A 72,089-nucleotide genomic window follows, 5' to 3' on the forward strand; every position below is an offset into this window, starting at 1 on the left:
CTGTGAAACATCAATATTTTATTTTATCTTCTGGGGATATTTGAAGATTAATCTCCTCTCTGCTCTTGTTTTTATGGGCTCTCTTGTTTAATCCTGAAAATGAAAAAGAGAAGTAACATTTAAGAAAAATGAGGCTTGGGGTATTCATTGGGCATTTAAGAAAGAGTGAACTATGAAGGAATAACAAAATTTTGAGAGGGAAATTGTAGGAAGGAACAGAGAAAAAAAGAGCAAACAGTACATTTGGGAGGCTGGAAACCGACTTCATGTCAGTTAGGTGCTCTGACCTAGGGAAGAATCACTATGAGAAACCTAATTTGAAAGTCCTAGAGGCCCAGGGAAATTTAGCATCCCAGACCACTCAGCTTCATTCGAGCATGAACCTCTCATCCCTGTACCATGTCTTGCTCAGTGGTTACTCAGTTGGATGTATGGGAAGACTTCCCTACCTCTGCTCCTGTTCACCAAACAGCAGGAGTGACAGACACCCTTGTAAAAAGGGTGCTTTGGTGTCTCTGTCTGTGTGGACAATTCTCCTCAGATGTCTATAAGTAAACTAGAAACCTAGTAAAGTAGTAATAGGCAAAGTCTTGCACTGCACTTGTACTTGGAAAAATAGTCTAAACAAGCTTAAAATCCCCCAAATGGTAAGAAAGTGATTAGTGACACTTCAAGGACATTTGCCCTTAGAAATGACCCTGCATTAGAAATAACTCAGCATTTCCACATTTAGCTATATATTATCTTGTAATTTATTAGAATTTCTCCTTTAACAAGCCTTTCTCTTTCTCTGTTGTTTGCATGGATACAGATTCAGCGACATAATTCCTATCCGTTAGGATACTCCCTTCTGGTTACAGAGCGAAGATTACTGGTCTCCTCCTTTTGAAATTTTCAGCTTTGTTGACATTTGAAATTTGTTGGAAATTCATCACTAGGCAGTCATAGCTTATATAGAGAACTAAGCATAGAGCAGGATACATCATAGATAATCAATAAGAATGTGCCTGCACCCTTGTGACCAATTCTGACCTCTTCTTGGTTTTATAATTTTGGGTTCTTAATGATGCAATAATTTCCAATTAGCATACCAGGCTAAGTTCAACCTCAGGGTAAAGACATAAAACTCATACTTCTATTTTTTTTCTTTAGCCTGTGATCATTAAATAAAAGCATTTTAAAATTTTTCTGCTTACTCCTTATGAGTGACAGGAATATCATACTAAATCACTTTCCTAACTGTAAAACACAAAACACATCATGCTTTGGTCTTTCTCCAGTAGGTTTGCTGTAACAGTAAGATACCTACAATCTCTCCATACCTGTGTTGATAGCATTAAGGCTGCTGTAACTGAAAAGACCCTGGGAAATGAATTCATTCTTACACGAGATGTGGCAGCATCTATTACATTTTTTAATTGTCCCTTTATGTAGCACTCATGCTGTCAGATTCAGGCCACATGCTGCTATGTGTTTCTATATTGAATTTTTTTTTTATAAACAAGCTGCTAACACAGTTGTCCTTCTTAGGAAAAATAAAGGCTTAGCTAAGAGAAAGTATTTTTGTGTCGGAGGCCTCAACATCTGTATTTAAATACCAACTAAACTTCATTTTCAAACTGAAATTGATGTTGACAGCTTATTTTTTCCCCTACTGATAATGGGAAAAGTGCCTGTCTTGTGGCACTAATTTTAGAGATCTAAGTTTATTTGTAATTAGTCAAACCAAAGACCATAAACGTTAATGAGAGAAAACATTGTTTGGCCTTAAAAGTTGGATACAGTTTGCACTGTTGAAAGAAGCCACAATCTAGGGTCCCTCTGGGAGAGCTGACACATTGGGAAGTAGAAAATCCAAATATAAATAAAAAGTAATAAAACACTGTGTTTGTAGTTGTTTGTTATTTGGAGATTTTCGTCAAAGATAAAAATATGTTCTTCTTGAAATGTTACCTCATTTAAAAAACCCGTTTTGACTCCTTTTTTCCTTTGAAATTTTCTAAAAGTTTTGACCTCTAAAAGTAGTGAGTAAATAGGAAAGTATCACAGTTTTTTAAATATGAGAAAAAAGCTCTATCAGCTTCTCCAATGTATATCACCTATATCCTAGCCTAATAGGAAGAGAGAGATTTTACGATTTCTTAGAGCCATTCATATTTGATTCTAGTTCATTTCAGTTCATTTGATTTCTAATTTTTAAAAAATGAAATTTGTGCCTAAAAATGTGCTGGCTGAATGGGACACAAGTGCACTATATGGTTTAATATAATTTTATTTCAACCAACATTTATTGTGTGTCTACAGGGAGATATTACGGTCTTTTATATAGCTTAAAAACCCATTGAGGAATAAAGACGTCATGAATTTCGAAAATATTTAGTGTTGTCAAGTGCCAGAATATATGAAAAAGCTATAGAGAATCACAATAAGAATATCAGACTTTAGACTTGGAGACATTTTTTGTAGTATTTGAGAAACTGGCTGTATTTTTAAAACAAATGTGATTTAATAGTGTGTCCAGAGTTGGTTTCCTTCCAATGGGTTTGTGGTCTCACTGACTTCAGGAATGAAGCCGTGGACCTTTGTGATGAGTGTTTCAGCTCTTAAAGATAGCACAGACACAAAGAGTGGGCTGTAGCAAGGTTTATTGTGAAGAAGAAAATAACAAAGCTTCCACAGCCTGGAAGGGGACCCCAGTGGGTTGCACCTGCTGGCTGGGGTGGACAGCTTTTATTCCCTTGTTTGTCCCATCCCGTGTCCTGTTTTGGTCCTATCAGAGGGCCCTTTTCTCAATCCTCCCTGTGATTGGCTACTTTTAGGATCCTGCTGATTGGTGTGTTTTGCAGAACACTGATTGGTGGGTTTTTCAGAGAACTGATTGGTGCATTTTACAATCCTCTTGCTAGCTACTGAGTGCTGATTGGTGCGTTTTTACAGAGTGCTGATTGGTGCGTTTTTACAGAGCACTGATTGGTGCATTTTACAATCCTCTTGTAAGACAGAGAAATTCTCCAAGTCCCCACTGGACCCAGGAAGTCCAGCTGGCTTCACTTGTCAATAGTATAGAGGAAAAGAGAGAGTATTCCAACAAAAGTGTCAATAGGTATAACTAAAGGGTCAACTAAGCAAACTATATTAGGAGAACAAGAAAATATATTATCCAGATGTGCATAGTAGACGGAAGATTGAACAATAAATTGGGGAGGAATGTGAATACAAAAGTGGCTGCTTTCAATCAACTTTTTCTTATAATTATTGCTCCAAACAGCATTCTGCCTGTTCAAACTTAATTTTATTTTATCAAATAAATTTAAATTTTAATCTAAAATTGTACATTTATACATGCACACATATATAGGTACACATATGTATACACACACACATAGTTAAATAGCACTAAATATTGTATAAAGAGAAGCAACAGAGAGATGGGGTGCCTATTCTCTCCCTGTTACACTAGCCCGCACTTTCTAGAGAGACAGTCACTTTCAATAACTTAACTGCCTATTTTTATATTTACATACATGTTTCCAATTAATATGTATGTATTATTTTTATATATCGAGCTTCAAATCACCTATGGTCTTTCTATTCTCCATCACAAATTTTGACTGTATGTATGTTAGTCATTGCTAATCCAAGTAATATACCATGATTATCTTTCTTCTCGTTGCTTTTCCTGGAGTTAATATTACCTCATTAAAAGAAATACAATTCTGAATTTTCTTTCCATTCACTCCAACAGCCTTTGAAAGTAAATTTCCGCATAAACCTATCAGTTAACCATTTGTCACCCAGAGACCTCCTCTCCTGGATTGTTCAATTGGATTAATTGCTTTTAGTCCTTTTTAACTGCTTTTGATCTTGGACTTCTCATTACCTTTCCACTGTGTGGGATCTTCTTATCTAAATCCTATCTTTATCAGTCAGGGTATGCTAACTGCTGAAATGAACTACTCAATTATTTTAGTGGCTTTAAATAATAAATGAGTATTTCATACGCACTTCTTATCTAACTTAGGTCAGAGTGAGGACTCAGCTCCAAAAGCGGAGACTGACTCTTTGCACTGTGGGGATCTGCTGACATCTAGATTCCTGCAGAAAATTTTCTACATGTGCCTGGCAGCCAAATAAAGAGAAAGAGTATGGAGAAAACTAAGACATCATTGAGGAGCAAATCTGGAATTAACATACCCCACTTTTGCCAACATCCACTGAACCTCAGAATTTGGAGATGCTGCTTCAATGCTTTAGCAGCTAGTATTGTTCTTAAGAGCATGACACTTTTTGAATAGTTAATTCTTTCTGTAGGTTTGTGTGTGTGTGTGCGTGTGTGTGTGTGTGTGTGTGTGTATGTATAAATTCTTTGAAGGGTTTGAAGGGCCAGGCGCAGTGGCTTACACCTGTAATCCCAGCACTTTGGGAGGCCAAGGTGTGTGGATCATGAGGTAAAGAGTTCGAGACCAGCCTGGCCAACATGGTGAAACCCTGTCTCTACCAAAAATACAAAAATTAGCTGGGCGTTTTGGTGGGCTCCTGTAATCCCAGCTACTTGGGAGGCTGAGGCCGGAGAATTACTTGAACCTTAGAGGCAGAGGTTGCAGTGAGCCGAGATCACGCCACTGCACTCCAGCCTGGGTGACAGAGTGAAACTCCATCTCAAAAAAATAAATAAATAAAATAAATAAATCCTTTGAAGTCCATATCTCCTTTTTAAAATTTTTGATGTTATGGATTATACAATGATGGGCTTTAGTGTGAATTTTTGTTCTTCATTTTGATACTTAAGAATCCCTTTCTATTTAGAGGTTCAAATGTTAAGTTCAGGGAAATATTCAAGAATGTATTTGAAAAGTTCTTCCTACTTCACTTTTCTGTCTTGTTTTTCAGGAACTCCTTTTAAAAATGGATTAATCCCATAATTTTCTGTTCTTTGTCTACTATTGTTCGTATTTCCTTTTGTATTCATCTACCTAGAAGATTTTCTTGGCTCTTAATAGTATTCTAAGAATATTTTGACTATATTGTTCTACATTTTATTTTGATTTTCTTTTTGATAGTTAAGTAATTTTAATCAAGTATTGCATTTGCCCTCACACAAGTCAAAACTCCTCAGTAAGTTATATGATATACACAGATAAATCTTGCCTCCATTTCTGCTTTCTCTGCCCTGTTCTTTCTCTCTCCCATATGTAGTAATTATTACCAATTGCACTGTTACTTCTTGTAAATAAAAGCATATGTGTATGTCGCTGTGGGGGCATATAAAGAAAAAGATTGTTATTATCCCAAGTCCCACCTAAAATTCTAAAGTTAATTTTTTAGATATACTGTTTTATACCTTGATTTTTCTCTTTACTATAAGCTGTAGATATGCCTAAATTAATATAGGAAGACAATTTTTTATTCTTTACTATGGATGTACAGTACCAGTATACATCAGGGTTTCTCAACCTCAGCACTATTGCTACAGTCATTCTTTGGTATTTACAAGAAGAGAGAGGCAATATTTGTTCCAGGACCCCTTAGAGATTCCAAAATCCCTAAATACTCAAGACCCTTTTATAAAATGGCACAGTATTTGGATATAACCTATGCAAATCCTTCCACATATTTTCAATCACCTCTAGATTGCTGGTAATAACTAATAGAATTAAATGCTATATAAATAGTTGTTATATGGCATTTTTATTGATATTATTTTTATTGCTGTATTTTTTTATTTTTAAATATTTCAATTTGTAGTTGGTTGAATCTGAGGATGTGAATCCTGCTGATATGAAGAACTGATTATATTCTGTGCCAAATATTATTTCTTGTGAGGAGTTTGCAGGTACATTGTGGAAAATTAACTAGCCTGTACTGACTAGAGGCCAGTAGGATCCTTCCCTTCAATTGTGACAATCAAAAATCTATCCAAACATTGCCAATTATATTGTAAGGAGCAAAATCATCTCACATTGAGAGCCACTGGTATACATAGGACACTGTTTTGTTATTATTTATTTATTTATTTATTTTTGAGAAAGGGTCTGATTCCCATCACTTAGGCTGGAGTGAAGGTGATCTCGGCTCACTGCAGCCTCAACTTCCTGGGCCCAGGTGATTCTCCCACCTCAGCCTCTTGAGTAGCTAGGACTACAGGCCCGCACCACCATATCCAGCTGATTTTTGTGTATGTGTGTTTTTTTGTTTTGTTTTTTTGTAGAAGCAGGGTTTCTCCATGTTGCTCAGGCTGGTCTGGAACTCCTAGGCTCAAGTGATCCACCCACCTTGGCCTCCCAAAGTGCTAGGATTACAGGTGTGACCCACGGTGTCCAGCCAAGTTTTGTTATTGTTGTTGCTGTTTTTTTTCTACAGTTCTCCTATTATTGGACATTTGTGTTGTTTCCTAACTCATTTTTCAGTACAAATAATACCATTATAAATAATCCAGAAATATGTGTTTTTATACCTGAAGAGTTAAAATAGATGCTTGTGAGTTGTTAGCCAGCTAAGTTTTTTTGTTGTTCGAAGTTCCAATGTAAATATTCTTATCTGTACTGGGAGCCAGTTGGTGCGTCTTGAATTCCCATTAACATTTCCAATTCATATTTAAATTGTTAAGTTTTTATTTAAAAGTGCTTTTCATTATATACCTTTTCTCTGAAGCTGAAATTCTTGTTCTCTTCCACATTAACAAATTTAAGTAATTTTATGAACTTCTTTAATCACAGATATACCTAATTGCAGATATAACATGGTTTGGTTATTGTTGTTCTTGCTGTTGTTGTTTTCAACAGTTCTCCTATTATTGGACAAATGGGTTGTTTCATATATGTATATGTGTATATATTTCATATGTGCATATATGAAACAACCCAATTGTATATATAGACACGTGTGTGTACATGTAATATATATTCAAGAATATATATATATTCTTACGTATATACAAGCATGCTCTATGTCATATATGTGTGTTTGTGTTTGTTTCAGAATACAAAATTACTTATAATGATATGAATATTAAATCATTTTAAGACTTCTAGTTTATTTTATTTTAGGATATATCCTACAAGATATCTCGTGTAAAATTACCATTTTGAAAGCCAACTAAATTGAAATCTCCATTTAATTAGGCCATCAATTTGCTCTTCCATTTAATCTTTTTAATTATAAGGGTTTTTAAAAAATATTTAAATGTTTTGTGTAAAACATTAAAACATAAAAACATTAAATTTTTAAAAACCTTAAAATCAAAATATGGTTCCAAAGTCAAATATACAAATAAAGCATATTTATAGATTTTAGATCCTGTGTTCATTCTGTTTTCTCATTCTCTTTGCCAGTCATTTTTGCTTGTTAGCTTTGCTTTACTTTTCTATTTAAAAAAATTAAATATGTATGTACTTATATTCCTTAAGTAACATGATATATTATTCACACTTATTTTTTCCTTGCTTTTTTCACTAAATATGTGGTAAAAATTGCTCATAGCAGTATGTTAAAATAGTCGCCTTTTTTTTTTTTTCTTTTGGAGACAGGGTCTCCCTCTGTCACCTAGACTGAAATATAATGGTTCTATCATAGCTCACTGCAACCTTGAACTCTGGGCTCAAGTGATCCTCCTGCTTCAGCCTGTGGAATAACTGAGACTACCAGTACATGCCACCATATCTGGCTAATTTAAAAAATATATATTTATTGTAAAGACTGGGTCTCACTATGTTGACCAGACTGATCTCAAACTCCTGTCCTCAAGCAAGCCTTTGGCCTTGGCTTCCCAAAGTGCTGGGTTTACAGGCATGAGTGACTGCTCCCAGCTGTCTTCTTGTTTTTGACCAGTGTTTAGCACTCCATCGTATGGTTCTATCACAATTCATGTAAACAGTTTAGAAGGGAGTAAAGATGAAATGTGTTCAATCTGCCATTTGTATCTGAAGGTGTCACATTGGTTTAGGTTTACATTGCAGCTCTTTAGTAACTCTCAGGTGTATCAAATATGTTTGAAAATATAGTTTGATTTCTAAATATAATCATTTTAAGCAGTAACAAAACAATTAAAAATGACAGTAAACATAATCTGAATTAAATGGTGGAAAAATGAATTGTTAATTCAGAGACTGTTCTCATCTAGGAGGGTAAGAATAGAGACAGTGTGTCAATATGATGATAGTTAAATTATGCCTTGACTACTGTGCAAAAAGAGCAAAGACTTTTCCCTAAGGATGGGAAATAATGAGAAGAATTACATATATTTACTAATGTGCTTAGAATGTTTAAAGAAAAAGAGTTGATCAAATTGGCTAACTACTAATATACTCCATTAATAAAATTCAATTATGAATCAAATTGGCTAATTAGAACTTTAATTCTAAAAATAGATGATATCTTCCAACACTGTCTTATAATTGTGTGAATATGTTTAACATATATGGCAGTCAAGTTGGTATTTGTATTAGGTTTCTCTAGAGGGACACAACTAAGGGAAGAGAGATATATACATAAAGGAAAGTTTATTAAGTATTGACTCACACAATCACAAGGTCCCACAATAGGCCTTCTGCAGGCTGAAGGGAAAGGAGAGCCAGTTTGAGTTCCCAAACTGAAGAACTAGGAGTCTGTTGTTTGAGGGCAGGAAGTATCCAGTATGGGAGAAAGATGTAGGCTGGGAGGCTAGGCCAGTCTTTCTTTTCACATTTTTCTGCCTGCTTATATTCTAGCTGCACTGGCAGCTGATTAGATTGTGCGCGCTCAGATTAAGGGTGGGTCAGCATTTCCCAGCCCACTGACTCAAATGTTAATCTCCTTTGGCAACACCCTCACAGACACACCCAGGATCAATACTTTGTATCCTTCTATCCAATCAAATTGACACACAGTATTAACCATCAAAAGCTTTAGACCACTTATGACCATTCTTCATTCAGTGTCACAGCATAAAGATACACAGATCTCACACTAAAATTTTTGCTAAATAATGTAGATTGCTGATGTAAGTTTTACTTATAGTGACAATAATAAAATAAGACTGCTACTGTTTTTTCCTCTCTCTTTTCAAAGTTTAACATCACATGGCAGTTGTTTGTATAAAAACTGTTCATTGTGCACTGATTACCGACTTGTCTGAGTCCAGTGAGACAGAAGACCAACATACACAAGTTACATGAAATGGATTTATTACTTACAGACAGGCAATAGAGACAACAGAAACTGGTTTCCAAGGGCTCAGGAAAGCTGCCTAGGGTAGATGGAGTCTTGTCTGCACTTGCTCCACTTGAACCACAGCTGAGGAAACCTAGAAAGTAACCTGCCCTGGGTTTTATACCCCAGGAGTCACATAAAGTGCTGAGCTGAAGCATTGAAGAACATCCTGTTTCTAGGGGGGACTGGAACACTGCTCAGGCTGTTCTGGTCAATCCCTCCTTATTTCAGGATTTTGCATACCCGGCACGTTCTACAGTTATTCCCGGGAACTACAAGCAGAAAATAGCGAGGAAATGGGTTGTTCCAAGGCCACATGGAAATCTGGCCTGTAGTATAAAATACTCTTCTGTCTCCTTACATAAATTCTTCATTTTCAGGTTAGGCAGTTTCTAGCTGTAGTTATTTTTCTGTACTTTTTCAAAAACCTCTGTTTCTGCTTCTGTGGGATCTTGCAAAGCACTGAATTGTCCAATTTTAAATATGTTTTGTATTTGTTTGTTTTTATGTGTTTCTCTTGTTGCCAGAAACATCATTGGAACACAAGTGGGTAATTGTATTAGATTTCGATGAAGAAAATATGTTAATATATAAAGACTTTTATTTGCTGAAAAGCTAGATGAAAAATTTGCGATCAATGTTAACTCGACATAAGGTAGACAACTGCATAATATTCTTAATATACAGTTCACTGATAAATCAATACATAATGACTCAATAAGAAAATTGAACATAATATGAACAATTTATAATGAAAAATACCCAAATGTCTCATAAGCATATGTAAAACAAAAACATTCAACTTCATGAGTTACCAAAGAGATGAAAATTAAATGTGAGGCCTTATTTTTTATCAAAATATTAAAGTGATTAAAATGACAATAATATCCTTAGTGAGGGTTTAAGGAAGTCGAATTTTCTCTAATATATTGCTAATGGGATTGTATATTAGCAATATAATTCTGGATTGAGGTTTGGAAGAATGTTTCAAGAGTCTTAAATTTTGTGCTCATCTTCAGCAAATGATGCTCCAGTCAGTAAACATCTTAAGGAAATAATAATGAATGCCTAAAGAATATTTGTAAAAGAAAGTGTATTATGCTCAACAAATAAAAGGGGCCCAATAAGCCCACCTTCCTGTTATGCCCTGTGTGTATCCCTTCTGCTCAAGTGTGGCTGGACATAGTGACTTGCTTCTAATAATGGGATGCAATGAAAGTGATGGTTTGTTTTGACTTCTGAAATTAGGCTTTGAAAAATTGTGACTTCCATGTTGCTCACACTTTTTCTCTGGATCTTCTCACTATTTGGCTCAGATGAAGCAAGTTGCCATGCTCTGCGTTTCTGGATAAGGAGACCCACGTGTCAAGGAACTGAAGGTAGCTGCATTCTTCCAAACATTCTTCCCAATCTCAATCCAGAGTTATATTGCTAATATACAATCCCATCAACAATACATGAGAGAAAAGCCCCACTCAGGGTATTCTTATCATTTTAATCACTTTAATATTTTGGTAAAAAATAGGGTCTCATGTTTAATTTTCATCTCTTTGGTAGCTACCAGCCAACAGACAGTGAGGAACTGAAGCCCTCAATCCAGCAACCCACAAAGAATCACTAAGATGGCTTAGAACTGAGCCATGCTCCAGTTGAACCTTGAGATGACTGTGGCCCTGGCTGACACCATGGTCTTAGCCTTGTGTGGCACCTTGGTCTAGAGAACCCAGGTTATCATACCCACATAAACCATAAGACAATAAATATGGGTTATCTTAAGCTGCTAAATTCTGAGGTAATTTTATATGTGGGCATAGAAAATTAATAAACATGCAAAATGAACTTGCCATATAGATGAGTGAGAAAAAAGTGCTCCAAGTAATAACAAGGCAATTTATCATCCCAGTTTAGGTATAAAAACAACCACTCACACACACAAACACACCAACACATGCACTAAAAATGTCTGAGAGAACATCAATAAAATGATAACTTACTATTTTTGAACTATAAGGTAATATCTGATTTTAAAATTATTTTCCTGGATATTTGTGTATTTTTCAACTTTATAATACTAAATTTATTTTAATTCTCATATCTAAGTGAAAAAAGGAAAAAGAAAACAAGAGAGGTAGTAGAACAAAACACTTCTAGAGTCCAGCTCTCAGCACTTTGCATGTACTTGGAAATCAGTAATTCTGGGTGAAATTTATCATGAATTTAACAGATATTTCCAGAAATTTCTCCAGACCAAAGAAACTTTGGATAGTTTCTTATGTATTGATGTTTGTATCTATGGCAGACACTGTTTTTTGTTTTACATTTTCACTTTAAGTTTCATCAACATGGAATAATGAACAAAAGGAGCAATTATGTCTAAATCCAGACAATGTAACAGAAAAAGTAGATAACTAAGAATATTTCCCTCTGATTTACATAACTGTTGAGCACTTTATCCCAGGAGAGAAATGATCAATGGAAGGGGGCTGGGGAAACAAGATAAAACTGTCTGACGAGGCCTATCAGAGTGAAAACATCAACAGGGCACCCACAGAATAGTTGCTTGCCTGCTGCAGAAAGGTCACTTACCAAAGCATATTAGTTTAATATGCCAAACCTATTTCATGTTTTAGTTACATTTAGCTTCTCTAAAGGTCTGTATTATGAATCATTTGGTGCACTATAGACATGCTAGCTTGAGACTGAACAAGAGATAACTACTCTGGAGCTGACACTATCCATCTTTTTAATATGTCTAATAATGGAATAGTCAGACATAATAAATTATACCATTTTATGTATTTGTGAAACTGTAGACTGATTTGGCTGTGCAAGTATTTCTCTCTTGTAAATTTTTTTTCAACCCTTATCCCTAGTGAATTTGAATGTGGTATCTCTGGAAGAAAAGCTGTGAAAGCAAAGGACAATTTTTTTGCATATATTATTAAAATAGAAATAGCAAGAATTATTTCCTTTGATGTTTCTAAGCAAAAAGAATTGATGGAAAATTATTTATGGTAGATTTGATAATAAAAAGAGGTCACTACAATTTAGTAGTTTAATTTTTGGTCTTCAAAATTAGCAGCCCTGAATTTGCTTTTTAGTTTTAACACTGGCTATTTAAGAAAATTTTGGATAGTGCATTTAAAACACTTCATGCAGTATATGGCACTAAATAACTACTCAACAGATGTTACAAATGTGTGCATCTATTTATCTACATGTATTCTCATTGTTGCAGTGAATTCTTTTAGCTTCATCATCAAATATTCATTTAACAACCACCAAGTTCCTAGCACCAGGTCATAAATTAAGATTACCTCTTTAGGCCTATTGCAGGGTACCTTATACCTACAATCCCAGCACTTTTGGAGGCTCAGCTGGGCGGATTACTGGAGGTCATGATTTCAAGAACAGCCTGACCAACATGGTGAAACCCTGTCTCTACTAAAAATACAAAAATAATCTGGCGTGGGACTGTAATCCCAGCTACTTAGGAGGCTGAGGCAGAAGAATCGCTTGAACTTGGGAGGCAGAGGTTGCAGTGAGCAGATATCACACCACTGCACTTCAGCCTGGGCGACAGAGAGAGACTCCATCTGAAAAACATAATAATAATAATATCTCTTTATACTTAGTTGTGCCTACTTTTAAGTACATAGCTTAACTTTGTCTGTAAAGTCATTTTTTAGTTCTGATTCCAAAGGTTCTTTATCTAAGATGTATTTCTGAGTTGATTTGTTGGTAGGGGGTTCTTGGCTTTCGTTTTACATTCCAGCTATGTTCTCAGGGCATCAATTAAAGTTAAATTGCCAAATTTCTTTCCTCTGGAAGAACACAAAGTATTTAAAAATATAGTTTCTATCATGTTTATGCTTCTCTGTGTTACCAAAGCGCACATACTTAAATCATTGCCAGTAGCAATTTCTGTGCCACCTCAGTTTTTCTTTTAGACCTTCTCATGAAAAGTATTAAATAAATTAGAGGGAAAATTACAAAGATACTTGTCATTCCTCCTTTTTAAAAAAAAACATTAAAGCTAATATTTATTTTGGTACTGGGAAAATCCCTGAAATTCCGTGTACATTCCTGCCACATACGCTGTATTTATGCCAGGACACAATGAAAATGCACCTCCTTTGAAGCATATACTCATAGATGCTCTACCTGATTAGTCAGTGAGCAAAAGAGATAATTTTTTTGACAAATACTACCTCTTGTGAAGAGGCTAAGAACTTTATTCTTTTGATCTAAGCCATAAATAAAACAGAGATCTAAGTCTGATATTGTCTCACATATGTGTGAATAATGGCTATTTTGCACTTCAATGCAATATCTTTCGGTGTTTTCATTAAAAAACCCAGGCCAAAGCACTGCAATCTTGAGAGAGACAGAAAGAGAAGACCACCCTGTAGTATATCTAATGCAAAAATTCTGGGACCAGAATATGGGAGGAATTTTAGAAGCTGTACCTGCCTTCCTATATGTAGCAGACAGAGCTGAGCTGTGTGGTAAGAAGAGCACTGGATTAAGATGAAGAATCAAGTTTTCAGTCTAAGTGGCGCCATTAACTTGCTTTATCAAGTTTGCTATCACCAAGGTAGCGCCACTGCACTCCGGCCTGGGTGAAAGAGCAAGACTCTGTCTCAAAAAAAAAAAAAAAAAAAAAAAATCCTAGAAGAAAACCTAGGCAATACCATTCAGGACATAGGCATGGGCAAGGACTTCATGTCTAAAACACCAAAAGCAATGGCAACAAAAGCCAAAATTGACGAATGGGATCTAATTAAACTAAAGAGCTTCTGCACAGCAAAAGAAACTACCATCAGAGTGAACAGGCAACCTACAAAATAGGAGAAAATTTTCGCAACGTACTCATCTGACAAAGGGCTAATATCCAGAATCTACAATGAACTCAAACAAATTTACAAGAAAAAAACAAACAACCCCATCAACAAGTGGGCGAAGGACATGAACAGACACTTCTCAAAAGAAGACATTTATGCAGCCAAAAAACACATGAAAAAATGCTCATCATCACTGGCCATCAGAGAAATGCAAATCAAAATCACAATGAGATACCATCTCACACCAGTTAGAATGGCCATCATTCAAAAGTCAGGAAACAACAGGTGCTGGAGAGGATGTGGAGAAATAGGAAAACTTTTATACTGTTGGTGGGACTGTAAAGTAGTTCAACCATTGTGGAAGTCAGTGTGGCGATTCCTCAGGGATCTAGAACTAGAAATACCATTTGACCCAGCCATCCCATTACTGGGTATATACCCAAAGGACTATAAATCATGCTGCTATAAAGACACATGCACACATACGTTTATTGTGGCACTATTCACAATAGCAAAGACTTGGAACCAACCCAAATGTCCAACAACAATAGACTGGATTAAGAAAATGTGGCACATATACACCACAGAATACTATGCAGCCATAAAAAATGATGAGTTCATGTCCTTTGTAGGGACATGGATGAAACTGGAAACCATCATTCTCAGTAAACTATCGCAAGGACAAAAAACCAAACACTGCATGTTCTCACTCATAGGTGGGAATTGAACAATGAGAACTCATGGACACAGGAAGGGGAACATCACACTCCAGGGACTGTTGAGGGGTGAGGGGAGGGGGGAGAGATAGCATTAGGAGATACACCTAATGCTAAATGAGGAGTTAATGGGTGCAGCACACCAACATGGCACATGGATACATATGTAACAAACCTGCACATTGTGCACATGTACCCTAAAACTTGAAGTACAATAATAAAAAAAGAATAAAAAAAAAGCAAAATAATATATATAAATTTTAAAAAGTTTGCTATCTGTTTAACTTATACCCTATTTTCATCATCTGTAAAAAAAATTAAAAAGAGACCAGACAAGAATACTTAAGTTTCAACTCTGATCCTGTACTCTGATTTCTCTTGCCTCTATGTTTTCTAAATCTATAATGTATGTCTCAGCTTTTGTTTTGGAAGAGAATATTGATTTGGTTCATAATTTATCATCCATTCTCATGAATTGGTCAAGGTTCTCTGGACTTCACTTCTCCATAAGAGCCCTGGCTGTTGCTGAAAAGGCTTCACAGTTTTGCTCAGTTTCTTAAAATTTTCTTTTTGGCATCCTTATCAGGTTTTATTTTTCATCCTCTCTTGGCACCTCTCTGCAGTTATGGAAACTCTGCCTAGATGTTTTCCTGTACATCAGGTTGCCTCAACATGTTACTCAGGATATAATGAAGGTCAGCTTCCCAGATACATTGTTCAAGTACACCATCCTAGCTGACAGGCCTGGGAGTCTTCATCAGCAGTGACTATACCTAAGCCACTTGATCATATTGAACTCGTTACCTCATTTTATAAATGACTACTTTTTCTTTCTTATGGAGGTATTGTGAGCCAATCTATCAAATTTCAAGTAGTAGACTGTTCTCCAAAATCCAGAAAAAAAAAATAGCTAAGTCTATGAGATGACAGGGTGTCTGATAGTAATCATGGGCATTTTTTTTTTTTTTTTTTGGAAATGGCAATACCAAAATTCCTGCAAGTAGTCCCTAATATCTATTGATGGTGAGTGCAAGTGTCAGGTCTTGTTAGGAGCATCACTTGGCTTGGATGCATAGGTCTCAGTGAGGCTGCTAGGTGGGGTGAGTTAATCACTCACAAGAAAATCAATGTGCTAGTCATTCTGACTTTGAAACCAGCAGTCTGTCAACAAAATACTATAATCAACTTATACACATGCAAAGGCCGCAGAAACTTTTGTCAGGTATTTTTAGTATGTAGAAATATGAAAAACCATCTTCTAGCAACTTTAAAATAAATAAAGCCATATTTCAACTTATGAATGACATAGTCAATTTCCAGATGTTTTAGCTCAGAGAGTTTTTATAGGCTCTGAGTTGGCATAAATGTAGGCTCATGAGATTTCAAAAATACAAATTCTAAGAGATATTTTTTACCCTATTGAAGAATAATGTGCCTTCAAAGGAAGAAACAGACCAAAGAATCTTCATGATTTAAAATTTATTCCTTCTCTTCCCATTGTACAACATTTCACAAATAAGTAACTTGTCTTGATAAAGCCACAGTGTATTATAGTCAGTAAGATAAAAAAATAGGAATTCTTAGAAGATGCAGTATGTGGTAAGAATGTCGCTGGTGTACATGTGTTAAAAATGTGTGTTTGTGTAAATGTGTGCATGCTTTAATGGGTTTTCTTTGCTTTATTGAGATAGTGCTTACATGAACCTGCAAAATCCTTAGAACAGAACTATGTTTTCTTTGCTTACCCATTCTGGGTTTGCTTAGAATTCTGACAGACTGATAATTCTAATGACTGTTTATCTCTCACTGGCTGAGCATGGAAACCTATACCAAAAATGCTTTCAGAAATCACATAATTAAAATGTTTTGTTTTTATGTCTGTTTATATATTTATTTTTCTATATCTCAACTAGAAATATAGATTTTATTTTTCTGTATTTCAACTATATGTCTGGTATACTACAATACATATCATGAAATAAATGGATAAAAAATAAATCAATAAATATTTCTTTGAATAAACAAACAAACAATAGAATAATAAAACAAGTCTCACCTCTTATAGCTTGTGTATCTTGGATTTAATAATTTTCCCATGACACTTACCTTTAATTTAGGATGACCTGGTTGGATACCATGGACTTAAAAATCAGCAACCACACAAGTAAATCCAAGTTTCATCACATTGTATAATCTTGGATATATCTCAGTTCTATTTTTCCATTTTTTATCTGTAAATGCAATAATTCTGACGTTTCCATGTTTCTCTGAGATAAAATATCAAATTATCATCACCTAGCTATGTACAGAGGCTAAATCTCAATAAATGCATATTTTTAATCATTTCAAGTGCCAAGACATCTAAGAAAAGCAAAGACTTCCAAAGGAAGACAAGAAAAAGAAGTTAACTTTTATTTGGATTTTCTTTCAAAGTATACCAGTTGAAAAGGGGCTGGATAGAATAACTTATAGTCCCATCCCAATAGCAATGCTCAAATCATACTTAACATCATCTAGGAATGACCCTGGGTCTCATTTCCAATTTTTCATGGCTACTCCTCCATATGCTTGTATTGGAGTTGTTTCTTTTATTCACTAAGCATAACTGTGTCAGAACATATTTTCTTCTTATATTTAATTTTTTTCTTCTCTTAAAAGTAGACACATCACTATTTAGTACTGAGACTTCAAATACTAAAATAAACAGAGAAATGGATAATAATAAAATAAACAAATATTAAAATATATACTTATACCATTATTATGGTGATGGACTCCTTTCTTTCTTTCTGTCCTTCTTCTAAGCTGATAAATGATGATGTAGACTGAAGCCATCATCTTTAATCTTAAGATTGGACCTTACGACTTTCCCTCACTAGCCAAGATCTCCTTTCTGACCCTTCTTTTAGTGATGACTTGTAGATTCTACCTTTCAAGACTGGATTTCTTTCCAGCTTAAAGATTCCAGCACTACAGAGTGTCATTTCTGTCAGTTGAGTTGATTACTTGCATGTCACCAGAATGGTGACCTATTTTATAAGCATACTCAGTTCAGAAGTGGACTTTTTGGCATTTCCTCTTGAATACTCTAATTTATTTTGTTGATAATTAATATTAACATCATTTATAGCTAGGAGGGATATTTGCATACGGCAACTCACATAAAGTAAAAGGGAAAAAATGTGAATACTGACCACAATAATTGACATAAAAACTGCAAAATTATTTGTGTAAAGTCCTTAGACTAATTGATTTTACAACTTATTATGGACAGAGAGGAAACTATTTAATTTGTCACTAAAATAATTAGCTATTGGAAAGAAAGAAATATATTCTGATTCTAGAAATCTTGATTATCACACTGAGGTAAATATAATATGCTTATAGTTGTATCCTTGTTTTATTTCACATTTAATAAATTAAATATGAAATATTTTTATAGTATTTCAAATACGCCTTAGACTTCCTACTAACACTATACTAAAACTAGATTTGTATATTTATATCATACAAAGCAAGAGAAGTCAGTGGGCTTCCAAATCTTTCATCGCCGTATGCAATTGCCCTTTCCAGGCAATTTGCAGCTCTTAAGCCTCTTCTGTGAAGAAATTCTGAAACCATGACAGTTTCCATGGTATTTATATTTTAAAGCTGAAATAGAACTTTACAGTGGTTGGCGTACAATAGCCATTGGTAATACAAGGTTTTGAGGGCCTTAGGGCTCTTTATATGGACCTTTCAACTTTTAGTTAGCATGGTGCTTCTGCAAATAATCTTTCTGCCCTGCACATGTATTTTTCCAGTGAGTTAGTTTTGCATAATTGTAAATAATTTGAATCTCAGAAGCAGAGCTCCAGAGCTATAGTTTTACAGAGATTATTGGAAGAACATTTGGGCACAACAAACTCGGTAAATTCATGCTCACATGGTCTTGCCGTTTTTTGTTCATCTTTTTTCCAAATGTCATTATTTCTTTGCTAATTATAATTACTGTACTTTAAACTCTTATCACTCTGAGTATTGTTATCTGTGTACCGTTTCTCACTATTGCTGTAACTCCCAAAGGGAATCTGCTAAAAAAAAAAAAAAAATTCTCATTTGAACAGAAGCCATCAGAGCACAAAGCTGGAATAATATTGCATAAGGTAATTAAAAACAAATAGATAATGCCTTCCAGTATTGCAGCAGAACTTTACATATTACCATAAGCTTTTCTGTATGAAATCATTAGAGATTAATAATAAAGGGCCAATTTTGAACTTGTGCAATGACATGGTGCCTAACACTCCCTGGATCATATATTAATTTTGCAATCAATTTGTTATTTATCTGAGGCTATTAATTTTTCTTTTTCTGTTGTCTTTGAGTAGGTTCAGCATCACAATCTTAGTAAGGATAGGGAAATAACTGGAGATTCTGGGAAGAAAAATAAATAGTAAGTTCCAAGTCTCTTATTTTTCCCATACTTCTATACTTTATTCTTATATGCTTTATGCTATAAACACCTTGGGAAACTCCCTTTTTCCCATAAAGTGATTTCTTATCTGGCTCAGAGACTTCGTGTGTGGTCAGATAAAAGGAATGAGCTAATTCTTTGAAGTCAGAAGACACAACCTAGTACCAGACTGGAGAGTTCAAACGCAATGCACGCTTTCCTTTATCTTTCAAGTGAAGAGACCAGGAATATTTTTTTTTTGATGATATAAGTTCCCATTGGCAATTAGACATTCACTCCAACTTCATCTCCCTTCCTAGCCTCTTTCTTTTGCTGTAAGGATATTTTGCAATAGAGCTATAATAACTGAAAGCAAACTGGGCATCATTAGACCAGAAAGGGTACCACAGTAAACACTTTGCCTTCTCAAAGTTTCATTTCTAAAGAACTGCACCCCAATCAGTTTTCCATCAGTAAGCTGCTACACATTTCATGTTATTCTCATAGAATTCCTCTTTTCTTTTAAAGGGCTGTGACTTGGCCACTGGAGGTGGTGTGGGAGAAGGAGGGAGTGAAATACATAGGTCATTTATTTAATTATTCCAATTACTTCCCTCTAGATTCTTCGAGATGATTCAAATCTGTCCATGAAAATAAGGAGTGTCTCAGGGTCCTATCACATAAGTAAATCATGTATCAAAGTATAATTTGTTTCCAAATATAGCTGACTCTAAAGGAAAAACAAATTGAAAAGAAAAATCTCTTGTTGGAATGTGAAAGAAGAAAAAATGTTGCAGACGTCCAGGAAATACCATCACTAACATAAAATAAGAATCTTTTTTCTCTCTGTAAAGAATCACAATTCTCTCATTGCCTGTAGCTCCATGTAATATTATCAGTCACTGTAGAAAGTTTTTATAAACTCTGTCTTAACAGGTCTTGTCTGTCATTTCTGTGTATCTGCCTGCCTCAATGTTTTCCCCCTTTCCTTCACATTCCAATAAACTCCTTTTCATTTTTTTTTTTTTTACATTCCAATGTCTTTGAATAGAACCTTACTTTCAGTTGAATCTTAAGCAGGGGTTTCTAGTTCTTCTGTCCTGGCATTTGGCCCACAAGGAATATTTCCCTGAGGGCTGGTGCTTTTGCTGAATGGGGGAGGGAAAACTTCTTCTATAAGCCATTTTTTTTTCTCTCTACTGGGGCAATTTGCCCATTCCTTTAGTCTACAGAGAGAGTTTGGGTGGCTGCCACTTAGGGTTTCTCCCAAAGGGCCATTTTCCCAGAGGGAGCTGAGCCTGGGAAAGAAGCAAGAGCAGGATTCCCTTTAGTTCCAGAGTTGTGAGCTTTTTTCTTTACTTAGTTGTAGAAGAAACACTGCCAACATGCCACCTTGTTCCTTTTTTCTATTCTTATTTTAAAACAATTCTAAATATAGTAGAAGATTCCATTTCTTGGCAAGAAATAGCGTAAGGAACTTTTTCAGTCATGTTAGGAAGAAGGCAGTGTTGATGTGGTGATTGGTACTGTGGCTATAAAATAATGACCATTTCCTGTCTAAAAATGTTACTTGGCATAGGTTTCCAACTCTGGATAGCAAGAAGGGATTAGGGAAGCTAGACATCGGCAGGTCTCCACAATTCAGTGTACCCATTATCAATTTTCTCTGCCTCTTCACTTTCTGTAACTCTAAATAACTTGATAGTTCTATGTAGTACACACACACACACACACACACACAGATAAATAGATATACTTAACCAAAAAAAAAAAAAAAAAAAAACAGAAAATCCATATTTAAGGCAATATTCTCACAGCCCTGCTGTCAAATACCATTCCTTCCCAGTATGCTTTGTTCAGCCTTTTTGATATTTTTTTTCCTGGATTTGTTCAATGTCTTTGAATGTATATACAGAAACATACAGAATAATTTTAGTTCTATTAATATCATTTTGTGAACATTGTTCTGATTTGACCTTTCTTTTTCTTTTGGCCTAATCTTATATCTTGAGCATTAACAAATACATTTTCCTCATTGTTTTTAATGTATTTTGTCAATGAATGTAATACATTATCCATTCTCCTTGCTTTGTTTACATTATTGCAATTTCTACTACCTTTCCCCATTAATTAGATAATTTTAATCATTTCCTATAGGATACACAAGTTTCCCAGAGATTTTTATTAAATATTATTATTTGTTGTTAAACAAGCCCTAAAGACAGATGATTCTACACAATTTCCTATTTGATTTTTTTTAAAAAGAGGAACAATAACTTATGAATAATTTCTCTAATCAGACATTTTTATAGGCTACGTTAATAATCTGAAAAAGCTCAAGGGAAGTCCAAGTGACTTGAAGTGAAAATTAATCTGGCTTCTTCATGTGAAGGTGCTCTCCTTTTATAGAAGTTGAGATATTAAGAAATGTCAGTCAATAACCTATTAAATGTATGTCCTTAATTTGTACTTTTTTGGGTTTAGCAATATTTTTCTTATACAACATGGAAAGATTATGCATTCGATACATATTTATTAAGTTCCTAAAGATGTTCAGGCATAGTACTAGATGTAGCATGCAAGATCATTATATACTGTTCCTAGTTTCACAGTATTATGAGGAGAAACATAGATAACTTTTTTTAAGTTATGGATATGAAACTATAAAATATCCTAAGAAACCCTGGTTCTGGAAAAGTTAGAATCCAGATCTGGAGATGCCATGGAATTTATAGAGAATAGATAAATTTAGAGTGGTGCTTGATAACTGACACAAAATCTGGGAGAAACCCTTGTGGAGACACAGGGTGCCAAGGTTTGTCATTACAGGAATTTTAGGGATTGGAGGGATATGCTTAGATGACCAGAGTAGGAGATGTACAAGGTTCAATCGAAGGCATGAGCAAAAGGAAGAACTTTTTAATTGAAAAAAAATTTTCCTCATTGATCTTGGAGAGACTGTTACCAAACTTTTTTCCAATGGAGCAAAATAGAAGCAGTACCAATCTATGGTGACCTCAGGACAGAGGAACATCAAGACAGTCCTGGAATCCGGATCATTTCTGGGTGGAGAGCAATTGCAACAATAGCAACAACTTCAGCCCTACTTCTTGGTTTGTGATCTACTCTCATTCCACAGGCTGAGCAAATGCCACAGGAGGAAGTTTTCTCCAGATAATACCAGAAATTTCATACAGGGATCAGAAGATACTTGGGGATGAAATTCAGAGAGCAAGAACAACACTAATGGCACTAAACCTGAACTCACTTGAATAAACACAAACTAAGATCCAGACTTTCACCAACATCTTTTCTCCCGGAAATTAATAGACAAGTACTCTGAAAACACAAAAAGAATATGTAATGAGCTTACAAGGTAACTCTATGTGTCTTGGAACATGAGAAAGAAAACAAGAAGAAAAAAAGGAAAGAAAGAAAGAAAGAAGAAAAGAAAAATGAAGGAAAGAAGGAAGGAAGGAAAGAAGGAAGGGGAAGGAAGGAAGAAAAGAAGGAAGGGGAAGGAAGGCAGGAAGAAAGGAAGGAAGAAAGGTAGAAAAGAAGGAAGGCAGGCAGGCAGGAAGGAAGGAAGGAAGGAGGGAATCTACAAGCACAATGGGAAATGAACTAACAAAACTATTGCTTATAAAACAGTATTTTATTAAACATTTTTGTAGGGGTAAAGAGAATTGGGAAAATAAAGCAGTAACAAGAAGTAATGAAGAATAAAACAGAAATGATGACACCAAAACATAATTGTTGAAAAAGAACTCACTGGGTGAACTGAATAGTCAACATGATAAAAATAGAGAAAACTGTGAATTAGAAAATTGTGTTAGGAAATATTAGGAAGGGATAATAAGAAATGATGTGGAAATTGTTAAGGAATACAAAATATAGAAGTAGAAGTGCCTGCATCAACCAACATGGATCTCAGATGGAAAGAAAAGAGAAATCAGAGGAAATAATATATTTATTTAAAAAAATAAAAAATGATTCTTTTCATAGATACAAATGTAAGACTATATTACAAGACTACATAGAAATCTAATCTATACAGAATAGCTATAAAAATATTTATACTTAGACCCAATATAGCAAAAATTTCCAGATGTTAAAATCAAAGAAATAATAAAAAAACTTCAAGATGAAAAAATAGATCTGTTACAAAAGGATAATAATTAAATTGACATTAATCTTATAAACTGTATTGCTGGGGTGGAAAAACAATAACTATATATATAATATATATCTATATATATAGCTTATGTATACTTAAGCTAATATATATAAATATATATAATATAATATATAGCTATATATGTAGCTTATGTATACTTAAGCTAATATATATAAATATGTATACATAAGCTAATATATATATAAATATATATAATATAATATATATATATTTAATTATTTATTTAAGAAAATAACCTAAAATCAGAATTTTATATACAGGTAACTCATTAAAATTGAAGGATTAGATGAAATATTCCCAAATGTATCAGGCTTCAGTGAGTATTGCATACACATATTTTCTTTGATAGCTGCAAAGAGGATTCCCTCCAGCAAGAAAATAAAGTCAGGAGGAATAAATGAGACATAAGAAGTAAGAATGAGGTACAGTGATTGTTGTAAAATGACCAATCGCAAATAATTTTTGAATGCTAAACTCTCTAGCAGGATTTCTTTGAGGTCTATAAATAATTTGCATTTCAGATTTTATACATGCACATATACACACACAAACATACATACATTAACAAAAATATACATTTTATATATATATATACACACACAAATACACACACTGTGATTATGAAACTAGAAGTGATTTTTTATATTGTGTTTATGTATATATATGTGTATTTATATATTTATGTATATATATACACACACACACACACACAATACAAAAAATCACTTTTCTAGTTTTTTCTCTGATAATTTTAAGCCAGCTATGGACCACCCAAGGTCTCAATATGATATTTGAGAAAGAAACACGGAAGTTTTCCTGGGCTAAGATGAACACTTTAACCGTGATATTTCAAATAATTATCATAAAAATAACCCTTAGTTAAGAAGTCTTTCTAATCATATTTTCACTGGTTTAAATTAACAATTAGCCTGTTGACACATTAGAGTACTTAAGGCTAAACTTTTTTGTTAAATATATATCATAATTAGGAAATGTTTTCAAAATAATAGAATTTGATTCTGCTATATTCATCCAAACAGAATTGCAAGCAATGAAAATAAAAGTTTTGTCACAAACAGATTATTTTTCCTATCAATAATATTATACTTTAAAATGCGATAATAAAAACTATCTTAAAGTATGTATTTTAATGAATATTGATAATTCTGTGATTATAACTGTATTTATTCACCATTACTACTTACAAATAAACTTATTTTCTAGAGACTCTGTTAAAGTAAGCTTTTATATTAAAGCATATTATAGAGACAGAAAATTACTCATTGACTGCGAGAATGGTCACTGAATTCCCAAAGTGAACACACCTGTGTAATCACCAACTACATCAAAAAGAGAGCAACACCAGCACCCAAAATCTTCTTATGACCCATCTTAACCAATACGATTTTCTGAATTAATTCACTGTGTATTAGTTATATGCTCTTTAGAAATGCATACAAACGGAATCAAATAGTAGGTTTATAAGAGATCTGATTTGTTTGCTCAAAATTTTGGTCTGAGATTCACCCATATTGTTAAACGTAGTTTGCTAAATTTCATTGCTGCATAGCATTTTGGTATGACTACATAACAATACATTTACATTTAATTATTGGTAGACATTTAAATTGCTTCCAGATTTTGGTTATTGTGGATAACACAACTATTAGCATTATAGCACATGTTTTCTTGGAGCACTTACACATATATTTTTAGGGACAGAATTACTGGATCATAGGGCACATGTAAATTAAGTTAGGAGGTAGTGTTTCTATGAAATTGCACCCTTACTATCAGTGTATGAGAGATACAGTGCTAAATATTTACCAAAAACAAGACTTTTTTTTTTTTTTTACATTTAGTCATTTTGGTCAATGTGCACTAATATCTCATTATGCCTTTCACAAAAATTTCCACTGTGACTAATGATGTTGAGCTCTTTTAAAAACATTCTTTGGCCATTTGGAAATTGTTTTATTGAAGGTACTTATTAAAATCTCTTATTTTTCTGTTGTGCATTTATCTGCTTCTAACTGATATTTAGGAAATATTTGTGTATCTTTTTTTTCACTTTTAGGTATTTAAATGTAGACTTCCCAACTGTAGACTTCTTCCTTGACGTTTTACTCTTAACTATTACTGAAAATACTTAATGTTGTTCAGCTTACCAGTTTTTTCATCTGTTAGTTGCTCTCTTTAGTTAGTGATATATGTGTCCTGTTTAAAATTTTTTTTCTGAAGCAAAAGTGATGATTTTCTTCTACATTATCTTTTAGACTTTTCTCTGTCTTATATTTTGTACTATTTAGATTTTGCATTAATTTACTAAGGCTGCTATAAAAAAGAATCACAAACAGGGTGGCTTAAAGATATTTGTTGTCTCAAGTTCTGCACTCTAGAAGTCCAAGATCAAGGTGTCATCAGAGTTGGTTCCTTCTGAGGGCTGTTAGGAAGAACCTTTTCCATGCCTCTCTCTCCCACAGCTTCTGGTAGTTTTCTGGCAATATTTGGTGTTCCCTTACATGGAGAAGCATCATCCTGATCTTTACCTTCATCTTCACATGGTGTTCTTCCTGTGTGCCCATCTGTGTCCAAATTTCATCGTCTTATAAGGACACCTATTACATTGCATCGGGAGCCCATCCTTCTCCAGTATGACCTCATCTTAACTAATTATATCTGTAATGATTCTATTTCCAAAGGAGATCAAATTCTGGGGCAATGGTGGTTAAGATCTAAACATATAAATTTCATGGGGAACACAATTCAATTCATAACATATTTTAGGTCCGTTTAAAATTTACTTTTGCAAATGATGTGAAGTGTTGCTATTTTTACCCCTGTGGATATCAAGTAAATCAACATTACTTATTGATAAGACTTTTCTTTTCCACTACTTTGCTCAGCAGTACTATCTTATTCAGAAATCAAAAGTTTCTGTTTGTTTGAGTTTGTTTCTGGAGACTGTTTCTTGCATTGTTCCATTTGCCTCACTTCATTATACCTTGTTAAATCCTCCTACTTTGTGCCTTTTTGGCATTTTCTTAGGTATTTTTGCCCCTTGTGTGTGTGTGTCTGTGTAAGTGTATCGACTCAATTTGTCAATTTACATACACAAACACAACACAAATGTACTAAGTTTTTTTTGTGATTAATGGAAATGAATGTATAATTTGGAGAATATCAGAAATATTGACTCTTCTTATAATCCTTGAACATATCACTCTTTATTTGTCTTTTATAAGTTCTCTGAAAATTAAAAAAAAACATTTATTCCCAGTTGTTTAAAATTTTTATGCTTTTAAGAAAATTTCAGGGTAAAATTTTTATTATCCACTTTCTGCTTGCATATAGAATTTCACATCCTGATCTTTTCTCTAGCTGCTATTTAAGTTTGTTTATTAACCCTAATAATTTATGTGTTAATTATTCTGGATATTCTACATATACAATTATGTCCTCTGCAAAAATGACAGTTTAATATTTTCGTTCCATTTCTTATACATCTCAACTGTTTTTCTAGATTGTTAGACTGACACTAAGACTCCAGTGCAATGTAGTAACAGCATTCCTGTCTCATTAATAATTTCAGGACAAACACCTTTAATTAATCATCATTAGGATGATGTTTGCTATAGATTTTTATAGATATTGTTTTACCCATTTCTGGATATTTGTATTAGTATTTTATTGCTGCATAACAAATTAGCACAAACTTAATGGGTTAAAACAATACACATTTATAAGCTTATGATGCTGTAGGTCAGAAGTGGCAGGGTTTTCTGCTCAGGGTATCATAAGATTGAAATTGAGGTGTTGACTGGGATGAATTGTCCTCTGGGGGCTCTGGGAAAATTTGTGCTTTGAAACTTATTCTTGTCATTATCAGAATACAGTTTGTTGTCGGCTGGCAGCTGGGGGCCAGTCTTGGCTCCTAGAGGCTGTCTGTGTTCCTTGCCATGGTGTTTCCTCTGTCTTTAAGCTGGCATGTCAAATCCTCGTATTTTGAATCTGTCACTTCCCCAGTCTCTGACCTCTAAACCCAGATTTTCATGTGATTTGGCAAGGCCCACCTAATCTCTGTATTTTAGTGTCAATTAAAGTAACTAAATCATGGGGGTGGTATCACATTATATTCACAAGTTCAGTCCACATCCTAGAGGAAGAGATTATAGAGGGGTAAGAATCATTTTGGAAGTTTGCATTAAATTTCTCAAGTGCTTATTATTTGTCTAATGAGATGATCATATTATTTTTTCTGTTTTTTTTTAATGTATGTAGTGGATTACATAGATTTTTTTCTATTAAAACAAAGTGTCATTTTGAAAAGAGAAACACCTCATTTGAGATACATTATCCTTTTGGTAACTTGATGAATTTAGTTAATATGTTATTTAAAAAATTTTTTATCTCATTGTCATGAAAATATTTATTTCTTTTTATAACTTGTAAAGTTTTGCTATCAATTGTATACTGGTTTCATATAATGGTTTGGAAACTGTTTCCTCTTTTTTATCACTAGAATATTTTGAAGAAGATTACTGATATTTCTCTTATTTTTTTTTCAGAGCTAACCAATGCATTTTTTTTTTTTTTTTTTTTTTGAGATGGAGTCTTGCTCTGTCGCCCAGGCTGGAGTGCAGTGGCGCAGTCTCAGCTCACTGCAAGCTCCGCCTCCCAGGTTCACGCCATTCTCCTACCTCAGCCTCCCGAGCAGCTGGGACTACAGGCGCCCGCCACCACGCCCAGCTAATTTTTTGTATTTTTAGTAGAGACGGGGTTTCACCGTGTTAGCCAGGATGGTCTCGATCTCCTGACCTTGTGATCCGCCCGCCTCGGCCTCCCAAAGTGCTGGGATTACAGGCTTGAGCCACTGTGCCCGGCCCAATGCATTTTTTTAAACAAATATAATTTCTGTATTAGATATATAATTATTCATATTTGCTATTCTTTGTTCAATTTTAGCAGAAATGTGTTTATTTCCAGGAAATGTTCATCTTACTATATTTTTTAAATTTATTATCAAGATGTTTATAATATTATGCTATCAATGTACTGCTTTAAAATCTATAGAAATGCCCCATTTTTTGTTTTTCTTTTCAGTGACTTACTCCTTTGTATCTTAAACAGATATAAAGCTAATTTTGGCTTCTTTAATTCCACATTTGCTTAATATTTTAATTTATTCTTTTTTATTATTTTCTTATTTCTACTTTTTCCCCTATTCTTTTCTAACTTACTGAGGCATAAGATAAATGTTCATTTTTAGCCACAAACAGAATGCTTTAAAATAAGAATCATAATCAAGTATCAGAAAAAGTGATGCCAATCTGAAGCCTGAATTCCTTTTGACTGATGTTCCAGTTTTATGGTGCATCCTACTCTGTGCTCTGGCTTTGTCCTTGGGTGCCACCTTCCAGATCATCTTTGTAGCTACATTGACTGTTTTATTCCAGTCCTTTTCTTAACCCAAACTCATGAGCTCTTTTCTTAGGTTTGGACCCATAGGCTCTCTTCTGTAAAAGTTTATCTTAGATTCTTACTGGCTCATATTTATTTTTCATATTCCTCATCAAGCTCTTTTCCATATTCTATAGATTTTTTCCTTCAAATAAAATCTTATTTCTGCTACTATAAATCCAAACTTTAATTTCTTATTCAAAAGCATTTTTTTTCTGTCAGCAAATTTCATTCTTTCTCTGGATCAGATTATTAATTTCATCTTCCTCAAATATCACTTTCATGTTACTTATTTGATTAAAAAATGCAATTTATCTATCCTCATTCTTGTTGCCAGTTGCCTTTGCCTTTTCTCCTTCCTAATGTATGTATTCCCCATTTATCTAGTGATTTTTTTTTAATAGAATTATTTCTAACTGTTCTTTCCCTGTAAGCTATATTGATTGCCCTTCTTTGCAAGTAGACTTCTTATATTTTAGTTTCCCGAGTCAAGTAGAAAGCTAAACACATGATTAGACAACAACATATACAGATTGATTAGTTTTTTAAAAATCAGCATGCTAAATTAGTTGAGCTGCCATGTGGACAATCAAAATATAATTTCTAATTTTAAAATCAAAAGTTGCAGTTGAGGGTTTGACTTTAGAGGACACATTTAGAGAAATCACAGAGTTTTCAAGATTTTTGTAAGTTCTAGATTTGATTAGCTTTGAAACTCACTCAGTTGTTCCATAGAGCTGATGTTTATTTGAATAAACATGGAAATGGATTCTCCTAGTCTGAAAACTTGAGAAGGTTACATTTGTCTTACCTGAGTTCCTTTGTCAGGAAACCAACCCTCAGGCTTCCAGGATAGTATCAGGGGCTAAAACTGACCGGATCACTGTATATGCACAATGAGATGTCAGACCGCTTACCCATCACGATTGCGTAACTGACCACCTGCTTCCTGTTGACCAACTCCTCTTGCTTACTCCTCTTTAATTGCCGTTTTCCCATATATGGTGACATTTCTTCCTTGTTATATAAACCTCTAATTTTAGTCAGTCAGAGAGATGGATTTGAGACTGATCTCCCATCTCCTTGGCTGTAGCACCCAATTAAAGCCTTCTTCCTTAGCGGTACTTACTGTCTCAGTTATCTGCTTTCTGTATGGTGAGCAGCAGGACCTAGATGGAACCCCTGGGGTTTCAGTAACAGCTTCACTATGAGTAAATCATGTTAGTTTTGTATTAATCATGCAGCAGTAGAGTGGGAGGATATGTATAACAGCTCTAGTTTCTATCCTTTCTCCCACAGAATCAGATTCAGAATTGTCAAAGTGACAATCAGCTACTCTTTTCCCAGAGACAGGATTAAAAGACATCCAGAAAGCTTCTTTTCCCTGTTCTAGATGAAAAGAAAAATGTGGCTTTGGCTCACGTTCAGATATTATTTCACTTTCAATAAAAGCAGTATAAATATTCTGAGCTTTGAGGCTTTCTCTTTTTCCTTTGAGGTCAAAGGGAGAAAAAACATATTTCTTTATTGGGAAATAATCTAAATTTAGGGGATATAAATATTATATTGATTTGAATACCTGTGTTATATTTGCTGCTAACTGGATTGTTAATTTAACTCATGGAAAGACAATTACAAAAAGATTTAAAAAAAAAAACTAAAGCTATGGGTGAGATCATGTTTGGGCTGGCCAGTAACCTTATTTAAAAGACAAAAAAGTCATCTGTGGAAGAGTGACTGTTTCTAACACTAGCAAATATTCACATATTTTTATTGACAGATATTTGGATGTTTTCTTACTTTGGCTGCAATTTCAGCATGCATAATGAATGCATTGTATATAAAATAGATTTTGAAGTGAAGCGTGAGGAATAAATGATTATTAAATGCCTAAGGGTGAAGAGACAGCAAATAGTATATTCCTAAAACATGAGGGAAGAATGCCTATGTAATGGAAAAAGCACTGGATTGTGAGTTTGGATATATGGATTAAAGAGGCAATGTAACATTGTACAGTGAACTTCAGTTTTGAAGGCACTTATACCTGGCATTGAAAGCTGGACACATACGAGCTAAGTGAAGTTAGAAAAGTCAATTAAAAACTGGATCTCACTTTGTTCATCTGGAAAATGGTGACACTATTCTCCAACCCATAGGGTAGATGTAATTTTAAAATGGGTACTGGGCTGGGTGCGGTGACTCAAGTCTGTAATCCCAGCACTTTGGGAGGCCAAGGTGCGCAGATCACCTGAGGTCAGGAGTTCAAGACCAGCCTGACCAAGACAGTGAAATCCATCTCTACTAAAATTACAAAAATCAGCTGGGTGTGGTGGCCGGCCCCTGTAACCCTAGCTACTCAGGAGGTGGAGGCAGGAGAATCGCTTGAACCCAGGAGGTGGAGGTTGCAGTGAGCCGAGATCATGCCATTGCACTCCAGCCTGGGTGACAAAGCTAAACTCTGTCTCAAACAAACAAACAAACAAAAATGGGTGCTTATTATTGTTATTATTGCACTTTGTTTTCTCAGTTCCACGATTTTCTCAGTAGATTACACAGGTTTTAATGTGTAAAGATACTAAATAGAGTCATACAAAGTTAAGAAAGGCCTTTTTCATTCTAGAAGTAATCAGAAGTATATAGAAAGTAAGGGACAAAACACCAAGCAGAGACTGAGATAGGCTGCACAAAGTAAGTTTACATTTAGGAAATTGAACTAAGTAAAATATTAGAGTAGGAGTGAGAGATAAACTGGAATACAGAGGAAATGGATGTGAGGCAACATTTGTACCAAGAAGGAAAATAAATTATAAAACTAATGTGTGAATAATGGAAAATAGACTGCATGCAGTGAAATGTCATAAATAGCAAAGAATAATTCTACTCTAATCCCACTACTTGTGGGATTTAATGGCGCAAATTAGAATTTTTATGGGGCACTACATTTGAAGTTGCTATATGTGTTTCCTCCTGAGGTCAGTGTTGCTCTATTAGGTGTGGTCAGCCCCCCATAGACTCTTCACTTGTTTTAATTTATTCATTGAGTCTATACCTATTTTTTGAGTAAATACTTCTGTTCAACAATGTAGTCTTAAGCAGATAATAATCCCTGTCCTTATAGTGGGTGTCAGGCAATAAACCTAACTGATACTTAAGTAATATATGTGTGTTGGAAGGTGATCAGATGTTTGGAGAAGAATGAACTAAAGGTATACCAAAATGATTGCATCTGTAAATCAGGTAAGGTTGTCCTCATTGAGAAAGTAAGTAAAGTTTTAAAATAGATGAAGGAGTGAGTCATGCAGATATACACAGGAAGATTCCAGGAAGACAGATTAAGAGAATGGGTAGAATGAGATAAGGTCGGAAAAAATATGAGGGTGCTGAATAATGTAGGACTTTATAGTCTATTGTAAGGATGTTGTCATTCATTTTGAGTGAGAAAAGAAAACATTGAAGAACCTGAGCAGACGAAAGCGTAATATGGTAAATGTTTTTAAAAGATTACTTTTGCTGCTATGTTGAGAACAGATTCCAGATGGGGGAAAGGATAGAAGCAGAGAGACCCCTTAAGAGGCATTGCAATAATCCAGAGAAGAGACGATATGGTTTGACCCAAAGTGATAGCAGTGAGGTGCTGACAAGGGATCAGAATACGAATACATACTGAATATAAAACCCACAGGATTTCTTGACAGACTGGATGCGGTGTGCGAGACAATGAGATGAATCAATGATGAGTCTTTGACTTTTCAGCCTCAGCAGCCAGAAGGACAGAATTGATTTTAAGAGAGATGTGAAAAACTACAGGTAAAACGGGTTTGGAAATGAAGATCAGCAATTCAACTTGAAAATTAAATTTGAGATATAATTTGAGATGTATTTTAATACTCAATGGAGATATTGAATTGGAAGTTGAATATACAAGCCAGGATTTTAGACTAGTGGTCTAGGATGGAGATAAAACTTTGGGCATCATAAGCTTTAAATAATGTGAACAAAATAGTATGTGTCAACAGAGAAGAAACGCTAAAACTGAGCTATGAGCACTTCAATGCTAAGAGATTAGGGAGCAAAGTAAGAACCAAGAAACAAGACAGGAAGAGATATTAGTGAGAGGTAAAGGTAAGTGGAAAACAAAACCGATGTGCTGTTTTGGAATCCAAGTGAAAAATGGGTTTATAAGAGTGGAGCGTGATTAACTGTGTCAAATATTATTGATAGGCTACGTAAGAAGAGAAGTGAGAATAGATTAATAGATTTAGTAAATTAATGGTCACTGATCTCTACAATAGCAGTTTCAATAGAGGTCAAAGTTGGATTGTACTGGGGCTGCACTTTTTAAAGATGAGTCTTCCTCCTTATCTTTCAAGATTTGGATAAATTCTGAATAAATTAAGAGAAAGGCTACAGTGAGTGATATTTATTTATTATTTTTCTTTTGAAAGCAATTAGTTGTGAAGGTATTGCATTTGATTGTCATTCAGGATCCCTGAATACAGCCTTCAAACGGCTATCTATTATAACCACAGGTCCTTGAAGGAAATATTAAATGGGATATATTAGGAAAAATAAAATGTGTTTATTACTATAAAGATTTTTGTTTTTGTTTTGTTTATTGAATGAATCTCCAGTGAAATTGCTTAGTGATCTAGGGATGATCCTTGGAGAAACAAGCAAACAACTTGCCAGTGCTAGATAAAATGTTATGAAAATGTAAGTAAAGGCAGCCTCTGATGCTATTTTGCACTTGGCTTCATATAGAGTAGAGAATTAGGTGACACTAACAAAAGCATACAGAGGAAAATGATGGAAAAATTGAGTTTCTCTCTAAGGCCTAGATGCCTATATAAGTTTGTTTATTCTGGTGCTTACCTTGATTATTATCAATTTTTATTAGTTTATTATGAGAAGAAGTTTAGAGGAGAAAGTTTCTTTTAGATAAAGGAGACTTAAGACCCCATCTAGTTGCGTCAGTCCACTTAAGGAGTTAGACTTCTTAAATGTTGACCAAAAAGTCAAGAATTTTGAAGAAGCTGGATCCTAAGAAAAAGTATGAGAGTACATCTCAATGGAAGCATAAGGTTTTAACTGAATTGCACTTATGTTTCAACGCAAAGCAACAGAACTCAGTAAATGCCCCTTGCTTATGACCATCCATATCAATCTTATTACTTCTTGGGACCTGTAATGGGAGTTTAAGATGATTACAGGAAAGTCTAGATGTGACTAACTTTCCTCAGTGTTCAACAAATATATGTTAATTGAGAAATATGTGTGAACGGTGATTATCTGTAGTTCAGAGGAAGCTTCATTCTTTTCTTATTTACCATCCTCTCACTTTTCATCATTTTAATGCTCTCCCCCAAACTGTTTTTTTCTCGGGGGCCAGCCAGTTTTGGATTTCTATATTTTGGTCCTCTTGAAATCCTAACAGACTCATAACCATCTTCTCTTCTTCCATATCCCTGAATTCTAAGATTCCTTTATACTTCTCTAATTGTATAAAGCCACAAATACACTTAGAATTTGTATTTTCTCTTCCTACAAGGCCAACAAAAGGAGTGAATGTCTTAAGTTTGTATTTTTTATTGTTTTCGGGGTTTTTCCCCTCACTAGTACTAATGAGTGGACACATTCATTAGCTGGTTAGCTACAAGATTAACTGCAGCCATAATAGGCTTTATGCTAAAGGTTTGTTACTAAAAAAGCTGGGCACAGGCAATGTTTTGGTAAATGCAACAACATTTTCTATTATCATATATCATCAAACTTTTGGCCTCATTAGAATGACAATGCTATGTTGGCAATCATTTGCTGATAAAGTATGAAAAGTGGCATTCAATTTACTGAATCATGGAAATTTAGTGTTGTAAGAAAATGTAGATGTCATCAGATTCAGTGGCACTCGTTTCACCATTAAAAAATATAAGGGTCATGGGTATAAATGGCTTGGGGAATCTTACTTAGCCAGACCTGACATCTCTCAATAGCTGATTTAATATTCTTTCCAATGGTTTAGGTATTCTGGTTCGTTTCAAGACATGTATAAATAGAAATACTTTACCTTTCTAGAGGAATACTTAACATTTTAAAACATTTACTTCATTTAGTTATAATTATTTTTCTTCTATAACATATACTTTTCATGGACATATTTTTAGGCATTGTTAATTAAGAGATGACCCTATTTTGGAAAGGTAGTTCTGGGCACTTGCAAGACAATAAGGATGCACTGTTTCTTTCAGCCAGTGTGTAAGATGGAAGTTAGGTTGACCTAGCAAAACTTCTCTAGTTTCAGCAAATAAGGGGTTTCTTTTTCTCCTCTGTGCCTGCTTGAATTACAAACGACTTCTTGAAGCATCTGTTTTCACTAAATTTGACAGCCAGGAAGGAAGGTTCACAATTTCAGCAGCTGTTATTTGTTTTTTTCCTTTACTGAGATGAGCAGCAAGACCACAGTATCTAGAGATTTGTTTGATTACTCAGCAGGACAGTAGGAGCTAAAGCAGAAAGATGATAGAAACCATGAGAAGACGAGCAAGGCATGATATGAGCAAACATCAAAAAGGCATGGTTTGATAAGCAGAATCCAAAAATAAAGTTCACTCTAATGACATAATGACCAGAGGGAAGATTACTGATGCAAAATAGCTGAATTCAAGCACTGATTCAAGGGCACTTATTAATGTGTATAGTATACAAGCTGAGTCATAGACATCATTTTTTCCAAAGCAGATTTTCATATTATTGAACATAAGGTTGACAAACATTGCTGTGTAACTCATAATGTCCTCTCTTTTGAAAAGTATTAACACATTTCAAAGTTGGAGAGTGTTTGTTTCAAATGGCTTCAAGGGAGAATATTTGCTGCCTTGCTCAACAAGTGATTAAGGAGACAAGTTTGAAACCAGGGTTTCAAACACACATTGCCAGAGTATGAAGAACCAATACAGAGGCAGCAAGGAAGGATGTAGAAAAAAGCTGAGCAGAAGACTTGGGAAAGATGCATAAAAAAGCAGAATGTTAAAAAGTCACAATCAGAACAATAAAAGCAAATGAATATACTGGAAACAATAGAACCCAAAGCCAATAGATTTTACCAGAAGACAACATATGTATAACACACAGTAAAGCATTAGGAGCTAATGGCTATTCCTTAGGAGTAGAGAGCCCTGGGTGTGCTATTGCAAAATTTGCTTCTGTGCAGCAACTCACATCATGAGACAGGAATCAGCAGTATATTTCCATGCAGAGTAAAAATTTGAAGAGCATAACACAGACAAGAAAAGGAGGTTCAATAATGAAAGAGGAAAAATTATAAGAAAAACATTCTCTCCTGAACCTGCAACAGGAGATATGTTTTGTGAACAACAATATTATTTAAAAGTATAGTCAATATTAAGAACCCTAATTCCAACCTACTACTTCCAAATAACTGATAGTTATTTACCAATAATAGAAAAAGAAAATGCTGAACAAGGGTTTAGAAAATGGAAATTCTTAATCTAGCTGCTATAACAGAGTACTATAGGCTGAGTAGAATATAAACAACAGAAATTCAAGTCTTATAGTTTTAGAGTCTGGGAAGTCCAAGATCAAGTCATTAGCAGATTCAGTGTCTGGTGAGGGCCTGCTTCCTGGTTGCCTTTTTGCATGTCCTAACATGACCAAAGGAGCAAGGTATCTCCCTGGGTCTCTTTTATAAGGGTACTAATCCTGTTTATAATGACTATGCCCTCATGAACTAATCACCTCCCCAAAGCACCACCTCTCAATATTACATTGGTGATTAGGTTTCAACAAACAAATTTTATGGGACATAAGCATTCAGTCTATAGTATTCTATCCTGGCCCCCCAAAATTAATTTATTTCTCATATGCAAAAAACATTAAAAAAACATTCATTTCATTCCAACAGTCCCGGCCAAATTTAACTTTTTCAAAAGTCAACTCAAAAATCGAAAGTTCAGTATCTCATTTAAGTGTCTTCTAAATCAGATGTGAGTGAAACTCAAGGTATGATTTATCCTGAGGCAAATTTTTACTCCAGCTGTGAACCTGTGAAACCAAACATTGTGTGCTTCCAAAATACAATGGGGAAACAGGAATGGAAGGGCCACTTCCATTCTAAAAGGGAAAAATAGGAAAGAAGGAATGAGTGACAAGTCTTTAGAGTTATTCTTTCATTGTCTTGAACAATAGTCCTGAGCTTCTGTTGTGTTGGCTGATTTGTCTTTTGGGGTGACCTTTCCACAAAGGCTTTTCTCATTCTTTTCAATATAGGTAGCCTGAGAATTTTTCAGATCTTTAATTTCTGGTTCCTTTTTGCTTAACATTTCCATCTTGAATTTGAATTTTACTATAAGCAGTCAGGAAGAGCCAGTCCACTGTGTTAGCACTTTACTTAGACATTTCTGAAGACAAATATCTAGTTTTACCACTTGCAAGTTAAACCTTCCACAAGATGCTAAAACAAGAACACAATTCACCCAAGTTATTTGCCACTTTAAAGCAAGAATAATCTTTCTTACAGAGTCCAATAATACATTCTTTATTTCCATCTGAGACCTCATCAGATTGGCATTTACCACCTATGTGTCTACCAACATTCTGTTGAGAATTACTGGGATGTTCTCTAAGAAGACTGAAACTTGCTCTAGAGCTCTCCTTTCTTCTTTCTTCCAGCCTCTACTCATTACCCAGTTCCAAAGTTGCTCACACATTGTTAGATATTTGTTATAGCAACACCCCACTCTTGGGTACCAACTTCTGTCTTAGTCCATTTGGGCTGCTAAAAGAATGTCATAGACTGGGTGGCTTAAAAATAGAAATTTGTTTCTCACAGTCCTGGAGGCTGAGAAGTTTAAGATCAAGGCACCAGCATATTCAGTTTCTGGTGAGGGTCTGCTCCCTGGTTCATAGACAACTGTCTTTTCACTTTTTTATCTTTACGTGTGAAGCATGGTCTCACGTTGCTAAAGGGGCAAGGAAGCCCTCTGGTACCTCTTTTATAAGGATACTAATTCCATTCATGTTACTTTCCGAAGTTTCCACATACAAATATCACATTGGGTATTAAGCCTCAATATATGAATTTGAGGGGGACATAAACTTTCAGTCTGTAACAGTATCTATTTCTGACTTACTAACATTGTGAAGATACCAAGACAAAGCATATTCTGCATGATCGTTAAAGTGGGAATTTAATTTTAAAGAACGAATTTTTTCAATTATCTTTCTATTAAAAGTTAGAAACAAAGTACTTTCTTTTAACATGAGATATCTTTATTTTTATCTTCAGTGTGGGGCACAATGACCCTAAATTACTTATAGTTTGGAGAACAAAAGATTGCTTAATGCCATGCATATAACTTTGTAGAAGTTTGCTAGTGTTTTTTAATTGAGAAGCCTTGAACACAGAAGAATTTCTAAGACAAAGAACAGTTTCAAAACTGAGTTTTTGCTACCAAGATAGCACTGTGTATATTTGGAGGGGAAAAGATGCATGGACCATGTATTACCATCCTTTTGACATTTGCTTGACATAGTTCAACTTATTGGCAAATTAGACTAATAAACTAAGAGAAATATTTTCCTTTTGTCCTCAAATTTTGATTATTTTAATTAAAAATACATTACTATTCAGAGGTCATCTTGATTTTATAGGAAAGCAAATAAAAATATAATTAATCTTTTAAATTGGTGGAAATGTTACAGAACTGTGGTGTTTACAAAATAAATGCATGGATAGAAAACCTGATAGATAGGATTGATGTTGAAGAGACAGATATGTTTCAATTCAGATAGACATGGTTCAAGACAGAATAATGGATGTGGTTTAGTTAAAGGGTATGACAAAAGCAATGTTGGAATACTTGGCAAGTATACAAATCATGAAGTTAAGTTTTTGAAGAGATATGTTCCATGCAGTTGCAGATATAAAATAATTTTTTATAAATTGTGCAAAATATTCAAGTGATGGAGCATCTGGCAGGAAAGAGAAATTCAATGGGCTTATAATCATTTCAAAATAACTATAAGAAGTGCTATTTACAAATTTGTAATTTGGGTTTAGAGGAACTAATGAGGCCACATTGCCATTACATTTTTTAAAAATTGTTGTCTTGCATTTTAGACCAATAAATATAGATTTTTGTATTCGGGAAACAAAATATTGGTATGACGATACAACATGAATAAGAGTAGTCAAGCGCATTTTAAGAGTTCTGCTTAAAATTTTAAAAAGCAATATTCCTGGGCCATGGACAGGACTTAATCAGTTTTTTCTCTTTAAATCTCTATCTCAGTTGAAGATATGGTCCTTATATGAGTTAATAGTACACTTGTAGTTATCCTTGGTTTTGCTGCAATCCCAACATGTGGTCATTTTGATTTTGCTTCCTAAAATCTTTCAACACTCTGATTTCTAATCTTCCTGTCCTATTACAACATGTGATCATTTTGATTTTGTTTCCTAAAATGTTTTGACTCTTTTTTATATCTAATCGCACTATTCTAGTTCAATTCTGTTCTTTGCCCTAAATCTACTGAATAGCTTTGCAATGAATCTCTTTCGCTCCAATTTTGAATTTTTTGAATCTCTTACTGAGTCTTTTTGCCTCCAATTTTACTACTAAGATGTTTTCTTAGTTAAATGTATACATATATGTATAAAGAATATACAATAACAATTTGAGAGGTTATTTCTTCTGGTGAGATTATAGGTGATTTGTGAGTGTGTTACACTGTTTCTATTTTTGTTCCTAACTGATCTTGAATTTGTTTTCTGTTAAATTTTAAAATTACATTTTTTTCTAACCTAGTCATCTGTATGACCTATCTAGATCTGAAAAACTGTAATGACTATTGAGTCACATAAGCTCAAAATTCACTGGTTAATCTTTTAGGATTGTATTAGTCATATTAGGTTACTTTATGCCAAATTAATAAATAATCTTTAAAGATTAGTGCCTTCACACAAAAAAATGTTTATTTGTTGCTTATTAAAGGACTATTTTCCTAGGGATGAGGCCCTATTCACTATTGTATCTAAAGTGATGGCACACAGTAGATTCTCAATAAATCTTCATTGAGTAAATAAAATACACAGATGCATGTACACACGTTCCCCCCTTCCTTCCCATTACTCTCTTCTCAGTTTCAGTTGTCTATCATTAATTGGCTCAGCATTCCAGGATGCTTTGATCTCATTGCCATATAAACATACTACTCTGTTTCCTGTAAACTTGGAAAATCATGGAGAATCATGTGCTAGCTCTGTATTTCTTCTACCGAGAAGTAGTGGATATAAGTTCTGCTTACTTATCATTACTTAAAGTAAGTTATGGGGTGTCTTAGCTTGGGCTGCTATAGCAAAATATCATAAGCTGGGTGGCTTAAACAACAAACATTATTTCTCACAGCTCTAGAGGTTGGGAAATCGAAGACCTAGTCACTAGTCAATTCAGTGTGTGGTGAGGGCCCACTTTCTGGTTCACAGTAGGCTATCTTCTCACTGTATTCTCACATGGCAAAGAGAGGAAGCAGGGAAGCAGACACTCTAAGCAATCTTATAAGGGCACTAATTCCATTCACGAAGGATCCATTTTGTTGACCTTATCTAATCCTAATTACCTTCCAAAGACCCCACCTCCTAATACCATCACCTTAAGGGATAGGATTTCAACGAAAGTATTGAGGAGGCATAAACATTCAGTCCCTAATAGAGGGCAGAACTCAAACAGCATGTTTCTGGCAGGAGAAGAGAACCAGAAATCCTGCAAAACATTAGTCATTTTTACCACAATTAACACTTGTAAATTATATAAGAATAAAATCTAATGAGCATCAACAATTAAGTTTATTGGCTCAATGAGAAAGATCATTTAAAAATTAATATAATTGTGTGAGTCATGGACTGTTGCAATATACAACCAGTCAATAATTGCATAAATATTAGAGGTGGTTCATTCATCAGAAGAGTCAATTCCATATTGAAAAACTATAAATATTTGTATTTATTTATAATTATAAATTATAAATTAAAACCAGTCGTCCTGTAAATCCTATACAAATAAGGGAGAGCAGAAGAGGAATGAAACTTTCTGAGGTTATCTCAATTTCATATATAATGTGAATGATGACACTTACTTTTCTCTTTGTATTTACACACGTGCATTCTCTTAGAAAACATCAATTGTCACTGGTCCTGGAAAAGCCTGAAGAAATTGGTGAAAAGTTTATGAGACTACACTGGGTTTTCTTTCAGTTTATAATAGTGGTTCCCTATAGTAGAAATTGACAGATCTCTTTAAGCTTTTGATTCTGGGGAAAAGTTTGATAAATTTCTATGAGCCTTGGTTTACCGGTAAATATATGACCAGTCTTTCCAAAACCACAGTGGAAGTTTAAAGTTTGTAATATTAGTAAAATATTACAAACTTGAAGACGTGATAAATTTCCCCTACATTTCCACTTGACTTAAATGAGAACCTGCTGTGACTTCAACTTACGACCACAGTGTAGACATTTTCTAATATTCCAATGTATAATATGTTTGGTAATCCATATTTATTATATGTCTTATACAAATGGAAGTGGATAATAAAGTAGGAGGACATCCCCTAATGGAAGCCAGTAGTTGGTGAAGAGTGGAGATTAATCCTAGAACCCCTCTCTATCTGAAATTGCTTATTTAACTCCAATCACATAGACATATCTACAAATCCGCAAACATCCGCACTTTGTTCACACATCACAAAATTTCATAGATCTTCTTCAAGGGTAAAAAAAAGCTCTTAAGTACTATATGTGGCAGATAATTAATTAATACTAAAGCACTTTTATTTTATATAATAACCCATGTAGAATTCTTTTATATATATGCCTCTTGTACAGATTTAAATTATAAGAAAAATTTGTTACTGACATCATGTTTTTTGGTGGTCACTGTTTGATCATAACTCTTTTTTTTTTTTAATGAGACAGTGTCTCACCCTATCACCCAGGCCGGTGTGCAGTAGCATGATTGTGGCTCACTGCAGCCTCTATCTCCCAGGCTCAAGCAATCCTTTCACCTCAGCCTCCATAGTAGCTGGAAGTACAAGTGCACACCTCCATGCCTGCTAATTTTAAAATTTATTTTGTAGAAATGGGATTCATAAATCTTAAAGCCCTACAATATTGGTGCTGGAAGAATTTGTTGTTTACATGTTGATAATGGGATCTAACTTCAAGATTTTGTCAATACAATTGAAGGAGTCGTTTATAAAAAGACAAGCTATAGTTAAATTAATACTGAAAATATTTATTCTAATTGAAGGGCACGATGGTTTATAAATTCTTACATTTTAAATAGTCAATTGATTATTACTTTGTAACTTAGGGCTTAAAATATTTAAAGAGAGGCTTTTTGTTCTCTATTAAAAGTTTGAAATTTTAAAATATCCAAGTGGTGGCTGAGAGTGGTGGCTAATGCCTGTAATCCCAGAACTTTGGAAGAATCCTTCCAAGGTTGATTTGAGGCCAGGAGTTCTAGAACTAGCCCGGGACATAGCAAGACCCTGTCTGTAAAAAATAATTAAAAGCAATTTGCTGAGCATGGTGACCCATGCATGTAGTCCTGGCTACTTGGGAGCCTGAGGTGGGAGGATCACTTGAGTCCAGGTGTTTGAGGTTATGATGAGCTGTAATGCCACTGCACTCCAGCCTGGGTGCACAAGACTCTGTCTCAAAAACACAAAACAAAACAAAACACCCAAGTAGGAATAAAGAAGCTTTATTTATTTAATTGTAAAATTAATTTAGTTAGTCATTAAGTAGTTAGAAGAATGATTGTGTACAGCTTAGAACATGTAAACGAATGTGCTTTTCTTCATCTTTATTTCGTTGTACATTAAAATAGTTATACAAAATATTAATATTTGATCTTATTATGATCTATATTGTAATCATTTTCTTTTTAACATGTCTCTCATATTTAAAGTGTATTTCTTAACATATGGTAAAATTTTTTAGCTGTCTCTCTTTTAAGTAGTGGTTTAGACATTTATATTTAATGTAACTATTGACATCCTAGATCATTTTCTACTTATCCACTTAATTATTTATTTCTATGTTCATCCTTTTTTGATCTTCTTTGAAGGATGACTTGAGGATTTATTTTTGCATGTCTATCACCTTTTTATTTGTATCTTTTTCTGATAGTTTCTCTAGAGATCACAAATGCATTTCAACTAATAACAGTCTAGCTTCAAAAATTGTCAGCTACTTTACAATGACAGAATGTTACAAAACATATTTATTTACTCCTTATTGTTGTCACATATTATGCTTCTATATATTCAGTAAACTCGTAATATATTATTCTTATATTTTTATTACTTTTACTTTTGAACAGTCAATTTTTGAAAGAGTTCCAATAAAATAATATAAACATTTTATATTTTAAACATATACTACATATAAAATATACATATTGTAGTATGCAAAATAGTAGCCTTAAAGAGATGTCTGTGTGTTAATGCCCAGGACTTGTGAGTATATAATGTTACTTAGCAAAGGAGATTTAAGATAGCTAACTGCTATGGTTTGAATGTTTGTGTCCCCTCCAAAATTCATGTTAAAATTTTATGCCCAAAACAACAATATTATAAACTAGAACTTTTAGGAGATGATTAAGTCATGAAGGCAGACTCCTCTCCAAATGATTCAGAAACATTTTGCTATCTTGGAAGCAGACAGCAGCCCTTACCAGACACCAAACCTGCTAGTGCCTTAAACTTGGACTTCTCAACTTCCAGAAATGTGAGAAATAAATTTTTGTGATTTATATTAGGTTGGTGCAAAAGTAATAGCGGTTTTAGCCATTACTTTTAATGAACAAAACTGCAATGACTTTTGCACTAACCTAATAAATTATCTTGTCTGTGGTATTTTGTTATAGCAGCAAAAATGGACCAGGAAATTGGTATCAAGAAGGTGGATGTTGCTATAAAAACATACCTAAAAATTTGGAAGCAGCTTTGAAAGTGGGTAATGAGAAGGGGCCAGACCATAAAGGACTATTTTATGAAGGGGTAAGAAGAGAAGAGCTGTAGACAGATCCTCAGTCTTCTTAGTGATTATCTAAATGGTCAGGATCAAAATATTGGTAGCAATGTGGACAGTAAAGGCCATTCTGATGAGATCTTAGATGGAAATACAGAATATCTTATTGGAAACCGGAGCAAAGGCTGTCCTTGTTACAAAGAAGCAAGGAACTTGGCTGCATTATCTCCATATCCTAGTGTCTTGTGAAAGGCAGAACTTATAAGCAGTGAATTATGATATTTGGTAGTAGAAGAAATCCCTAAGCAAAGTGTTCGGGTGCTACATAGCTTCTCTTAACTTCCTATAGTAAAATGCAAGAAGAGAGACATGTTTTAAAGATGGAATTTACAATTAAAAGAGAAGAATAACTCAAATATTTAGAAAATTCTCAGCCTAGCCAGATTACAATGAAAAGGTATGTTTGGGGGAAAACGCTAAGGGTTTGGCCAAGTGAACGTTTGACAAGATTAGTATGAATAAAAGGAAGGCAGATGCTATTTATCAGGAAAATGGAAGATTGACTCTGAAGGCATTTTGGAGAACTTGGAGACTGCTACTCCCGTTATAAGCCCAGAGTGCCAGGAACAAGAGGGCAGAATGGTTTCAAGGGAGGGGCCCAGTGTTACCATGGGACCTCAGGGTTTGCTGTCCAGGGCAACCTCAAGTTTCTACTCCTCATATACCAGCACAGCATCCCTTGGTTTTGCAGCTGGCTCAAGCTGACCCAGGTGCAGCTTGAGCCACACCATAGGGCACAGGGGCTACAACTTGGCAGTAGCCTCATAGTGCTAACTCCAGATTCTCAGAATGCATTAGTCATAGACACATAGCTACCTCAATCTACATTTCAAAGGATGCCTCAGAGAGACACAGGGCCCAGAGAGCCACTGCAGAAGTGGGGCTACCACAGAGATCTCCCACTAGGGTAATGCTTGGTAGAGCTGTGGGTATAGGGCTGCTCCCAAGAGTCCAGATCTGTAGAACTACCAGCCTGTAAAGCCAGTTGAGGAGAGTGACAAGCATCTGACTCGAGCAAGTGAGATTTTCCACATGGGCTGGGCTCAGCAAAGTCACGGGAATTGTGGGCCCAACCTCCACACCAGTATGTTCAGAGGTCAGGGCATGGAGTCAAAGAATATTATTCTCATGTTTCAAGATTTAATGTTGCTTGACTTGTTGAGTTTTAGACATACTTGAAAACTGTGAGCCCTTTCTTCTTTCTTGTTGCTTGTTCCCTTTTGGAATGGGAATGTCTAGCCTATGCCAATCCCATCATTGTATTTTGGAAGCACATGCCTTGTTATATTTTACAGGCTTACAGCTAGAGGAAAATTTGCCTCAGGATGAAACACACCTTTCAGTTCTGCCCACATCGGATTTAGATGATATTTAAGTGAGATACTGGACTGAAATTTTGAGTAGTTGTTGGAACAAGTTAAGACTTTGGATTATTAAGATGAAATAAATGTATTTTATATCTGAGAAAAAGAAAAAAATAGTCACCATGTCTTGAATGTTTGTGTTTCCTCCAAAATTCATGTTGAAACTTAACCCTCAATACAACAGTATTAAGAGACGAGGCCATTAGGAGGTAATAAAATAATGAGAGCAAAGTCATCTTATGTAGAATTAGGGTCTTATGAAAGGTGGAGGAAACTGTGTCTACATCTTTTACCCTTCCATTCCTTATAGCATGTGAGGACCCACCATTTATCTCCTCCAGAGGCCAAGAGCCACCCTCGACAGTCACTAAATATACCAGCACCTTGATCTTGGACTTTCCAGCCTCCAGAATTGTGAAAAATAAATTTTTATTCTTTGTAAATTATTCAGTCTGTGTTATTTTCTTATAGTAGCACAAACAGACCAGGGAACTAACCCTCTGACCTAAAACAGGGAGTTGATTCTGGATTATCTGGGTTGGCCCAATGTGACCACCAGGGTCCTTCAAAGTGGAAGAAGGAGGCAGAAGAGATGAGTGATATGATCCAAAGAAGACCTAACCCATTGTTGCTGTCTCTGAAAATGGTGAATGAGAACCACGTGCTAAAGAATGCAGGAAGGCAGACTCAAGAAGCTAGGAAAAGGCAAGGAAATAGCTTCTCCCCTAGAGCCTTCAGAAACAAATATAGCTCTACCAAAGCCTTGATTTTAACCCAGTAAGGTCAGTGTTGGACTTATCTACACAGATGTAAGATAACAAATTTATGTTGTTTTAAGCCACTACATTTGTGATAATTTGTGATAGCAGCAATACAAAACTAATAAACAAATATTTAATAAAATCAAATTTAAAAGTTATTTATTTTTATCAAACTATTTACTCTGATCTTACCATTTTTTCATACAGATCAGCCTCTGTATCTGGAATCATTCTGGTTCAGCCTAAATAACTTCTTTAAGTAATACTTTTAGGGCAAGTCTATTGAAGATGAATTCTCAATAGTTTTGTCCACCTATAAATGTCTTTAACCTTTGGTTTTGTTTTTTTCTGAATGAAATTTTTGCAGTATAGAATTGTAAATAAAATGTTTTTTTTTTTTAATTCAGCACTTTAAAGATGTCCCATATCTTTTTCTGATCTTCACTGTTTATGAAGCAAGGTCAGCCATTTTTCTTAGTGTTATATACCCACATGTAATGAATTTACCGGCTTGTCCATCTGCTTTCAGATTGCTTCATGTTTGGTTTTCAGTAGTTTGCCTACGCTATGTGAAAGTGAGGTGTTCTTTGTATTGATTCTGCTTGGGGTTCACAAACTTTTTAGGTGAGTGGATTGATGTCTTTTATGAATAAAAAATTATTTACCATTGTATCTTCAGATATTTCCTCTGTTTCTTTCTCTTTCTTCATTCCTTTTATGACTAAAATTACATACACATTTGATTGATACTGTCCTACAAGTCTTTAGAGACTCTATTTTGGTTTTATTACATTTTTGCTTTCTTCGTATGTTTTGGTTTGAATAATTTCTATTGAGATTTCCTCAGTTAACTGATAATTTCCTCCTCTACATCAAGTTTTCTAATCTATCAAATTAAATCTCAAATTCTCATATTGTAACTTTTATTCATAGCATTCACGTTTGGCTCTTTTCCATAGGTTTCTACTGTTCCTGAAAATTTTCATTTATTCACAGATATCACCCTCCCCCTACCCTAATATATCATCATAGTTATTTTCTAAACTTCTTTCAGGCTATTTGTACATTTGGTCCATCTTTATATTTGGTTATTTTGACAGTTTTCTTTATTTAGTAACATTAATTTTTTTCTTCATGTGTCCTAAAATATTTTGTTATATTATGAATATTATGTGGAAAAGAACTATAGAGACTGAAATAAATTATTATTTACACCTAGAAAAGGGTGCAGGTTTCTGTTAGGCAGCAGAGTCTTAATCTGTACTTAAGCTGGGCCTGGGCTTTGTTATTTCTTTAGCTAGAAACATTTACTACTGGATTCGGATAATTTTAGCACTAGATATGAGTCTCCTTTCAGCAGGACTTGGGATTTGAGTCTGGAAAGACTCCAAAGATCTCTTTATGCTTCATAGCCCAGCCACAAGCCTTCGAAACTGTGAAAATATTCACTCTGCCTTAAATTCTGGCTGTTAGCTTTTGAGGCTGGTGAGGAGCTCTCTCCAGCCATGGAAGTCTGTCTCTGAGATCTCTTCACTCCGGCTGCCCATTCCCCAGATTTGAAGTGGGGAACGCTGTAGCAGGGGATGGGCTCTTTATTAAGGGCCTCAGATGCCTTAGATGTATTTTTCCTCATTCTGTTTTTCTGTCTACAATTCTCTGCAAGTTCTGTGCATTGATGCTTCAAGGGGCTCTCTCTGTGCAATCCTTCCTCTACTATTCCAAGTTTCCTCTGACCCTCATCTATGATGTTTTCCCCTTCTTCCACCGCTCCACCATGAAGGCAATTAAGATCTTTTCTCTTCTGGCAGGAGATTATAACTTTTTTGGATTTTAGTTCATTCAGGTTTCTTTGTCCTCAATTTCCTAATAGGTTTTAACAAAATAAACTGTTTCTGTGCTATATGACTTGTTTTCACTTAAATTGGGAGTGACAGTTTACCAAACTTCTATAATTCAAGCTAAGTCTAAAGTGTAACATGTTGTTTCAAAACTATGTTCACCTTATTTTTATTTTTTTTGTTTTTCATTGTATTAATTGGTTGTGAAGTTATTCTGACAAGATGACTGCATATTTCTGCCATCTTAGCTATTTCTTGTTATATTTTAAAACAATGTTGAAAAAATTCCTGCATGGTTCCTAGATATGGATATGTATTTACGATTAATCTACTAACCAGTAATGAACACATTAAGGTCTCTAGATAATTTACTCATAACAAATGTTCTTGGCAAAAACAATAAATGAAGTAACTAAGTGATTAAATTTGAAGGTTATCGAAATGTTCTTATACTGAATTTTTATCTGAATTTCCCTTGTTTTGGTAGAAAATCACCAGTAATTTATTAATTATTCATTTGTTATGATTTCTCCTTCCCTGGTCTTCACACATTTATTATTATAACATATACTCAATTAGACAATGGCATATGCTTCTTCTATTCCAGAGCGTCTATTATCTTGTTTAAAGTTAGAGTATTTGTCACACACAGATCAACTCTTGTAGCTTGCCATTCTTCACCTAGTGTCTTTATCCCTTGGAATATTTTTCTAATACTTCCTTTCCTTTCTAGTAAGAGACATAAACAATCAAATATTGCTTTATTTTACTATACTTTATTTTATACTTTATAAAACAAATATTTTATTTTAAATATACTTTATAAAAAATATTTTATACTTTATTTGAAATCATCCATTTTTGTCCTGGCATTTTCTCATATTCTGTCATTTCACTAGCTAACACTCTGACAGTAGCAGCATTTTTCCAGTTGATGCGGTTACTTCTTTTTAAGAGGAGCTCCAAAGGATAATTGCTTTTATTTCATAGTTATACAGCGCAGAAGAAAATGATGTCCTGTATTCTCTGGTGGCTTAGAAGTAAAAATTATTCATTCACTTAATTTAAAAAAAAACCATCGTATTAAGCCATATATCAAATTATAGTGCATATTTCAAAACTGTTTCATCTTTATTCTAGTATAAAATAACTTTTGTGTGAAGTATATCCTGCAGATTGGTGTTAGAAATATTTGCTTCTGAATATGACTGCATTTCTTAAGAAAAGAAAAAGGATATTACAGGGAAGATAGTCTCTCTCTCTCTCTTTCTCTTTCTCATTCTCATAGCTAGAAACAGTCTACCAGCCTACCAGTTCCTTCAGGATATTGACTATTATTCTTATTTCAAAAGTCACTGGTCTCAAAAGTTCTAAATTTAAAACAAGATACTTGGTGATAGTAATGTAATCCTACCCCTTTCTTTCCAGAGCCTTGGGAAATATGTCATTATGGGGATGTGAACCTAACCATCAAGCTTCTCAAAATCCTAATTCTGGAATCATAACTTAATGGATTATACATGGAAGGGGTGGAAATGGACTATTTTGTTAAACGAATAGTCCTGATATTTTTACAAACATAAGCAATTGTATCTGCACTCTTTGCATTCTACTCTAAACATTTCAAATCTCCAAACTTGCAAAGCTTGAGAATTTGTTCCAAAGGGATCATAATGTTGCATAGTGTAAAGGGAGAGAAAGCATAGGTAATTTCAGCAGAAAAACAGTTGATTCAATTATTCTCACGATATTACTTGAGTGAGGGAGAAGAGGACTGGACAATGCATATTGATTGATTTAAAAATGCAGACCTAAGGGAGGAAAAGAAAGCAAAGGCTGCCTGAAAAGCTTGTGAAGTAGCTCATAGCAGAACATTATGATGTTTGTGCTGATTTACCCTGGAGCAATGAGAGATTATTAATATTACTGTTTGAGTTTCCTCAGGTATCTGCATATGGGATATGGTTTAACGGGAAGGAAAATTCCAGCCTTGATATGTGTGGTTAACTTTTATTGTAGTGGTGCTAACTTGCTGTCTTCTTTATCCATAGTTTATTCTAAATAAAAATTTTATATTTGGTGAATACCCACAAGTAGATGACAGTGTTCAAATTGTTTAAAAAATATTATTTGTGGTTGGGTAATATTTTAAAGTACGTTATTGCATGCTTTTCTTATCTGTATGCTTTGACATTTTCCTTCGTCAGGCAAGACATATGGCAGGGCCTCAGGGAAGACATGAAGCAACGTCAAGGGCGCTATTGAAAAGTTTGGGATTCTTAACTCTCCTTATCGGTACACTCAATATACCTCGCCCCCAAAACTTAAGCTCTAGATAGAATTTCTATACCTGATTGAGAAGATAGAAGTGATATAGAGAGTGTGAAAAAAAGTAAGTTTAGTATGAAAAAAAAAAATGCACAAGGCAAAAAGCATTCTCCCTGTAAGGCTAAAAAGAGATTTACTGTGGCTATGCACAGTAGAGAGGTCTGTGACTCTGGGCAGTTTGAATCATTCTTTAGGAACAGTGCAAAAGGAATGGCTGCATGGTCATTACTCTAGAAAAATTGGTTCATTGGTTTGTTTGCATACATGACACTAAAGCTACTAAGGCCCTGATGGCAGGGACAGTGGATGTCTTGTAGTAACATGTTTGCAGCTGTGTAATCTCAGCTTCCAGAGAGCCACCACTTCACTTCTTGTCTACAATAAGCTCCCCTGTGTCTTAGTACAGTTTAGGACTCTAAATCTCTGGTATGACTAAAGAAAAAAGAAAGGGTAAGCAGAGGAGATAACAAAATAGAATTATGATTACAATCCTAAGGATTCAGATTTTTAAGTTGAGCTACTAAAAAGAAATGATTATTTCTTATATACCTACCTTCGTAAAATGTGGTTCAAAAATGATCTGGGAGCTGGATGCACTGGCTTTCAGTGGAAGGTCAAAATGGGAAGATTGCTTGAAGCCCGGAGTTTGATAGCAGCCTAGGCAATATAGCGAGAACGCATCTCTACAAAAAGTAAATTTTAACAAACTTAGCTGGGTGTATTAGTGTGTACGTATAGTCCCAGCTACTAGGCTTAGGTGGAAGGATCACTCGAGCCCAGGAGTTTGAGGCTACAGTGAGCTGTAATGATGCTATTTCACTCCAATCTGAGTGATAGAATGATACTCTGTCTCTAAAAAACCTAAAAAACAAAAGATATGATGCAGATATGATGCAAACTTGCGTGCACAGTATGTTAATGAGTGGCTAGGAGAATTAATTTCCAATTTTAAATGCTTTTGTCATCCGGATGAAGTACTTCCTTACTGTTCTTTAGGCAAATAAATGTTGATTATTTTCAGATGCTAAAGTCGAGCTTCAGAATCATGTCAACATTCCTTTCAATAATTCAGTCTTCTTAAAACGAAAGCAACATTAAGAAATAGCTCCATAGTATTCCATGGTGTATAGGTATCATATTTTCTTTATCCAATCTGTCAGTGGTGGCCATTTAGGTTGATTCCATGTCTGCTATTGTGAACAGTGCTGCAGTGAACATTCATGTGCATGTGTCTTTATGGTACAATAATGTATATTCTCACTTATAAGTGGGAGCTAAATGATGAGAACCCATGGACACAAAGAAGGACAAAGACAATGGGACCTACTTGAGGGTGGAGGGTGGGAGGAAGGAGAGAAGCAGAAAAAATAACTATTGGGTACTAAGCACAATACCTGGTAATACCTGGGTGATGAAATAATCTGTACAAAAAAACCCCATGACACAGGTTTACCTGTATAACAATCACGCATATGTATTCCTGAACCTAAAAAAGGGTAAAAAAATAAAAAGAAACGGCTCCAAATAGAGTCATGCTTCAGAGTGTCCTGTTGTCTATGGGAAATTATACCTGCATGAAGTTCACATAATAGGCATATCAAATCAATCTGTTAATTGTTTGATCAGTCTAGGACATAGCCATATATGGCACTTTAAATTTTGATTAGTTTTTTCTACCTTTTCATACCATGAATTTGAGAAGGTGAAATGATTGGGGTTGAGTGGAGAAGAGGTCAAAATTAAAAGAAGTCAAAGAGGGCAACGCTGAAAGACTGAAGCATTTCTCAAATTTAATATGTTTCTTTTCCTAATCAGGGAGTCTTAAAGTTCCTTTTGTATAAATTGGATTTTATTGTCATGTATAATCTGATGGTTTTGTTGCCTAGCCCTTTCCTTGTACAAGTGTCAATTTCATCATTGTCTCATTATGCTTTATAAAGTTGCCACTCTTTTTTTTTCAAATTATTGTGACTTAGTAATTATACATTGTGTGTGTGTGTGTGTGTGTGTGTATAAAACTTTAGACATATTTTAATAATATTTTCTTTGGTACCAATTGACTACAAATATCTTCATGCATCAGAGCATTTTAAAAAACACATTTTAATAATGGTAAAATATTAAATGAGTTACCTTAGACTTTGAAATCTGACACTTTGAATCTGAAACTTTATCTCTGTATGGTAAAATAAGTTAATATAGGTATGGTACTTAGAAAAGTAAATTTAAGTCCTGCTGAGTGTTATGTAAATGTGTACTATAACCATTTTTTAATTATTTTTCAACTTTTTATTTTGAAATAACTTTAGCCTTATGGAAAAGTTGCAGAAACAGAGAGTACCCCATATACCCATTACTTAATTTGTCCTAATGTTAACATCTTGTATAACTAGGATACAATTATTGAAACTAGGAGAGATATAATTACCAATAGAACGTCAATGGCTTTTGGTGTTAAAACACAAGCTATCTCATTCCACCTCATTAACTGTATAGTTTTAGTATCTCCTATATATTTTGTGTCCAAGCTCCTCATCTTCAAATTAGAAACTGGAGTGGCATTTCTTTGTTTACTTGGACCCCAACTAGATAATAGCTGCAATGTAATTAACTCTTTAGACAGACATCTTAACATATGACCTTACTTTCTAAAATTTAGGCAAATAAAGCAGACACAGAAAAGCCTGAGCCCAATTTAATTGCTTTTATTTGACTATTTCCTAAACTACATATTAGGCTGTTTTAGATAACTGTATACTGACTATATTTTCTACCATATTAATCAAGCATCTATTATAGGCCAGTCTGATAATAGAAAAAATATAGGATTTAATCTTCCCTCTTAATGAGACTACAGCCTAGTGGATTGTCAAATGATTTCTCAAGATTGATTTGTGTGTAGGGTCAAATGTGAACCTGTCCATGGAAACAGTCTGAAAACAAATACTTTTTCAATGTTCATATATTGAATGGAAAGCCTCGTGTCTCCAACAAGCATCTCACTTGGACATTTGTTAACTATATAGCTGAAAAAGTTACTTTATACAAATCAGATAGCTTTAAGACTATGTTTTATTCCCACAATCCTTTTAGAGGGGCATGAGTGAGAATCAACAAGCAGGACTTGCTTAATATGAACTAAGATAATAAATCAAAATTATAACAATTGAAGGGACACTGAAATTTATTAAAATGAATCTATGTATAAGATTATAGAGAAAATTTCATTAAAGTAAATAGCAAAGTTTTTTGCAAAAGAAAAAAAATGGTAGGAAATCAACCAGTAATTTTCTTGCAAGTTTTTTTTTTTATCATCATTTAAATAGCCCTGTTGAGTGAAATGTTTTTATTCTCCGCCTGGAAAAAGACTTGTAAAAGCATATAAATGTATATGGTGTGAATTGAAGCTTATATTTTTGAAGATATAGAAAAGTAGGTTTAGGGTGAGTAAAAAGTGTGGTTGAATTTTTACTAATAACAGGTTATGATCTTAAAGAATATATGTTATAAACGAAAGACTTGCTTCTACAGAATATCAGAGTAAAACAGGAGAAAGGCTTACCACAGGATTGAAGAAAGACTTGGCTCTTGGCTGGGATCAATTCTGATATAATGAATGATTTTAAAATTTTTAATTAAGAATGAGAAAAGTATAATTTTTTTGTAACTAATGTCAGATGAAAAGGAAAATGAAATCAATATCAGAATATTAAGAATTTAAGGCATAAGACACTGATAATATATTAATATTGATACAAAAAAACAAATAACACATTGATTATCTGCTTCCAAAAAATAAATAAAAGCTAAATGATCTCTGGAAGATAGATATAAATGGGGCTCTTACAACCAACATAAAACACAGCAAGCACACTAACAAACTCAATAAATCATCACCAACCTGAACTTGATAAAAGTCACAAGTTTTTTATACATACATTCTCAGTTAGTGTAAGAGAATTAATTGTTTTCTCAAGGTATCTTAATAACTTTTATCCTCATGTTTCACTCCTCGAACATTGAAAGGGTTTGGTCAAATACAAAGTCAAAACTGATGAACTGAGAAGCAATGACATACACTCAGCTGAAGGAGAATTTTATATCGGCTGCAAGTAATCTTAGAAACTTTGTTATTAAAAAGAGCCAAAAAGCCAGCATTATAGAATCCTCATTTTGAGAGTTATTTTTATCATTTCAATTAATTATCTAAAAGCACAATCAACTGAACAGACTTCCTTTGGAAATCCTTTCTCTATGGCAATGCACCACAAAGCAGACCGTTTAACTAGATTATTTTATTAGGATGCAATTAACACTTGGAGCCCAAAAAAGCATCCAACCCATCTTTTTATTTAGATCAAGTGAAGAAACACCACATAATGTTTCCATAGCAAGGTTCTGACAGCCAGAGAAGCGTTGACAGGCACTGTCCTCTGGTGACAAGAAATTACAGTATAAAGATATATTTAAAATCCCTATGTTTGAATGAAATTAAATTTTGTTGTACAAAAATCCACAGCCCATCCCTTTCAAAAACAGCTAAAAAAGCTGTGGGTCTTTTACCCAAAGTTTTAGAAGTGAATATAAAGGAAAAAGTCTTCTTTATAAGTTCTCTCTAAAATATTGCTCTGAAAGTGTTCATGAGACTAAGAATCAGATTTTAGATACAAATGACAGTGTGTTTTGTTATAACTGCACTAATTTTGCTAGATTTAAGGTTTGAATTTATCCTTCTGAATAGTCCAGAAATTGATAAAGCAGAATTTCAAAATTAATTTGGTAAGACCAAACAGTTTGGATATGCAGATAATTCAGTTAACACAAACATAACACACAATGCATTATTTATCAGCTTTAAAAAAAAGTTTTATTTGGTAAAATGTGTTCTATATCTATTGAAGGCATTTTTTTTGTATCTATTCTCCATAAAGTATGTAAAGAGACTGAGAATAAATCAATGGGCATCATGGATAAATGTAGATGGAGACCTAAACATTTAGTAGAGTTAAAAATATTCACTATTCTTTGATTCATGTGAAATATTCTAAAACTTCCAGTCATATTGCCTATGCTATGGTTAAATGATGGTGTTCACTCTAAAATTCCTATTGAAACCCAATTCCCAATGCAACAATATTAAGAGGTATGGCCTTTGTAGGAAGTGGTTATGTCATGAGGGCTTCCCCCATCTTGGAAGCAGAGAGAGCAGCCTTCACGAGACACGAAACATAATAGCACCCTGATGTTGAACTTCCCAGCCTTCAGAAATGTGAGAAATAAATTTCTATTATTTATAAATTGCCCATCCTTTGATATTTTGTGAAAGCAGCACAGATGACATCAGAAATTGATACTGAGAAGTGAGAGTATTGCTGTAACAAATACCTGAAAATGTACAAGCATCTTTACAACTGGGTGATGGGTAGAGGCTGGAACAGTTTTGAAGAGAATGCTGAAAAAAGCTTTCAGAAAAAGCCACAAAAGAAGCCTGCATTGTCATGTATGAAGCATTAAATAAAATTCTGCTGAGGGCTTAAAAGAGAGCTGTAGAGAAAGCATTAGTTTTAGAGATTATAGATGTATTAATTAACAGAAAGTTGGTAGAAGTATGAAGAGTAAAAGCCATTCCGGTGAGGTCTTAGACAGAAATATGAAATATCTTATTGGAAATTGGAGGGTCCTAGGGTACCCATGGGAACTTGGGGATCACTTCCCATGGCTGCCTCAAGTCTCTTTCAATGTAGCTCTCCTTGGCCACCACAGTTGTGGCTCAAGAATGCCCAAATGTGACTCAGGCGTCTAGAGGGTACAAGCAGTAAGTCTTGTTGGCATCCACAAGGTGCCAGCTCTGGAGGTGTGCAGAGTGCAAGAGTTATGGGGGCATGACTTTCTCCACCAGGATTTTGAAAGTTACTCAGTGAGCCTCAAGGCCCAGGCAGAGATCTGTCACAAAAGTGGGGCAACCTTACAGTGTTCACCCAGGATAATGTCTAGCAGAGCCATGGTTGGGGCCACCGCAGAGAGCCTCAACTATGGCAATGCTTAGTGGAACCATGGTGTCAAGGTTGTCCCTAAGAACCCTGACCTGTAAGGTCCCCAATGTGCCATGCCAGCCTTGGTGAGCTGCGGGCACCTGACTCCAATTCCTGACATATGTGGAGTGGCTGTATCCAACAAGTCCATGAGAGCAGGGCCACTAGGAGCCTTGGGTTTCCAACCCATACCTCAGTCTATCGGGAAGATTAGACATGGGGATGAAGATTATTCTCAAGCATTAAGATTTAATGTTGCTTTCTCTGTTGAGTTTTGAACTTACTTGGTACCTGTTGCCCTTTGCTTCTTGCCTATTTCTCTCTCTCTCTCTCTCTCTCTTTTTTTTTTTTTTTGGTATGGTAGTGTTGAACATGTTTAGAAAATGTATGTCATTGGATCACAGTTAGACAGCTAGTAATTGATTTGACCATAGTTTTGTGTCTGATGAAGTCTTCACACGTGCACAACTGTCCCTCATTATTTGTGGTTTCGCTTTTCATGGTTTCAGTTACCTGAGGTTAACTGTGGCCTAAAAATATTACATAGAAAATTCTAGAAATAAAAAATTTATAGGTTATAAATTGCACACAATTCTGAGTAGCATGATAAAATCTTGTGCCATCCTGTTCATCCCGCTCAAAATTATTCCTTTGTCCAGCGTATCCAGGTTGGCTACACTACTTGCCTATTAGTCACTTAGGAGCTATCTCAGTTATCAAATCAACTATCACAATATCACAGCACCTGTGTTCAAGTAAACCTTATTTTACTTAATTTTCATATTTTATTATTAGTGATTGTTAAACTTTTACTCTGCCTAGCTTATAAATTAAACTTTATCATAGGTTTATATGTATAGGAAAAACATAGGATGTATAGAGTTCAGTACTATCTGCAGTTTCAAGCATGAACTAGGGGTTTTGGAATGTATTCCTCCCAAATAAGCGGGGACTACTTTATATTCTGAAACATGCATTGGGAAATATGAGTAAAGTAACTGGCATTCAATGACAATCAAAGAACAAATTGTCTATTATCTTTCCCCATCTTCTCTTTCAATTCTTCTCAGCTTTGCTTTAACCTTATTCTCCAAATATATGAATAATACATTGTAAGGTGTTAACTGAAAAATATTACTGACAATGATGTCCAGTATGGGTCAATATGAACATAAATCCACAGATATGCAGAATACATGCTTCATTCTTTCGTTCTAACAATTATGAACCAAAAAGCATAAATAATTTTCTGGTGAACATGAAGCAGTACATATGGGAGCATCATGTATTCTCTCATTTGTCCTGTCAAAAATATGAATTAGGGCTAAGGATAAAAGTAGGCCTTAGAGAAAATGCAAAGAACATGACAGACGTGCTCCCTACGCTCACAGCTTCCTACTATTATAACATAAATGGATACTGACACTCCCAACCAGAAAAGGTGATACTTTGAACTATAGCAAGACAATGTTAAAGGAGGCTGTAGAAGATGGCTCAGATATGATTAGATTACTGAAGATGAGAAGAGGGAATAGATGTGGGTCACTCCCAAGATTCTGACTGGAGTGATTAGGTAGATTGTGGTGAAACTTATTGAATGTGGTAATTCTGGAGGAGGAGGAGTTTTGTGAAATGGTTAAGTACACTTTATGATATGTATGTGAGTCTTTTAAAAGGTGATTAAGTGGAGCCCTTATGGATTAGATTAAAGCCCTTATTAAAGGGCTCAAGGGGGTGAATTCACTTTTCTTTTTGCCTTTCTGTCCTTTCTACAGTGTAAGGACACAGTGTTCATCACCCCAGGAAGATGCAGCACCAAGGCATGATCTTAGAAGCAGAGAGCAGTCCTCACCAGACACCAAATCTGCCTGGGCCTTGATTTGGACTTCCCAGCCTCCAGAACTGTGATAAATAAATTTTGTTGTTTACATATCATGCAGTCTCCAGTATTTTGTGACAGCAACATGAATGGGATGAATTTGGAATTTATCCAAATTTGTTAAAATGATATTTCACAGCTGTCAGTCACAGTTATGGATACAGACAATTGGCTAAGTGCTGGAAGTCTGCCGGCTCATACAGTACCCTTATATTCCCTGTGAAGTAAGAGAGATGATAAATCTAAACATAAATTATTACCTTATGTGTACCTGATAAATTCATAAAGCATTCTTTGGTAAATTCCATGTGAGTCTCACCCTAGCAATAGGCACCTTTTATATGGGATCTCTTTGGCTCAAAAGAGTTGTATTATAGGTATACTTTCCTGCTAAGGAGAAATCCCTGAAGATCAATTATCTTTCATATTCAAAAATTGTTCTAATGATAATGCAGATATGATGGGCAGTTGGCAAGGCATTTTGTTTATTGCTGGCTTGTATATACTTCTGTGGCGGGAGTACTTTCTGGAAGTGCTCAGATTTCCCCTTTTTAAGAGTAGCTCTAACTGACCCAGCATGGGAAACAGAAGACTATTCTGACATTAGTTTTCCCAGAACAAAGTGAAATCAGCACTGTGTTAGATAGAGCCTAAGGGAATGACCCAAGGGCAGATCTCATGGAAGCCCTGACAGGACCTATGCCATCAACTTCAGCTGCTGCTTTTGATAATCTGATGAATGTTATGAAGGTGTGTAGTTTTTCATATTTTCTAGATACAGCAGTATTTATAAGCTGATAACCATTGTTTAGACATTGACTGTTTAAAATTACATGTTATCAAGTAAATTGCTTTGTTCTTTTTTAATAATGGTTCTCAATGCTGGCTGTGCATGAGAGTCATTGAAAGAATTGCTTAAAATATACAGGTATCCAGAAGTCATCTCTGAAAAGTGTAGCTAAGTGTGACTGAGGTAAGGTGTGTGTGGTAGTTAATATTCACTTGATTGGATTGAAAGATGCAAAGTATTGTTCCTGGGTATGTCCATGAGGCTGTTGCCTAAGTAGATTAACATTGGAGTCAGTGGACTGAGAGAGGCAGACCCACCCTCAATATGGGTAGGCACATCTAATCAACTGCCAGCATGGCTCGAATAAAGCGGGCAGAAGAAGGTGGAACAACCTGACTTACTGAGGCTTCAGGGCTTCATCTTTCTCCCGTGCTGGATGCTTCCTGCCCTAGAACGTCAGACTCCAAATTCTTCAGCTTCTGGACTCTTGGACTTACATCCAGTGGTTTGTCAGGTGCTGTCAGGCCTTTGGTCACAGACTGAAGGCTGCATTGTCACCTTCCCTGCTTTTGAAGTTTTGGTAGTCAGACTGACTTCCTTGCTCCTCAGCTTTCAGATGGCCTATCTTGGGACTCGGTAGTCCAAGAAGTGTAAGGAGCGAAAGGCCCAGGACTATGTATTTTTCGTGTTTCACAAGAGTTTCAGAGGCTTCCTGGGAGCATATTCATATTTCTGGCTGAGAGTCATTAAATGCTACCAAAGCACTTGGCTAATATCTCGTGATAGTTTCTTGGTGGCTGTATCAGTGGCAGAAGTCCTCAGGAGAACGATCTTTTTACACATTTCAAGACTGTAGAGAAATAGTTCCAATACCAAAAATAAAAGTAACTTTTGGCTATAAAAATGGCTCAAACCCATCCCTTTGAGGCAAGGTAATAAATCTCTATGAATTTGTCCCTGAGGAAACACTTTCATTTTCAGAGCACTTTGCCATTTTTATAATGGGGGAAAGAGCAATAAAATGCTTGTGGCAAAACAGCAATTCAGAGCTGTACTTACTGACTTCTTGTGAATGAAAGTTGATGGTGTCAGTGAAAATTGTCCCTCCCCTTTGGACACCAAAGAAGGAATAATGTTTTCATATTCTTTTCTATTAAGCACAGTAAAGATATTTCAGCTTTGGGAAAGAGAAATATGCAGTCTAAATATATTCATGTGCCTATTTTGTCATTTTAATAGACTAATGACAAAGTTTATATTTAGTGAGAAAATCCCTTCCCTTTTTTGTCATTCCTAAGGATGTTGGGTATGAATCCTTCATCACATGGAAACCCAAGTCATACTGATTCACTTCTAAGAGATAATATCTACATAATTTTTAGATATACTTGTAACTGTGAACAAGTTATTTAAACTCCATCTCAGCTTCCTTATTTGGGAAACTAGGGTATTTGGTGATATTTTCAAATTGTAGATAACATTTAGCATGCTGTATTCCAGGGTGCAGCAAACTACAGCCCCCAGGCCATAGTCACTGACCACCTTCTTTTTTGTAAATAAAAAGTTTTATTGAAAGCCACACTCATTCATTGATACATTGTTTATAGCTGACTTTGCTTTACAACAGCAGGGCATAGTAGTTGTGACAGAGACCTTTTGACCCACAAAGTCTGAAATATTTGTGATAAAGTCCTTAGAAAAAGCTTGCCAGGTCTCATTTTATACTGTTGGTTACATTATATCCAATTGAAAATTGCTTTAACTGTAATAGATTAATTATTTCACATATCCAGATATAGGTGGTTCCTTAAATGATGGTTAGTAATTAAGGAGGCTGGACTTTCTTTTAATTCTTACATACATAGGGCCCACCTTGCATTCATTTCCCAGATCCTTCTCTGAGATTCTTCAAGTCACATGCCTTCTAGTGCTGCCCATAAACCAGAAAACCTCCTTGGAGTCATTTAAGATTCAAACGGTGAACCTGCCTCACCCAAAGGATATTCCCTTAGTAATGAAAAGTTAAGCAAACAAGTCACAGCTATACTTTTTTTTTCATAAAACAAATGAGGTCTGAATATTTCACAGTTCTAATTTTGTTTCTAAAAGTTTGTAGAACACTTACCATGATTTTATTCAAAAATAAATTTTTGCATCTCAGGCAGCCAAGGATATTTTCCTGGTTTCTCCTTGGGTCAAAATAAGTTTTACTTATTTTTCTACTTTCATTGCACTAGTTTAGGAAAGAAAGAGTATTTTATTAACAAACAATTGGTTATACGATTTTCTCTTTGAAACTGACTTAATTTTGCAGGTTAATTTTTATGAATGATGTAAGTAAATTAAAACTAAGATTCTGCCCAAAGCTGCCATAAGTAGAAAGTACTTTGAAATCAAAAACAATTACTTATCTATGGCTGATAACTGATTCTATTAGGTTACTCCAAATATTTTATGTTAGAATTGAGAAAGATTCACAAATGCACAAACATTTTTCAGCAAGAAAGTGAAGCAAATTATATTTCCAACTGTAAAATTTTATGTCTACATCTATTTTGATAAAGTAAATTAAACAGAAATAATCATATTATTAAACTTGTGGATTGGCATATAGAGTGTATCCTTTAGCTTTACTCAACTTAAATTCTAATGGATGGAACACAATAATTTCATGATATCTTACACAACAATTTCTCTATACAAATGTGTTGATATATAAATACATATTTAAATGATATTTATATACCGCCTTTATCTGTATATATTTTGGCTGAATGTCTTTGATTAATAGATCAATCTTTAAGAATCAACTAAAGATCAATGAACTGAATTAATAAAATATGTATATGTAGATAATTAGGAGAACCATGGCATACTGGTTAAGAGTAAGGGCTTTAAAGGTATATTTCACATCTATTTGTTAGCCACGCAGTCTTCTAAATTTCAGTTCTTTTATCTGCAAAACTGGAAAATAGAAATGACTATATTGAGTTGTTTTAATAATTGCAAGTGTAAATGTATATAAAGCACTTAGAATGATACCTAGCATACAGTAGGTGTTCCATAAAAGTAGATTAATATCACTGTCTTTAATAGTATTACTATCATCATTATTATAATTCCATGTTGAAGAAGCAAAGACTAAAGCAAGTACTAGCCAGACTTCGAGCTAACAGAAACTATAAAATGTTTATTAAAAAAACATAAAAGTGTAAGATAAATAATGTGATTAAAAATGGGCAAGAAATCTGAATAGAAAGTTCTCAAAAGAAGATGTGCAAACAGCAAACAGGCATATGACAAGGTGTTCAGCATCATCGATCATCAGAGAAATGCAAATCAAAACTATAGTGAGAGATCATCTCGCTCCAGTTAAGGTAGGTTTTGTCTAAAAAACAGGCAACAACAAATGCTGGCAAAGATGTGGAGAAAAAGGAACACTTGTACCCTGTTTGTGGGAGTGTAAATTAGTACAGCCACTGTGGAGAACAATCTGGTGGCTCCTCAAATAACTAAAAATAGAGTTACTATATGATCCTGCAATCCCACTGCTAGATACATACCTAAAATAAAAAAAATCAGTATATTGAAGAAATAGCTGCACTCCTATGTGTATTGCAGCATTATTCACAATAGCCAAGATTTGGAATCAACCTAAGTGTTCATCAACAGGTGAAAGGGTAAAAAAAATGTGGTTCATATACACAATGGAGTACCATTCAGCCATAAAAAGAGTAAGATCTTGTCATTTGAGACATGGATGGAACTGGACGACATTATGTTCAATGAAATAAGCCGGCCACAGAAACACAAACTTTGCATGTTCTCACTTATTTGTGGGAGATAAAAATTAAAACAATTGAACTCATGGAGATAAAGAGTAGAATGATGGTTACCAGAGGCTGGAAAGGGTAGTGGGGATGGGGGTAGGTAGGAACGGTTAATGGGTACAAAATTACAGTCAGATAGAATGAATAAGATCTAGTACTTGTTAGCACAACACAGTTACTACAGTCACCAATAATTTATTGTATATTTTAAAATAAAATAATGTAATTGGATAGTTTGTAACACAAAGAAAGGATAAATGCTCGAGGTGATCAATACCTTATTTTCCCTGATGTGATTACTATGCATTGTATGCCTGTATCAAAATATTTCATGTACCCCATGTATAAATATATACACTTACTATGTACCCACAAAATTTTATACATCTACTAATATATATAAAAATTTTATACACCTACTAATATATACACCTACTATGTACCCACAAAAAAATTTAAAAACCATAAAAACCAATATAAGAAGCATATTTTTATAAAAACATAACATATTAATGCATCTTATTAGATGCAAGTATTTATAGATATATGCATATTTACATATGTATTAATGTACTGGTATATTATATATTTATGTGTATGTGTGTGTGTGTATATATGTATATATCTTATATAGAATACCAGCATATTATTATAGTAGTACATACATAGATATATGTGTAATATACATATACATATATATACAAGTTCATTATCATAACAGTACAAATGTTCTTTCTCTTTGCTTGAGGTCAATATGTAATAAAAACACAAAGATGAATTTAACAGCTAAATAGATGGAGCCTTGGATAGAATTACCATAAACACAGCACAAGGAGATAACAATAAAAAAGAGTGGGTAAGAGATACGGGGAATAAAATGAGATTTAGCATATGTCTAGTATGATTTCCATTATAAATAGATAGGGTGAGTTAGGGTAATGTGATGAAGAGAAATAATTCGAAAAAAAGACTGAGATGATGAATGAATGAAAGGCCAAAATAATGAAATAAAATGAATCTTCTATTCAATAATTATACCAACTGTGATAAACAAAAAGTTAAGACATACAAAGGAATATATTAAAGAACCTAAATTGAATAGACGAACAAGTAACAGCATAGATACATTGCCAAAGCATGCTGTTGAGCTAAAAAAAACATGATGTGTCCGAAGGGTTTGTGTAATGTTGACTCTATTTAGATAAAGTTAAAACCATAAAAAACAATTTCTTTGAATATAAACAATAAATAAAAGAAAAAACTCCATCTTTGTTCATACCGTATATGAATATGAATGTGTGATGAAAGTTTAAAACAATTTTGGAAATAATATACAATGGATTTAGTAAGGTTGAAACCGATATGAGATTTAAACTATCTCAAATATTTTGTCTTTAAATAAATTAAAAAAAAAACTGAGGCCAATATAGTAAAATATTAACGTTTGTTAATTGATAGTGTTTGGTGCATAACAGTGTGTTACATTCTTTTGTATACATTTAAAGTATTTAACATTTAAAAAAATGTCAAGCTCTGAGAAGATTTAGGATTTTAAAAATGATCATTCTTAAGAAAAAATCCTGTGAGAAATTCATCATTAATCAGGTGATTAACTCAGAACTTTGGAAATAGGAATTTTTTTTTCTTTTCAAAAGACCCAGATAAACTGACTATAAGGAATGTATCTAATCTCTCAGAAAATTAAGGAGCTATGTCCATGTTGCCAGGAACCGGAACTGGTTCCAGAAAGTCTAAGAATTTCAGTGCTGATACATACTCCACTAAGGGTCATTTCAAGACACATTTATAAACCATATGCTCCAAATTCAACCTTTACCAGCACAATTATAAAATGATTTAATGTGAAGAGTCTATTAATAGCTTTCTTAGGAATTAAAAATGTCTTCACTGAAAACACAAATGTTAAAGTTGAAGCAATGAAAACAACCACATGCAAACTAAATGATGCAAAATCATGCAAATGTTCTTTCTCTATGCTTCAGGTCAATCATTTGTTTTTATAAGAACAGGACAAAAAATGGGAGCTCCTATAATAACAGGATAAAAATGGGCACTCCTTTTGTATAGGTAATGATTTCACTATGTTTTTAGTTTGCAACGCATTTAAGGTTCAATGATAAAAGCAATTTTACAGGGGTAAGGGTTATATAGAATATCACAGACAGGCGAGGCCGGTCTCTTCTGCTTTCATTCCTCTTTGTTGCTGTTGTGCCGATATCGCAGGACCTTTCTAGAAGCAGGGGGAGTGAGCACTGCACTTCTAGTGGTGTCACCTTTCGGTCAGAATATTAAGCTAAGGTCCCTTCTTGATTCTGGTGACTGCTGGAAGGAGGTTATCGAATTTGAAAAATCTTTCAGCCTTACAGTCTGTTTGTTAGTAGCACGGTGTAAAATGTAGATGATGGAAATTAACTCTCTGCATCTTTGTGGTGTTCTTTTTTAAAATAGTTTTTAAAATTATATCCACACATATATATCCACTGAATAAAATTATAATGTACTCAAATATCTATACTTATATCTAAAAGTTGCAATTACATCATTCAGGAAAAATCATTATTAACATGCTGTTTACTTATATATTTACACATATTATTTTCAAAATACAAATTGACCCATATTTCACATGTAATTCTGTAATTTTTAAAATTCTTTTGCCTAAAAATATATAGTAAATAACTTTCTTTTTTTTTTTTTTTTTTTTTGAGACGGAGTCTCGCTCTGTCGCCCAGGCTGGAGTGCAGTGGCGCAATCTCGGCTCACTGCAAGCTCCGCCTCCCGGGTTCATGCCATTCTCCTGCCTCAGCCTCTCCTAGTAGCTGGGACTACAGGCGCCCGCCACCACGCCCGGCTAATTTTTTTTGCATTTTTAGTAGAGACGGGGTTTCACCGTGGTCTCGATCTCCTGACCTCGTGATCCACCCGCCTCGGCCTCCCAAAGTGCTGGGATTACAAGCGTGAGCCACCGCGCCCGGCCAAATAACTTTCTAGATAAATACATACTTATCAATTTTTAACTGCTTACTACCATTTCCGTTTCCATTGTATTTTAGGGTTTGGGGGCTCTGAACATTTTGTACACATATTCTGCATGTAGAATAATGTAGAATTGTAGCATCCTATGAAAGAAGCCTGTGAAGAAATAAAGCAAAGTACTCCTCAGTGACAGAACTTCTTTACTCTGACCTTGAGGAACTGATCTGAAAACCAAATCTCAATCATACTCTTTTTTAGAAAATATTACTCCAAACTTATTCCTGTACAAATGAATCCCAAACAAAAAGTTACCAGTTTTAAATTAATAAGACAATGTTATACTGCTACATTTTCTATAGCCCATAAACGCATGGCAATTGGAAGAATGGGCTCTTTTTTTTTTTTTTTTTTTTGAGACGGAGTCTTGCTCTGTCGCCCAGGCTGGAGTGCAGTGGCGCGATCTCGGCTCACTGCAACCTCCGCCTCCCGGGTTCACGCCATTCTCCTGCCTCAGCCTCTCCGAGTAGCTGGGACTACAGGCGCCCGCCACCACGCCCGGCTAATTTTTTGTATTTTTGGTAGAGACGGGGTTTCACCGTGGTCTCGATCTCCTGACCTCGTGATCCGCCTGCCTCGGCCTCCCAAAGTGCTGGGATTACAAGCGTGAGCCACCGCGCCCGGCAAGAATGGGCTCTTTAATTAAAAAGATGATAATGATGATAATCAGTATTATCATCATTATGAGAAATACTGCTACTACTATTTAAAATACTGAGCCTGAGTTAACAGACTGTGAACTTAGTGAAATTAGTATTGAAATGACATGTGAATTTTACTCAAATATATAAACGTAATGCCTTCATTACACAATCTTTGTGGATGTTATTAACAAATAATATAATCAAAAGATTATATTTAAGATGATTGACTATTCATGGATATTAATATTTTGTGAAAAATAACAAATATCTCTTTCAGAGCTACTTCTACCATATGCCATTATTCCTAGTATTGGGGTCATGTAAATAGCTACAAAACTTCAGCATTGTAGCACGAATATGTTATAGAAATAAAAATCAGTACTAAGTATATTTTCCCTAACTTGCCAAATTTCTCTATCTATCTATCATCTATCTATCTATCATCTATCTATCTATCATCTAATTATCTATCTTAGATAATATTTAACTCGTTGCATGTATGTATCTTTTTACATGTAAAATGAAGACTTCCTGACATTATCAGATTGCTCTAAAAGCTGACTCACCAGTTGTCTTAAGGAAGATCTTCTGAGGCAAGATGTGAGGGTTATTGAAGAGGAATTTTATTAATAATTACTTTTATTAAAAGAATAAACAAAAGCAGTGCTATCATAAGGTACTTTTTTCCTTGCTATTGAAGCCATGTAAGAGTGATGTGAGGAACAAAGGCTGTTGAGCAATCTTGACCCAAGTACGAATGAGAGCCCAGATCAACAGTGTTCTGCAAAATACCATACTCTTATGTATTATACTTTCAATTACAACATATGGTATAATTGGAAAGACAAAATAATTCTTAATTACAAAACACTCTTCCCCAGGCTTTCAGAAATAAAACATTCACTATAGGGAGTATGCTTATGGATTCTGATCCAGTATTCATAAAAATCAATTATTCTAAGCCTAAAATGAATGAGAAAAAAAAAGAAGTATTAGCTCTGTAGTTATAAATCAGCCTTAACATAAATTCCTGTCTCACTGAAAGGTCGAAATACTTCTTATGAAAGTTGATAATCAGAAACAATTTGCGATGAGCTGTTCCTGGTTTAATGTTTTACTGCTTGAAAATGAAACATGCTTAAAATCAAGCAACTATGGAATTTAAAAATTGTTTGGAGTTTCTAGTGATTCCAGTAACGTTTATTGAGCACGTACTATATGCTAGGCGCTGTTCTAGGTATTGGAGGCACTGCAGTGAACAAGAAAAAAATGCAGACCCTATTCTCTTGAAGCTAGCATTGAAGATAGAGTTAAAATAAATTTTAAAAATTAAAGAAATAAAAATACAATAAGTGCTGTGAAAAAGAATAAGTTATATAAGAGAAAATGAAGAAAGAATGGTACATAATATGTGGTCGATAACTATTTTCTGAGATAGCATACATAAATGATCTCAGCTAAGATCCAAAGGAGAAAACAGTAGGCCTGTAGTTATCTGGGGAAGTATATTTCATACAAATGAAATGGGCTACACCAAGTCTCGGGAGGAGTCAGCTTAGCAAGTTTGAGAAAAAAAAAAAAAAAATAGCTGGTATGACCAGGGATGAGGTCAGAGTGGATAAGGGAATATAAAGCCTATATGCTATACAAAAGTTCAGATTTTATTTTTACAGAAAGAGGAAGGCTTTGAGGATTTTTAAGTAAGAGAAAAACATCATCTGATTCATGTTTTGAGTAGATGATACTGGCCACGTGAGGTAAGTAAAATCAGAGGGAACACAAGGGAGCTGATTATCACAAGCCTCTGGTAGAAAATGAGGTTCAGAATTGGAAACAAAGTTCATATGGGGCCTTACAATTTATTTTAAAAACTTTTTACTTTCAGTTTAATGAAACCGAAAGCTATTGGAAAATTTTTAAGAGAGGAGCTAGAGACCGGGCGAGGTGACTCACGCCTGTAATCCTAGCACTTTGGGAGGCGGAGGCGAGTGGATTGCCTGAGCTCAGGAGTTCGAGACTAGCCTGGGCAACACAATGAAACCCCATCTCTACTGAAAATACAAAAAAAACTAGCTGGGCTTGGTGGCGTGTGCCTGTTATCCTGGCTACTTCGGAGGCTGAGACAGGAGAATCGCTTGAACCTAGGAGGCAGAGGTTGCGGTGAGCCGAGATCGCGCCACTACAGTCCAGCCTGGGCGGGCGACAGAGCGAAACTCCATCTCAAAAAAAAAAGGCGGGGGAGGAACTATAGATTTTGTGGTTTTTTAAAGGCTCACTGCCATGTGGAGAGTAGACTGAAGGGAGTACACAGGGAGACCTGCTAGGAAGCTACTGCAGCATGCAGGTGAAAGTGGAGTTAAAAATGGGAGTACTTAGAAGCCGCTTGATTCTATGTATATTTTGGAATTAGAGACAAGAGGATTGCCTGAGAACTTAGATGGAAGACGTAAAAACTAGAGGTGTGTCAAGAATGACTTCTAGGTTACTTGACTTGGGCAACTGGAAGGATGGAATAATCATCAACAGAAAGGAGAAAGGTCATGGGTAAAGCAGGTTTGTGTAGAATGTTAGGAGTTACATTTTATTTATGTTTAAGACATGTGCCTTAATTACCATGTGCATGGTGTTTTGCTCGTGAAATTGACAAATAAGAGAAAATAATTTGAGTAGGCTAGTTATGGCCCTGCATCATATTGCTTTACTAGGTTTAGCATAATAAAATAGAGCAGATTTCACCATAAATATAGAGCCTGTTGCATGATTGTAATCAGTTGCCTGAATATTGATTATATTTAGTTTCTCATGTCAAAGATGTGTATATATGCATCCTGAGTGATTTAGTAACTTGATTTCTAAAATCCTGAATTTTAATAGCTATAGCCTGTGAAATAAAATTGATATCTACCAATGATGTGCATATGGTGAATATAGCAAAATTAGCCATTTATTCACTATCAATGGATATACAAAATCACATTACAATTTTCTCTATGATGTCTAATGAATGACCTTAATATTCTAAGGCATTTCATTGTGTGTCTAGCATTGACTTTCTATTTTATACATTTTATATATTCAGACTATATAAGTAGTTTGAATGCAGATAATGATTTTCATTGGGGAGGGGAATTTTCAAATATGAATAAGTGCTTTAAAGGAATGAAATTAAAATCATTGGAATCAATGCATCAAAGGAATGAAATTAAAATATTGATTTGCCTTAGATTTGCAGGTTGAGCTTCAATCATTATTCTTGAAACAAAACCAGTATGATTTATCACTATAGTGATATACACTGTCAGTATTGTTCCCCTCACTCTGCCATAAAATATTTCTACACAAACCTAATGCTTGTTAAATTGTACATGAATATTCCTTTTGACTTCCTGTTTTATTAGATATGGAGATGATTCAGTTATAATATATTAGCTTGGAGCGAAGCAGCCATATGGTGCACATTCTACCTTGAGATAAGTAATTCTGGCCAACATCTTAATTTATGTTTTTCTACATATACTTTCTACTTAAAATCCATCTATTAGATAAACAAACTTCAAATAACATATAGAAATCTATTGACTGGGTTAAGTTCAGTTCAGCCAAGTAAAATGTTGGAAAATTTAATTAACGCTTATCTACAACAGTGCTGTCAAGTGAGAAAAACTGGATCCCAGAACCTCACAAAACAGAAGTTCTGATGAGATTTGTGGTTCCTTTTTTTTTTTTTTTTTATGACTTTTGGATATTCTAAGAACAGTTTTTTCTGTCTTTTCTACAAAGATCAAGTACAGAATGGCATGATAAAAATGAAAGAGAATTAATACTGATTACAACTTATGGGTCTGAAAGGGTTCCATTCATTGTTTCAGCACACTTCGTTTATGCACTTCAGAATGGAGAACACTGAGTAGGCATAGTCTGTATATTTCTATATATGTTATGCTTATTGCCATGGATTAAATCTAAGAAGATCTTTAAGGTCACAAACATTTTATGACATATTACATCAGAGGGAGATAGAGAAAGTAAAATTATCTTCACAAAGACAAAGGACAAAGCCTTCAATACCATAGTTTTTCGATTTGCTCTGCTTATTCTCTCCAGGTTTATCTTCACAAGTTCATTTGAACTCTTTCCATCACATGGTCTATGAACACTGGAATGTTTATCTTCACTACACAGAAAGGCACTATGTAATCAGTGACTTAAAATAAAAGGGTTCTCCCCGTTTTTTGTTTTTTTCTGAGACAGGGTCTCACTTTGTTGCCCAGGCTGGAGTGCAGTGGCCTAATCATGTCTCACTGCAGCCTCAAACTCTTAGGCTCAAGTAATCCTCCTGTCTCCTGAATAGCTGGGAGTACAGGCAGGTACCATCATGTCTGGCTAATTTCTTATTGTATTTTTTGTAAAGACAGAGTCTCATGATGTCACCCAGGCTGGTCTCAAACTCCTGGACTCCCAAAGTGCTGGCATTACAGGTGTGAACCACCAAGTGTGGCCAAGTTCTAAATTTTTAATGCTTTATTTTTGTTCAAGGCGACTTTATATAAACCATGTCTTCCATATAATCTTCTGATGTTTCTCATTAATAAAAAATATTTTAGCCCAAATTGTGATTTTATTCACTGATATTTATGAAAAATATTTCCTTCAACTTCCCCTCTTCTATTTTACCTGATGAATTATTTGCTTTATTTTATTTACATGTGTTTTTTCAGCTTGATGGAAGTGTAGCAGAAAAATAAAAATTGTATGTATTTATGAAGTACAATGTGAGATAGTGATATATGTTTACACTGTGAAATAATTGGTACAACCAAACTTCTTAACATATTTATCACCTCACATAGTTACCTTTTGTGTGTGTGTGGTAATAATACTTAAGATCTAATCTACCAGCAAATTTCAAGTATATAATACATTGTTACAATTTATGGTCATCATGCTGTACATTAGCTCTCCAAAACGTATTCCTCTTATAACTACAACTTTGTACCATTGGATCACATCTCTTTATTTCTCTTAGCCCCAGAACCATGGTAACCACCCTTCTACTCCCTGTTTCTATGTTCTTTATTCTATGTCTATGTTGCTCATTTTAGTATAGAAAAATGTTAACCTCTGTATTCAGAGAAAGAAAGAACTCTCAGCAATAATAAAAAACATAATTGAGTTTAAAGGAGAATAATAGATATCAGAAATAACTTAATATGATACATTTAGACAGCAAAATTTCTTATTTTCTATGGGAAGGAAATAATGGCCAGCATAATCTGATACCAGGGAAGTTAGGACTAAAGGATGTCACATCCTTTAAAACTATGTGAAACTACATTGAGAGTAAATGGATGTGTATTTGGAGATGGTAATGCCTAACCATTACTGACATAGAAAGTTTTAGGATGCCATGAACTATCTAGGAACATAATAAGTTATTACTATTGGGCTAAAGGTAATGTTTGTTTATCTGTTTTTTTTACTTGCATTAATTTATAAACTTGTTTAGGTCTTTATAATTAAAATATTGGTGTTATTTTATTATTATGCACATTTGTTACTTCCTTTTTATTGACAATTTTCAAAAGATTGCTCCAAATAACAGATTGCTTCATTGGGTGAACC

The sequence above is a fragment of the Hylobates moloch genome, unplaced genomic scaffold, assembly GCF_009828535.3.
Source record: "Hylobates moloch isolate HMO894 unplaced genomic scaffold, HMol_V3 SCAFFOLD_4, whole genome shotgun sequence".
NCBI lineage: Eukaryota > Metazoa > Chordata > Mammalia > Primates > Hylobatidae > Hylobates > Hylobates moloch.